The 64,834-nt window shown below is 36.7% G+C and overlaps 1 protein-coding gene across 2 annotated transcripts; it reads left to right on the forward strand.

The window, feature by feature from the left end:
- The first annotated feature begins 45,270 nt into the window (after window positions 1-45,270).
- LOC132605814 (ABC transporter B family member 11-like) lies at window positions 45,271-54,386 on the forward strand. Of its 2 annotated transcripts, XM_060319059.1 has the most exons (14): window positions 45,271-45,705; window positions 47,176-47,233; window positions 47,650-48,106; window positions 48,239-48,293; window positions 48,388-48,563; window positions 48,996-49,217; window positions 49,754-49,992; window positions 50,075-50,600; window positions 50,720-50,993; window positions 51,353-52,215; window positions 52,555-52,821; window positions 52,923-53,186; window positions 53,289-53,585; window positions 53,880-54,386. In XM_060319059.1, the coding sequence occupies exons 3-14, from the start codon at window positions 47,771-47,773 to the stop codon at window positions 54,228-54,230; spliced, it is 3,870 nt and encodes a 1,289-aa protein (XP_060175042.1). In that variant the 5' UTR covers window positions 45,271-45,705; window positions 47,176-47,233; window positions 47,650-47,770; the 3' UTR covers window positions 54,231-54,386. The 2 variants fall into 2 exon arrangements, with proteins under 2 accessions (XP_060175042.1, XP_060175041.1); XM_060319058.1 differs by lacking the exon at window positions 47,176-47,233.
- Window positions 54,387-64,834: the final 10,448 nt, after the last annotated feature.

Below are 64,834 nucleotides of genomic sequence, written 5' to 3' on the forward strand. Positions count from 1 at the left end.
TTTTACATCATCGTTGAAATCATATTTGAGACCTTTAAGCATAAAATCATCCTCAACGTAATCCTCATAAAAACATTCTCATTTTTAACATCATAAGAAGCTTTAAGAGTCATAAACTTCTAGCTTTTGAAATCAAGGAGGTTATGGAAACACTTATGGAATCATACCATAGGAATCATGCCTTTGAAAGAAAGGGATGAGCCTCAACATACCTTTCGATCGCCTTAGTCGTTCAACGTTTATCCTTCCAAGCTCCTAAATCTACATATAAACCATTCATACTATTATTAGGCTCAATGTCATACGCTCATCTTAAGCCTTCAATTTAATTATGTTTAGAATCTGCCGAAATTCGGGCAGCACCACCCCTGTTCATATACCTATCCCGAAATCACAATCCAACAACCAACAACAACAACAACAATATTATCAACACCAATAGGCTCCATAAAACATCCCACACGATGTTTTTCAAATTTCTCAACTAACCATAACAATATCCACAATACCATAATCAAAGAATTATATTCAATTTAATCTCAAATTAATCCAAAATCTCCTTTCGAATTCATTCCATAGTCGTCATTTTCACTTTAATAATTTGCAACTTCTATACTATGATTCTATTCTTTTATAAGACTTGCTAAACCTTCAAATCAATTTAATCATGAGAAATAGGATGGAGAACATACCTGCCACTAGAAAAACTTCACCCCACTCAACTTCTTCCAAGACCAAATTTATCACAACATTAAGTGGAGACAAGAACAATCCTTCTCCATGACTTAGCTTGGGGCTTTGGAGTTTAATCCTCTTTTTTGATGGTATAGAATGTTTTGGAATGGTGGAGAGCCTTCCAGAATATTCTTGTAGTGGAGAGAGAAGTGTGAAAAATTCGAGAGAGGTGTGGAGAGGTTAGGGAAGTTCTAGAGGATTATGGAGTTGAAGAAAAAAGACTAAAATGAAGTGTAGAGGCCCTTTTTATAGGTGCCAAATTCGGATTGGGCCGGGTCAAAACATAAATGGGCTTTTAAGTGGATTTTTCGGATTCCCACCCAGGTTCGGGTTCCTCTAACTGTCCGTTTTAAAATGCCCATAACTCTCTGCTTTGATGTCGGATTGACCAAAAGTTTGTTGAGTTGAAAACTAGACTCAATGAACTTCATTTTAGGCTTTTGAAACACCTTAAAACCCCTCATATACTCGGAGATATACCCCTCCAAAGTTGACCCAAAATTCTGTCCAGAATTCTGCCAACATTTTTTTTCAAATTTTCGACAAACTTATTTTCTTCGCTTTGCTTGGTCCCGGAATCTTCTAAAAATCTCCATACATGATATTTATCATTAATCATACTTGATAATGATCATGTCCTTTGGTTTCAATGTTGTCCTTCCCGGTTACGACTTACGAGATCGCAATTCACCCTTTACTTCATTGTTACGAACTTCTCATGACTTGTACCTTCCAAACCTTCATGGGACGTCTCCGATACTCCATTAATATGGTGAAGTACGCGGCATGCTCATGCTCTGACAATGCGAGGTGTTACATCCTTCCCCCCTTAGAAACATTCGTCCTCAAATGTTGCAGTATTGCCAATCCACGACACCATCTTTGATTCGTTAGAATAATTATTTTTCCTTTAGGGTCCGATTACCATTTGCTTAAACTATAACTTGGGTCAGTCTCTTCTCATTCTTTCTTAACTCTTCTATTGCCTTCAGTCAACGTTTTTCACTTCTTTGTCCTCATGTACATGATCGGAAATTAACTAGCATCTCGCTCTTGTTCTTTATACATTATTGTAGTCTTGACTTGTCATGCCATAACTATTCATTGTCCTGTAACTCTCCTTTTTTTTTCTCGCTCCTTGTTTCCTTGTTAGTGGGCAGCTACCTTTCTCTCTTTACGGCGCCCTCTTTGAGTTTACTCCTTCGGTGCCATCTCGGGCTATCCTTTTTGTATTGATCTTAGATATACACTGTACCGATTTTTTGTAGTCCATTAGTCAGGCTCTCTAATCCTTACATCCTTGTCGCCATCTCTTTTACCCTTACATTCCAAATGTTTACCCAGCATAACTTTGTCGCTAGTGAACATAATGGTTATGTTCCTTTCCAAGGCCAGTTATATCACTATCCGAAATATGTATATACGTAATGTTTCTTAGCCATTTATTATCCTTCGCAGTCCAGTTACACTTATGGCAAACTTATAATCCGAGTTCAACTAATTTCATAGCTCACAACATCTTTGAGCTCCTGCTATAACTTTTTCTTTACTTCCTTCCCTCACATCTATCAATACAATCCCAGAAGCATAGGGCTATGGCAGTTCTTCTATTACGACTCTCTTGCAACGCAAGTATGTTTATCTTCGATTTCCTTGTATCGGCGATCATTTCGTCAGTCGTTATTCCTTGTTGGCTTTCCGATGTGGCCTTCTTACAATTGTATTTGGGCATAGCTTCACGTTGACGGTTCATATAATTCCATAGCATATGCTCTCATGTTCAGTATAGCTACTGGTCCATGAACTATTTTCTAATATCCGGTGAACTATTTTATTTCCATTCATAAGAGCAGCGTTCTTTCTTTCCTTCAAAAATTCCAAACTACCAATCGTTGTTCCTTTTATTACAATTTTCATTATCATACCAAGTGTCCTTTGGGTTCGTCATCCTCTCTAACACCTTTGTAAATTTACCTTGGAGACCTTTCTTGCTCTTTTTATTACCCTTTAGGACATGTCACTGCATACTTAGGTACGGCGCAATTTTGCCCGATACGAGGGATTCAAATCATGGTCTAGAAATATCAGAGTTCATCTTGTCATAAAGTGCTCTCTTGAGTTGTCTTCCATACTTCTCTCTATGTCTGCCTCATGGTACACTTATTGTCAATTCGTTTCTGCTTCTTTCCGATACCTTCCTGATATGCCAATACGCTTCGAACTCTAGCCCTGAGCTAATAAATTTCCTTTTCTGGAGCTTGAAACGTCATAGTTCTTTTCAAGTCTAATATGCTCTTCCCCCCTTTTAAGGAGGTCCTTATACTCCAATAACCTTCGAGTATCCAGCGTCTTCACTACTTACTTGTCGCCCTTCACGATCATCTTAAGGCAGGAGTTCTTTCATCACACGGTTTAACTTATTTTTTTCCTTACCTGGTTAGTTGCATCCCATCTATGTGTTGTAGTTCTCCCAGTGTTCCACCATTTCTAGTGCATGTTATGAAATCCTTACAAATATACTCTCTTCTCCTTCCATTTATGTCTATATCATCATTTTTTTGTCAATATCTCCATACCCTTCCATCCGCTACTAGTCCTTTCGCCCATTTAGCTCACTTACCCATAATTCTTCTTAACTATGCGTCTGTGTTGCAGCTGTGCATCCAAGTTTTTCGAGTGTCCTGCTACTTCTTGCTCTTAGCATGGGATTCTTACTATTTACACTCTCTCCATCCTCGTTCATCGAGCCTTCATCCGTTTTTCTGATGCCACGGCCAGGTTGTCTTCCATGCACGTTCCTTACATTTCACTCTATTTCCTCTATAATCGAATCTCTCGGTCTTTACAGGAATTCTTGCCTCATATCATTAATCTCCTAATCATATGTGTCGCCCCATCATCCTCGTTCTTATCTCGTTGATTGATCGGTTTCCTACCGCCAACTCGTATTAAGTATCCTTCTTACTCCCATGGTTAAAGATTTCCAGTTACTTTACTCCTAAATGCTCTCATCTTCCTTCGACCAGCCCATTAGTATACCTTCCCTACTTTCACCCTTAACCTTCCTTGAGTTCCTTCCTCCTTGAGCGCCCTTCTTCTCTTGTATTTATAGTATTGGCTCTGAAGTTCGTGAATTATTCCTTTAAACGCGCAAATCCGTTCTATTCTTAAGTCATCTTTTAGGAAAGCTTCTCCATGTCCGAGGCAACCATATCAATATGACTACACATTTATCCCTTTATATATACCTTTCGAGAATTGAAAATCTTTTAGCATCGTTGCGAGGCCTAATCGTTCTTTCTCTTACTCCACATTCCTAGTTGTGGTCACTATCTTTCTAGTCCCCTTTACCAATGTTCGTTCTCCTAATCCTGTACGTACATTTCTTGTCCGTGCTACCGTACCCTATTCCTTTCACATACCTACTTTCAAATTTTATCCAAATAGTCCCTTGCCTTGTCTGTCGTCTCTCTTGGAAGGTTCACTCACCTTTATTTCTTACTTTTTTTTTTCAAGACATTCTAATCTCGTTACTTTTTATATACTGACTTCCTTCCTTTCCCTGATGTTATTGCATTAGGACTTTTCAACTCTAACCTGTAATAAAAATAACATCAACTTACCTTGTAACATTCGTTCCATTTTTGCCACTTGAACTTCGTTACCTTATTCGATTAATGCCTTCCATATACCGCAACGTCAATTTCTGGGATACACATACCCGTTGGTACAACCACATATGAGATATCACACGTATATGCATATATTTTCTAACACCTTGCTCACAAAGTAATTCCAAACGCTATTTAAACTCATCCTAGTTCTAGAGCTGTGATGCACCTTCTTTCTCTTTGCCGATCTAGTCCGGCTCCTTCTTCACGATCCTTTAGAGTTTCCAACCACTCCGCGTACTCCAATTCCCCTTAGGCTACTCTAATTTTCCATATGCCTCTTATGTCTGACTTTGTAAGATTTTTAGTACACTTCTCAGGGGGTCACCCATCCTAGGATTTCTCTCACCCCAGCACGCTTAACCTTGAAACTCTGATGAAATCCGGTGCGTTAGTGCTGGGTTGGCCGCACACACCTTACTGCACTACCTTCATCACATCATCTAGAGCAAGTTAAGGTCTTAACAGATTCCAAAACATTCTCATAATGCATCTCCCTCCGGATTAGAAAAGATCTCTTATTCTTCTGACTACACAAATATTATTTTACTCGATATTCACCTTTCATCTGTATGTATGACTACCTTTCGTCCCAACTTTCAAGATTCCCAATGGTGGTGAAAACACCTTGATCGTCGTTACTTATAAATACTTGGTTATCGGCCCCTTTAGGATTCTCGCTCGCTGCTACTAAATACTAATCTACAGCAAATGCACATACGTAGGAAGTTCTAATAAAGTCTTATATACCTATAGCTGATCGGTCTCTAGCCTGACCTGGTGGACTATAAGGTGAAGTGTGCTCCTCGTCATCGTCTACCTACCATCCGCTCGTCTGGCCTTTATCATCTCTCTCATCTGAGTCCGAGGAATGTAGATAACCAGGCAACTTCTGGTTTACCGACGGCCAGGATAGGGGGCTAGAATAATCCGTAACACTTACCGAGAAAGCAGGTCTGACGTAGTGCTCTACCATAGGAGCAGCTGGTACAACCTCGGGGATCTCCTCCTTCGGTGTCCCAGACGAATACTCAAACGAATCCGTGTCATAACTGCCCGCTTCTCCTTGGGAGTCAAAACTCTGGAGGAATCGTCGATAGGTCCTCCGAGGGATCCATCTCAATGGAATAACTAAGGCTCCTCCGACTCGGTCCTGGAGCCCGGGGTTCTGGATCTACTCTAGGGGCCTTCTTAGCACCCCCACTATCTGAAGCTGATCTCTTCATCTCTCTTCAGTCTGCACTTACCTGCAGAAAAAGGATCAGAAGCGATCTTTCCTAAACACTGGCTCTATCGCACGATCTAAGATATAAAGAAAGGTCAATGATTCCTAAATGCCCTGCAGCCTCCTGTTTATAAGTGTGGCCGGCTTCACACCCATAAAGAGGACTCTATTGGACAGGGTCTGTAGACAATCCCTAGGATGAACTGCTCTGATACCACTTTTGTCACGACCCAACCCGATGGGCCGTGACTAGTGTTGAGTTGGACACTCGTATACGAACCTGTTAGAGATAATCAGACTGATACTAAAGACAATATGGAAATCTGTAAAAGCATGCAGTGGACTCCAATGCCATATATCATAATGGACCTGTCTCCTGAGGAGTCACGGTTAACCAAACATAACAAAATATGCAAGCCGATAGGCTGCCACTGTGCATGCGAATATCCAAAACGAACTACATCTGTATAGCCAATCAAACCGTATATACGCAACCCACATATGTCTATAGACCTCTAAGAGTATAACAAAGCCTATGTCAAAGGATCTGTACCAAAACGACTCGAGCTCCAGAACACTAGAGCCCTCCAAGTAGCTGAGCTGAAGTCCTAAACCGGAGGATCACCGAACTGAGTGTCTGTACTTGCGGGCATGAAACGCAGCCCCCGAAGAAAGGGTGTCAGTACGAATAATGTACTGAGTATGTAAGGCATGAAATCAACATATACATAAAATCCTAGAAAACATTTGAGACATGTCAATGAATGGGCAAAATAAATGCATCAGAACAGTTATATCAAAGAAACACATATATCCATAGAAATATCACAACAAAGGCCACAACGTCACCCGCTGTCAACTGTGCCATATATATACACATCACAACAAAGGCCATAGCGTCACCCCCTGTCAACTGTGCCATACATATACACATCACAACAAAGGCCACAGCGTCACCCCCTGTCAACTGTGCCATACATATACACATCACAACAAAGGCCACAACGTCACCCCCTGTCAACTGTGCCATACATATACACATCACAACAAAGGCCACAACGTCACCCCCTGTCAACTGTGCCATATATACACACAACAAAGGTCCGTCACCCCCTGTCAACTGTGCCTCATATATACATGAAGAATGAAAATGAGTGCAGTGCATAATCAAAATGAAATAATAGAACTTTGTAATGTCACAAAATAGCTATATACATATATTATACTCATGGCATGCATAGGAGTTCAACTAAAAACTATCACTCTATCCCACCTTGAAGGAACCATTTATAAGGTGATATCAACAACAATGAAATTAATCGAGAAAATCATGAAATAGCTTAACATTTTTACATCATTGTTGAAATCATGAGACCTTTAAGCATAAAATCATCCTCAACGTAATCCTCATAAAATCATTCTCATTTTTAACATCATAAGAAGCTTTAAGAGTCATAAACTTCTAGCTTTTGAAATCAAGAAGGTTATGGAAACACTTATGGAATCATACCATAGGAATCATGCCTTTGAAAGAAAAGGACGAGCCTCAACATACCTTTCGATCGCCTTAGTCGTTCAACGTTTATCCTTCCAAGCTCGTAAATCTACATATAAACCATTCATACTATTATTACGCTCAATGTCATACGCTCATCTTAAGCCTTCAATTTAATTCCGTTTAGAATCTGCCAAAATTCGGGCAGCACCTCCCCTGTTCATATGCCTAGCCTGAAATCACAATCCAACAACCAACAACAACAACAATAATACCAACATCACAACAATATTATCAACACCAATAGGATCTATAAAACATCCCACACGATGTTTTCCAAATTTCTCAACTAACCATAACAATATCCACAATACCATAATCAAAGAATTATATTCAATTTAATCCAAAATCTCCTTTCGAATTCATTCCATAGTCGTCATTTTCACTTTAATCATTTGCAACTTCTATACTATGATTCTCTTCTTTTATAAGACTTGTTAAACCTTCAAATCAACTTAATCATGAGAAATAGGATGGAGAACATACCTTCCACTAGAAGAACTTCACCCCACTCAACTTCTTCCAAGACCAAATTTATCACAACATTAAGTGGTGACAAGAACAATCCTTCTCCATGACTTAGCTTGGGGCTTTGGAGTTTAATCCTCTTTTGTGATGGTATAGAATGTTTTGGAATGGTGGAGAGCCTTCAAGAATATTCTTGTAGTGGAGAGAGAATTGTGGAAAATACTAGAGAGGTGTGGAGAGGTTAGGGAAGTTCTGGAGGATTATGGAGTTGAAGAAAAATGACTAAAATGAACTTCTCATGACTTGTACCTTCCAAAACTTCATGGGGCGTCTCCGATACTCCTTTAATATGGTGAAATACGTGGCATGCTCATGCTCTGAAAATGCGAGGTGTAACACCTACACTTTCCTCATCTTCGTCACGCTCCTTGGTATACACCACAGTATGAGACTTTGCCTTTAGTACCTCCTCGCATGAAACCACAAGGTTTGTTTTTCGCCTCATTCTAGAAGGAATCAAACTTTGAAAAGCAAGCATTTTCACGCTTTGATAATTTCTGTGGAACTTATTCTTCTTATTTTTCTTCATCTTCAACGGCCCCATTCTCTTAAACACAGAAGCTTTTGCGGCCGGCTTTCCAAGACGATCAAACACTGAAGGCCTTTTGTTGGAAGCAACAGACTTATCTTCCACAGTGATGTAGTTGGTACTTGCCCTTCTTATGGATATGCGAACTGGCGGAGGTTGTGTGTGTCCCAAACATTCATGTGATTGCATCATGGTAGCTCTTGATGGAAGTTTCCCTAACTTTGACAGCTCGTTAGGGTTGTACCCAGCCTTGACAAATAACTTGTAAACATTTGGATCACAGCCTTCATTTGTACGTTTTGTAAGGAGTGCCATATTTTGCGGCGAATTCTGAGCCACGAAGTCGCCAAGTAGCTTTGAGGACAAAATTATCGCGTCAATTCGTCTGATAGGAAGAGTTAGCCCCCCTAGCATATTTCCTTGAGCTTCAGATGGTTGACCTTCTTCTTTCTTCAACTTTGGAATATAGCAGAGCATGGGGGTTGTCTTCTTCTTCTTCTTTTTCTTCTAAGACACAATGTTCCTTTTAATCGGTGTGGCATCTCAGCATCAACTCCAGCTTTTCCAATAGTCTCATCAGCTCTTTTAGTTGCAACCTTATCACTCTTAGTCATTGCGATGTCGTCGACTTTTACTTCTCTCACAATATAGTTCTTCAAGTAGAACTTCGCATCGACGAAGTGTGACTCTACTTCAGTAAATGGCTTATTATCAGCAACTATCTTCTTTTCGATGCTGCCTTCGAGATACTTCAAACATTAATAGTAAGAGGATGGGACAACTTTGTTCCATGGCCTGCCAAGCAACATATTGTACGAAGTCTTTGCGTTGATGACATGCATCCATGCACTTGATCGCAAATCTTCGATGGTGATATCTAATTTGATAACACCTATGGCTCGTTGTCCCCTTTGATTGAATCCTTGTATCATCAAGCGGCTTTCAGAAAGTTCTTCAGTTGTGATACCAAGTTCCTTCATTGGGCAAATAAGAATAATGTTAACTCCATATCCATCATCTATCAATATTCTGTTTATCCTCTTCTCGAGGGCATAACCTGCTATGTACAAAGGACGATTATGTAGTGTTTCACCAAGTAGAAGATCGTTATCCGTGAATGTGATTCTTGTATCACAAGCGTGTACCTCTTGGAAAGAAGATTCAACAGGCTTTTCAGAAGACGATAGAGACAGTGTTGATAGGCTTTCGTCCTTTGCTTCTTCTTTATCAGTATTGAAGCATGATGCCTCAATGTTGTCTCGAGCAGTCTTATTACGGAACCAACTCGGTAGGAATTCCTCCAATGTCACGAGACGTCGTGGTTCCTGGTGGTAGTTCACCTCCACTTTTCCTTTCTTCGGATGCTCAATTGATTCTTGCTTCCTTAGTCTTCTAACCATTCTCTTCATAGTTGGTTATTTATATGATTCTTTTTGTGGATTTGTTTTACGGCGTCTCCGCCTAGTCACTAGAATCCCACCTTCATCATCGACTACATCAACTTGGGTTTTATCTTCCTCCAATGGTCCTTTCTCATGCTCTTTAAAGTTGTGTATCTAGACCGGATCGAGAGAATCAAAGGTGATATAAACTTGATTTGAACTCTCCTTCTCATCTCAAGAAGAATCTTGTTTTCATTAGCCAACTGCATAACTTTGTCCTTGAAGACAAAGCCCTTCTCAAGAGGGTGACCCACAATGTCACGACCCAATCGGAGGGCCACGACGGGCACAGGTGCTAACCCACCCGGGCACCTCTTATCACAATTTCACATTTATATCTCGGTGAGCCATATAGCTAAATCATACTTTCCGTCCATTATTCATACTAATTCCATTGGGCAACAATACATACATATATATATATATATATATATATATATATATATATATATATATATCATCATCATCAATAACAATGCCCATATAGATGTACATAAGCCGACGAGGCTAACAAAATGATATCTAAAATATAGGCCGACAAGGACAAACACATCTAACTATATACACATGTCTACGAGCCTCTAAAGAGAGTATGTCATATCATATAGGCGGGACAGGACCCCGCTATCCCCATAAATATGCACACAAAATAATAAATACCAAAAGCTGTAGCTCCGAATGAAATGGAGCTCCGCTATGTAGTCCCTGAGTAATAAAGCTATGGATCAAGCCTGTCTCCCTGGCCACATGCGGGCATGACGCAGCGTCCACAAACAAAAGGACATCAGTACGAATAATGTACGGAGTATGTAAAGTACGATCAACATCATTATGAAAGCATAATAGACAACATAAGAATAGCATAGGATGGGAGATAATAGTATCATCGTCATAAACACTTACTTGCTTTTCATAGGGACTTTCCATTTCTAATGCGTGATTGTGTACATACATCCGTATCCGTTTCCGTACTCATTTACATTTCGTATCCATTTTCGTATTCATATACATATTCATATTCATATACATAGCATACCCGACCATGAAGGTTCGGTGTTTCACATACCTGGCCCTACCAAGGCTCAGGATCATACATACCTGGCTTTACCCAGGCTCAGGGTTGCCCATACCCAACTGCAGTGGTGCACGCGCAATATATATATATATATATTCTACCCGGCCATATAAGCTCGGGGTTTCATAATAGCCATACATAGGCACATATACATAAAAGCCCATAAGCATCTTTAGCATCATTACTATCGTCGTTCATTACATCTATCCCTAGAGGATTACTCATCATGGGAGGAATTTAGTACAATCGTAACATATCGATAATCATGAGCTTAGTAGCTTTTAAAGATAGAATCATTTGGAGGACATCATAGGCTTATAGAAGATTAGATATTTGGCCAAGGAACCATGCCTTATGAAAGAAGGGTTAGCCTTACATACCTTTCCGTTCAACTATTCTATCACTTGCACGTTCTCCTTCAATGCTCACATTTCTACCTTCATTAGAATTATACTATCATTAGAAAATCGATAGCTTAGCATATATGACTAAAGCTAGAGAAAATTGTACAACATCTCCTTTATTTATACGACTTCCTCCATATGATATATCAACTCCCAAACATCAATAATAACATTCACAACATCATAACAATAGTCTTTATTCACCTACATTATCCTTACTCCTCAATTCACTTCCAATCATCCATATCCATGGTCATAGCACACTATTACATTCGCTCATATACAATGTTTATCCCATGTTCTCAATATCATTTATAACATGATTATAGTCATAACATATCAAGAATCATTACTCAACCCAAACTACTACTCACAACCATCACTATTCTCACATTCAAGACCCATTTTCTATATTCTTCAACAATCCAAGTCTTTCAATGTCTCAATACCTTAAACAACATGGAAATACCACAAAACTTACCTTAGATGGTGTAGGAATGAACCTTGAGTGGAAATACTTCACTTGAACCAAAACCCTAGTTCACCTCCAATGGAATCTTTTGTGGTCCTTTAACCCTTGGAAGCTTTCTAACACATAAACACTTGATTCTAGTCTTTTGATCTTTGTGTTCTCTTGAACTTGAGTGGAATGTGCTTAGATAAGGGTTTTGAGCTCTCAATACTTGTGGAAGATTAAAAATGAAGTAAAAGAACCCAAGGCATCTATTTATACAAAAACTAAAAATCAGCCTGTCGGGTACTATACGGACACTTATACGGTCTGTATAGTATTGTACGATCTGTATAAGTGGCCATGGTTCACCAATCAGAAAATCATCTCCCTGCTGGGAGTTATACGAACCCCTTATACGGACCGTATAAGTGGTCGTATAACTCCACTTCTCTGAAATGGTTTCCGTCGTTTCGTTCGATCTCCAATCCTTATGGAACCTTCTTGACACTTGTTTAGCACCTCACTAACAATCTAAGGGATGTTATAACTCTCCTTCAAAACATCATTAAGTCACCATTAACTTGCTACTCGTAAATCCTTTCCGACACCTATCGTATGCCTTGCCTCCTCTTGGCAAACTTTCTTCTTTTACCACGAACGGCTTTGAAATCTCAATTAGGGTCATCAAATGTCATTCCTTACTTATTGCAATACTGTATACTTCATGCTCTTCGTTGTTCTATTCACTGCGCATTAACAGAAAATTTTCTGAGGTGTAACATTTTTCCCCCTTAAGAACATTCGTCCTCGAATGTTAAGTCCTCGGGGATTCTATAAAAATTTCGCCAGAGTTTCCCCTGTAATATGGCACTATCATCCTGTCACAACATCCTATAATAACAATGCCTCACAGGGCCATAACATAATAGCAATAGAGTTTGGCCACACACGACCCAAATGCATAAAAAGGAAACATACATACCTCATGATCTTGATGTCTCATCTTGGATCTCCTCCGGGGGGCTGAAATAAGTGCGGGTACTTGGATTTCATAATTTCTTCCGCTTCCCATGTCATTTCCTCTCGGTTATTGTTTCTCCACAAAACCTTAACTGAGACCACTTCTTTGTTTCTAAGGCTCCGTACTTGCCTATCTAATATGGCAATGGGTACCTCTTCATAAGTCAACTTTCCTGTCACTTGAACATCATTTACTGGCACGATCCTAGTAGGATCTCCAACACATTTACGAAGCATCGATACATGGAAAACTGGGTGAACTGACTCCAAATCAGGAGGTATATCTAATTCGTAAGCCACTTTGCCTACCTTGCGCACAATCTCATAAGGCCCAATGTACCGGGGACTAAGCTTCCCCTTTTTGCCAAATCTCATTACACCCTTCATTGGTGACACTTTTAAGAATACCCAATCTTTCACTTGGAACTCTAAGTCCCTTCGACGATTATCCACATAGGACTTTTGACGACTTTGGGCTGCTAATAACCGATCTTGTATGAGCTTAACTTTCTCTATGGCTTGCTGGACCAAGTCTGGCCCTATCAATTTAGTATCTCCTACCTCGAACCACCCAATTGGGGATCTACACTTTCGCCCATATAAAGCCTCATACGGTGCCATTTGGATGCTAGAATGATAACTATTGTTATAAGCAAATTCAATGAGTGGTAAGTGATCATCCCAATTACCTCCAAAATCTATCATACATGCCCGTACCATATCCTCAAGAGTCTGAATGGTACGTTCAGCCTGTCCATCAGTCTACGGGTGAAATGTCGTGCTAAGGCTCACTTGAGTCCCCAAACCTGTTAGACCCCGTATTTTATACGTCGAGTTATTCGCGAAGGAATCGACGTGAGATAGAAACCTCGGATTTTAATTTCTAAACTAGAACTAATCGGTTATAAATTTTACTTAGTATAAAAATGTTATTGGAGATTAGGAACTACTTAATTGTGGTGTTAATTATAATTTTGTGACAACCATGAACCAAGAAGGAACACCAACGTGCAATACACAAAAGATGACTCAAAGTCATCTAAAACAAGACTATTATGGAAGACATACACATATGCATTTAATGTTGATTCATCCACTACACTTTCATTATATTGTGGACAATTAAATTGGGAGAAATATACATGTATACTCAGCCAAGATGGCTGAAAATTGGAGGAGAAAAAGTTGAAGCATGCAATTGAATATTGAAGCATCCATTACTTTATGAAAGCATGCATTATTTTATGAAGACATAACATGGTGGAGAAATCATTTCACATTAAATATTGACCATTCATCTTGTATGATTACAATGGACAAGGGATGGTGTATGAATCATCCACTACACATGCAATTGTCTTGTAAACAATTGAAAAGAAAGAAGAAAGGAAACAAAGATGGACAATTCAGCCAACACCTAGCCGAAAGTAGGAGAAAAAGAAATGGAAATTTTGTGTAAAGTTAATGGAGTGACTCAATGCCACGAGTGGAGCATGTTTCCACCTTGTAGGCATCATAGTTTAACCAAATAAGGACTAAGGAGATCAGCAAATACATTCATTTCAACTACACAACACAAAGAAAGAAAACCTAAACCTAGAGAGAGAAAGCTCTCGGCCAAGCTTGGCTGATTTTGAGCTCTTTGAGTCTTGATCCAAAAATTATTTTCCAAGGTGTTTCAACCCTTTATAAGGTCCCTAGAAACGTGAAGATATTCATTGGAGCAACAAGAACCATTTTCATTTCAATTCACAAACTCTAGCCAAGTTGAGAAGTCAAGTTGTCAAGGTAAGATCTAACTTTCTTTTTCATGTATTAAGGGTGATGTAGATGTGTAAATATAAGTTGTATGCATGAAATAAGGTGTGTTGATGTGGGAACATGATAGTAACCATGAGTTTATAGGTGTTGATGTTGAAGTATGGTTGTAACTTGATGAACATGAATCGCATGCATAAAATCATGAATGTTGGTGTTGGAATGACTATGTGACCAAGGGGACTGTTTTGGTGGAATTAATGGACTAAATTTCTTTAATAAATATGGTTGTTACTATCATAGATCTCATGGTAAAAAGAATGAAAAGAATTGGAAGGTTAAAGGTGAAGATGTGTTAGTATGAAAATAATTGAATCTATGATTTTATGTGAGTGATGTTGAAGCATGTTGAAACCGTGTATGGACTGTTTTTGTAAGAAGTTAGTGAACTGATTTTACTTGATATTTTGATTGTTATTGTCATGAATTTTATGATGGAAATGAAGGTGTTTAATGGGTGGAGTTGGAACTAAAGTCGTTTGTGAGTTGTTGTAAGGATTATAGAAATGACGATATAGCTTAGTTGTGTATGAATTGATGTTGTACTTGTCGTGTGGATAGCTGGTCATAACTTACTGAAATTATATGAAAAGAAGACATGAAATAATGTGTAAGAATCATATGTGGTTTGCTTAGTATGTTCGTAAACGTTTGCAAGAATTCCGAACATTTTTATGTTGTCGGTTAGGGACTGTTTTGGACATGTTGTTGGTTAGGGACTGTTTTGGACGTGTTGTTTTGACTAAGTTGGAAAAACTAATTATAGTTAAGAATATACATCATGTTGTCATAGTGGTTGGGATGTTATAGAATCGTTTCGACGAAATGTTAAGACTATAGACTAACAAGAATAAATTGGACGTGTCATAATCGCATGTAGACTATTATTGGGTGTTGTGATGTGCGGACTGTTTTGACACGTTGTTGTTATTCTTATTGAGCTTGGAAGATTAATGATAATTAAGATTATACATTGTGTTGTATGTTGGATGGGCTGTTATAAGTTGTTACATGCAAACGTTAAGGCTACGAACTATTAGAAGTAACTTGAGAATGTAGTAGCCGTATGTGAATCGTTATTGCATGTTGTGAATGTGGGCTGTTTGGGATATTGTGTGGGCTTTCCGGATTGGTATTGAACACATAATTATTGATGTTGGATTGGTTGTATATGGTTGGTTTGGATACAAGAGAAAACGTCGTCTAAACATCTAGAAAGGAGTTACTAACGTTAGAATACGTTTTGAATCTCCCCATAACTTAAACGTAGTTGTTGGCATCTTAATATAGGTTGAAGTATTATTGGGCAGCGTATACATATTGTGTGAAGAATAAGCGCTAAAGGTATGTGAAGCTAACCTTTCTTTCTTTTTGGCATGATCGTTGTGAAAAGAATATACGATATATATACGATTCCAAAGGAATTCCTATTCTTAGAGCCACTAGGATGACAAATGTTCTTGATTCTCAGAATTTGATTTATTATAGTTTTGATATGTACATATGATTTCAAAGTTCCATTATGATACAATCCACAGGGACACCCGAAAGGTATTTAATATGACTATGATCTTTAAGGCTTTGTGATATACTTATAATGACATTCAAGGGATGTTTGATATGTTCCGAGTGATATTCGAAAGGGATTGATACGACTATTTTCCTGATGCTCAAATGGTAACTTGCGTTGACTATTCCATTGAGTCTTGGAAAATGTTTTTAAATTGCATATAATTTCTCATTACTCTGCTCGTGCATACCTCAATATGTCTTCCACTGAGTCCCGGGCCAGGATATGTTATCGTGCACACTTCCACTGCATTGTTCGCCGAGTCTCTCATTAAAGGGTCGGGTACAATATATATATATATATATTCTGGAGTTATGCTGTGTTATGGTGTTATGCTGTGTTATGATGTCATGCTGTGTTACGGAGTTATGTTGTGTTATGGAGTTATGCTGTGTTACGGAGTTATACTATATTCTGGAGTATGCTGTGTTATGGCGCCAGAGACGGGGTGGCGACCATGTTCACCGAGTTCCATAATGGGGCCGGATATGATATATGATATTAATGTGCATGATTTATGTTTCGAAAGCAATTATTTGGTATTTTGATGATGATACTCATTTTCTATACTCTTATTTCAGTTATGATCCTGTTTACTGTATTTCATACTTTACATGCTCAGTACATATTCCGTACTAACCCCCTTTCTTCGGGGGGCTGCGTTTCATGCCCGCAGGTGCAGATACTCGCTTTGGTGATCCGCCAGCTTAGGATTTCCCTTTCTGCTATCTTGGAGAGTTCCGTTGTTCCGGAGCCCAGACTTTGGTATAGATCCTTTTTTATCTAAATATATGCAAATGTTGTTTAAGGGTACGACGGGGCCCTGTCCCGTCATATTTCACTGTTGAAACTCTTAGAGGTCTGTGGACATATGTGTGGGTTGTGTATGGGTTCTATTCAGCTGTGCCTATATGATGTGCTGTGGTACGATGTTCGTCTATAATGGCAGCCTCGTTGGCTTGCATATGATATTGATATGTGATGGCAGCCTTGTCGGCTTGCTTTTATATGTATAATTATGCGACAAATCTGAGACCATGGTTGGTCGTTATAAGATCCATATTGAGTTTGTTGTGAAAAGAACATATAGCTAAAGAACATGTATACGGGTGTCCAGGTCGGGCACCAATCACGGCCTACGGGGTTGGGTCGTGACAAAACCCTCTTGGAAGGACTTCCAAAAATTAGCTATAAACTGAGTCCCTCTGTCGGAGATAATAGATACCGGAGCACCGTGAAGCCACACTATCTCTTTAACATAAAAATTTGCATAATCTTCTGCCACATATGTAGTTCTGACTGGTAAGAAATGAGCTGACTTCGTGAGTCTATCCACAATCACCCATATAGAGTCATACTTACGTCGAGAACGGGGCAAGCCTGTAATGAAGTCCATGTTAATTACTTCCCACTTCCAAGTTGGAATTTCTATAGCTTGCAACAATCCGCCCGGCTTTTGGTGCTCGATTTTCACTTGTTGACAGTTGGGACATTGAGCTACGAATTCTGCTATATCTTTCTTCATCCCATTCCACCAATATATATATTTAAGATCGTGGTACATTTTCGTTGCTCCGGGGTGGACAGAATAGCGGGAGCAATGGGCTTCCCTCAATATTTGGTGGTGTAACCCTGCCACATCAGGAACACATAATCTGCCTTGGCATCGGAGAACTCTGTCTCCTGCAATCTCAAATGATGACTTCTCCTTCTGAGGGAGTGTATCTCTGTAATGCATTAGCATGGGATCTTCGTATTGTCGCTCTTTCACTTCCACTACTAGCGACGAGACTACTAAATTCTGAATGGTAGTTCCTCTGCTACCTGAGTCCACTACTCGAACTCCTAGGCTAGCTAACTGCTGGAGCTCACGAGCCATTTCTTTTTTCTCTGGTCGTACATCACACAAACTTCCCATGAATCTACGGCTAAGAGCATCAGCCACAACATTTGCCTTTCCGGGGTGATATAGGATATCAACATCATTATGAAATAGCAATATGAAAGCATAATGGGGACATTATAACTCTTGGCAAACTTTCTTCTCTTACCTCGAACGTCTTTGAAATCTCAATTAGGGTCATCAAATGTCATTCCTTACTTATTTCAATACCGTATACTTTGTACTCTTCGTTGGTCTATTCACTGCGCATTAACAGAAAATTTTTTGAGGTGTAACACACAAGTCGATGATACTTGCAATAGTTCGGGTCGTTTGTTCTTCCAGCTTCATTGGGACGCTTCATCTCTGGTAAATCAATGAGTTTCAGCTCAAAGCAGCTCATCAAAAATTTCAGGGACATCAGAATCCAGGAAGGGGTATTTCTCTTTCTTGCATCTCCTTCAAGGTCGACTTTCGGCTTTTGTTGTCTTGGAAAGAAGTTGCTTTCATACTCTGTTTCTTGCTCACCTTCGTAGTAAACTTTACAGGCGAGACATTAACATTCATGGATTCTTTGTTTTCACTCTTGGGAACGAACTTGCTCCATTTCCTGGGTTCCTGTTTGTCCTTTCCTTTACGAGGGTCGTAGATAGGCATTACTTCATTCCCTGTGGAAGACATGGTCAACTCCATGTCATGAGCAGGAGTAGCTAGTTCTTCAAAATACCTTGGATTAATTCCTTACAAGATGTATTGAATCCCCCAATGCATTCCTTGGATACACATCTCTATCGCAGAAGCTTCGCTGAGCCTATCTTTGCAGTTTAGACTTGCATTTCTCCATCGATTGATGAAATCGCCCTTCCTCTGGCGAGTGCTTGTAAGTTCGACCATGCTCACGGTACGCCTTGTGCTATAAAAGCGATTGAGGAACTCCTGCTCTAGTTGCTCCCAACTATCGATAGAATTAGGCTCAAGATCAGTGTACCAGTCAAAGGCATTCCCCTTGAGGGAGCTGACGAACTGCTTGACAATATAGTCTCCATAAGTCCCAGCGTTGTTACATGTTTCAACAAGATGTGCAACATGTTGCTTTGGATTTCCCTTGCCTTCAAATTGTTGAAATTTAGGAGGTTGATAACCGGCAGGCATCTTGAAGCTATCAATTCTTGTACTGTACGGCTTTCCGTAAGTAAAAGAAGACTTGGTAGCAACTTTGTACTTATCCTTGATAGTCCCTTCGATGAACTCCTTTAATCGGTCAAGCGGAATCATCCCTTCAGAAGAAATTGGAATCTCCTAGGTAGGCAATACTTGTTTTGCACGAGGTTCCATCTCCTGTACTTCTGGACCCTTCCCAGGTGCGTGGCTGGATTCTCCTTCCATTAATCCATCCATCTTGTCCATCAACTTCTCAATCCGAGCATCTTGATTTTGCACATGCTTGGCCAGGCCATAAATCACCTTTGCCAAGTTTGTTAGTGTCTCCTCCATCGATGAAGCGTTAGTTACCACTGCTTGCATGATTATTGGGAATGTTGGAGAATAGCATGGATTATCGCATAAGTTGATCTTTGACTGGCCTACTTCATGTAGTGTGAGTGGAGAAGATCCGTCACTTAAAGTATCACATCTTCCTTCATAGCAGAGTTCTTGGATCCGAAGAGATCAGGTAGAGCTAAAGTCTTCTTAATCTTTTCAGCAATGCTGCTTCCTTCCTCTGATGCATTAGTAGAGGATCTTCCTTCTTTTGGGGATGAAGATCCAAAAACAGGAGTTGTTGCGGATGACACTTGGAGTGCTTGTTGTCCTAACATGCTTGGTTTGCTACTCGAAACAGGTCCAATGCTATCGAAGGTAATGACGAGGATGTTTTCCACATCAGCAGAGAACTTAGAGCTAGCAACCTTGGAGTTGGTCTTCTCTGAAGTCATTTCAAAGTTCTTGAGCTTTGATTGTCGAAAAGTTAAGATGAGAGGTAGAGATTGTCCCACTGGACGTGCCAGAATTTGTAGACAATAAAATTTGCATCGAGGAAATAATAATCAAGACAGGAAAATATCGCAACAATCGTTGTATTTGATTTCAAATATGTGAGTGTTACAATCTCTATGATTCCTCTAATTCGTCTTTTCAACAATAAATTCAAGGGCTTTTGAGCTTGATCTTGAACTTGATAGATTTGATCTTGACTTGTACTTGAATTCAAGGACTTTTGAGCTTGATTTCGAATTTAAGCTGGATTTGAATTGATTCATCACGAACACTTTGATGGCCGCCACGAACAAGTGAATTTGATCTTGAACTCCTTGATATTTGATTCACCTTCGTTCTTGATCTTCAGATATTTGAAACTTGTAGAGAAATGCTTGCAGATTGTAAAAAACTTGTAGTGTTTGATCCACGAGGTCCCTCTGGCTTCTTGTTTTGAATTTCTGTCCCTTTTCTGGATTATGAGACCCCTATTTATAGTTGTAAAATGGAGGAGTTGTGATAAGGACAGGCTTCTTTCGACCAATCAGATTTAAGCTGACATGTCGATATTTGATTGGCCGGAATATGTCGCTCGTACACATAGCGCATCTTCATTGGCCTTTGATTTGACTAGGCATGCTGCATCATTTTGACACGTGGCATGACGCTATATGCTCCTTTATTTGACTTGGTGTGCCACGTCATTTGACACGTGACACCAATTTGGGCCTCTTGGATAAGATGACATCTTGGGCCTGACAAATTGGGCTCATCATTTGTAGCTCAAATCAATGGACTAGCCCAACCAAATTGGACATTTAATTAAATCCGTATTTATTGGACTTAAATAATTGATCCAAATATACTAGCCAACAATATTTATTTGGACTAACATATCTTCGATTTAATATAATTCAAATTTCTTGTGAATTGAAATTTAATAAAATTTCGTTATCCACACTAAAATGTAGACTTTATTTGACTAGATTTACTTTTCAATTTTTTGGAATTGGTTGGGATTGTGCTTTTCAAAGTTATATTAAAGTTAGAATCCATAAGTTATTAAAGTTAGAATTGTTATTTAGAATTCAAAGTTAGAATTGCTTGGAATTGTGCTTTTCAAAGTTAGAATTGTTAAGTTATAACATTTGTATAACCTCAAAACTAAAATGTAGACTTTATTTGACTAGATTTACTTTTCAATTTTTAGAATTGGTTGGGATTGTGATTTTACAAGTTATATTAAAGTTAGAATCCATAAGTTATTAAAGTTAGAATTGTTATTGAGAATTCAAAGTTAGAATTGGTTGTGATTGTGCTTTTCAAAGTTAGAATTGTTAAGTTATAATATTTCTATAACCTCTAAACTAAAATGTAGACTTTATTTGACTAGATTTACTTTTCAATTTTTAGAATTAAAGTTAGAATCCATAAGTTATTAAAGTTAGAATTGTTATTGAGAATTCAAAGTTAGAATTGGTTGGGATTGTGCTTTTCAAAGTTATATTACAGTTAGAATCCAGAAGTTATTAAAGTTAGAATTGTTATTGAGAATTCAAAGTTAGAATTGGTTAGGATTGTGCTTTCTTAAATTATTGATGTTGAATTTTTTTTAAAATGTAAACTTTATTTGACTAGTTTACTTTTCATATATATATATGCTTGAGATTGTGCTATTTTTTATGTTCATTGTCAATGTATTTGTGTTAGCTTAGTTAGAATTGGCTGCAATTGTGTTTTTTCAAGTTATATTAAAGTTAGAATCTATAAGTTATTAAAGTTAGAATTGTTATTGAGAATTCAAAGTTAGAATTGATTGTGATTGTGCTTTTCAAAGTTAGAATTGTTAAGTTATAATATTTCTATAACCTCTAAACTAAAATACAGACTTTATTTGACTAGATTTACTTTTCAATTTTTAGAATTAAAGTTAGAATCCATAAGTTATTAAAGTTGGAATTGTTATTGAGAATTCAAAGTTATAATTAGTTGAGACTATGCTTTTCAAAGTTATATTAAAGCACTACTAAAAAACTGCTAAAAGTCGACGGATAAAAAATCGACGCACTGCGTCGTTTCACAAAACAGACGGAAAACCGACTCATTGCGTCGGTTTTTTGTATTTCTAATTTTTTTAAATTATTTTAATCAAAAAACCGACGGACGACGTCGGTTTTTTTGGCAGAATTATGAAAATATTATTCCGCCAAAATAAACCGACATCCCACGTCGGTTTTATTAAAATAATAATAATAATAATAATAATAATAAAAAAAAATATAAAACCGACGTCGTACGTCGATTTTATTTTTAAAATATTATAAATAATATACAATTCATTTTGTTTTTTAAAAAAATAATAAACAATTTTTTTTAAAGAAACCGACGGACAGGGTCGGTTTCTTTTTTTTTTTTTTTAATTTTTGGGGTCAAAATTCGGTCAAACTTGCGGAAAAAACTGACGGATAGAGTCGGTTTTGTCCGTCGGTTTTTCTTTAAATTCATAGCAGACGGGTTTCATACCCATTTCTGCTCCCTCTTCCAAATTAAAACCCCCATTCCCCCAAACCCTACCCGCCGCCCCCCTCCCCTCCGCCCAGCGCCGCCGTACATTTTTCCGCCGCCCAATGCTGCTGCCTGCGCAGCCCCTTCCCACCTACCCCAAATCCATTTTGAAGTTAATAAATTGAGGTTAGTTTCTCTTAAATTAGGGCATTTAAAATTCTTTTAATTTTAGTTTTATTTGTAGATTTTAAGCCTAATGCTAGTCTATTTAGCTTTGTTAAACATCATTTGCAATGTTATTAATGTTGAATTTGTGGAAAAAAATGTAAACTTTATTTGACTAGTTTACTTGTCATTTTTTTTTTGCTTGAGATTGTGTTATATTTCATGTTCTTTGTCAATGTATTTGTGTTAGCTTAGTTATCATTCTTTGTAATATTATTGATGTTGAATATGTGCAAAAATATATACTTTAATTATTTGACTAGTTTTTTTTTTGTTGGATTGTGCTTTTTGTTAGAATTCCATAAGTTATTAGAATTGTTATTGATCATTCCAAATTAGAATTGATTGAGATTGTGTTTTTCAAAGTTAGAATTGTTAAGTTATAGTATTTCTATAACCTCAATACTAAAATGTAGATTATATTTCTCTAGATTTACTTTTCAATTTTTAGAATTGGTTGGAATTGTGCTTTTCAAATTAAGTTAGAATTATTAAGTTATGTTAGAATTATTAAGTTATAATATTTCTATAACCTCAAAACTAAAATGTAGACTTTATTTGACTAGATTTACTTTTCAATTTTTAGAATTAAAGTTAGAATCCATAAGTTATTAAAGTTAGAATTGTTATTAAGAATTCAAAGTTAGAATTAGTTGGGATTGTGGTTTTCAAAATTATATTAAAGTTAGAATTTATAAATTATTAAAGTTAGAATTGTTATTGAGAATCCAAAGTTAGAAATGGTTGGGATTGTGTTTTCTTAAGTTATATTTTAAGTTAGAATTCTTAAGTTATAATATATTTGTTGACACCCAATTTTGTCCCTCCTTAATCTTATTCACTCGGGCGTCTAAATTTATTGACGAGCTAAATACTTTATTTTTTACAATATTTTATTGCCACTACTACTAATATCATTACTTTTATTTTTGGACAATACAAGTATCACTTTGCTACAAATTTTAGATGATTCGTCATCATTTCATTTTTTCGGGTTTGGACTCGTTAAATTAATTACAATACAACATTTTGCAAAATCTTTATTCTTCTACATATTAATTATTTATTGTCTTTACATAATATATATTATACTAGTTATTAAATTGGAAGCCCAAAAATAATTTAATAGCGGAGGAAAGAACAACAATTTTCAGCCCAATTAATGACCCAAAATACGAACACAATATTATTTCCCTACCCAAATACACAACCCACATTTTAATACCCAACCCACATTTTTAACCCACACTTTCGGCCCAAAACAGTTCACCCGACCAGCCCATTACCCATTTTTGACCCGTCCGGCCCACTTATTCTAAACCCTACCCCTCTTCTTCTTTTCTCTTTCTCTTTTCTCTCCGCCTCATCTCTCCCTTCATCTCTTTCACCCGCCTCCCTCTCTTTCTCCTCTCCCTTCTCTCCTCTCACCATCGTCGCCCCCCACTCCTCTGCTTCCTCCCACGTTCCCTTGTCCCCTCATCTCCACGCCTCTGCACATCCACACTCCCTTGTCCCCCACGCCTCTCTGCTCCTCACCCTCCTTTCCTCACGTTCTCTCCACCATCGCCACCTCCACTCACCATCGTCTCCCTCACGTTCTCCCTCTGCACCCCACTCTCTCTTGTTCCCCCACGCCTCTGTCTCCTCTGTCGCCTCCACGTGAAAATCTGTTGAGATTCCAACAGATCCCTTTTCTTATATCGTTTTGAAAACAGAGATAATCGAACAACCCGCTCAAAACCGTGAACCCCAACACTTTCTTCCACTTATAAAAGGCATCTTTAAGTCCTCAAAAAAAGGGGGGGATCTGAGGATTTTCTAAAAAAGTCTTGAGTTTCTTTCATTTTCAGAAATCGGGTCTTGAACGTTAGTTTCGAATCAGAGAATACTTTTCTGTTATGAAATTTGTGTTAAAAATTAAGTTTTTCGCAATCCGACCAACTTTCGTCGCTGTTTGGCAAAAGGACTTTAACTACCAAAGTCATTTTGATTTTTGATCAAGTTTCGGGTCTCTTCATAACGAGGGAGTAGATTCGACGACTTCGACGTCCCAATTCACTGCACCTACAAAAGGTCGGTGAATCCTAAGCTTTAGCATTTTCTTTTTTTACTGATGAATCTGTTTTGTTTGAAATGAAATTAGAGTTTCTAGTGTAAAAATCATGTCTTAGGGATGTGCTAATGTCATATGTGGTGCTTGTGTTGATATCAGATATCCGTTATATTGATATTGTGAAAGTAGACATCGAGCTTTGCTTTGTCGACACCTGCGTCATTTAGACTGAATTCATCTTTTAGAAATCATGTATTAGGTTTGCTGTTGCTTTCTGCCTATTTAGATTTCAGAGTTCTGCTGCCGTCTAGATAATTTCCATTGAATTTTAGCTTTGCTTACTATTTGTCTAAAGTGCGACATGGTTTGGTCGATTTGATTTTATAAGCATATTAGCATGACCCAGTTTTAGTATGCAGGTTGAGAAGCATGAATCATTTATAGCTTTTTTTAGGATTCTTCCCATCGGTTCATAAATGATTTAGTTTGATATTCAAAGTATGGGTTGTTAGGTAATGTGATTTAGCCTTCGAATGCATGCGTATTTAGCTTCGCGTTTCTATTCACATTGAGTCTGTCCTTGTCTTCAATTAAATAGATTGCTCTTTATCTCCCCCTTTGTCAAAAGACCTTGACTTAATTGTTGGTTTTCCATTCTCCATAGCATGGCATTCTTTAAAATTTGATTAAGCAACCCTTCTCTGTATCTGTTAAACTTGTCAAAGAAATCTTGCACATATAACTGCTTCTGCTGTTTCCTTTTTTTTTTATTTTCTGAATATTGTGTATATCACTCGTAGCCTATCTCTTAAAGGGTTTCTGTGAACTTCTTAAATATGGGAAACTTAGAACTCTCATTGTCTTATGAATTGTGCTGCGGGGATTTTCTTTACCCAACAGTGCTCTTTATAATTTTAAATGCTCTGTTTGAGATAGTTTGTTGTGAAGTGAATCACTTGTTTGGTATAAACCTTTGGGCCTTGTTAGTTGGTGTGAGTCTTTCCTTAACTTTCGCGTTTCGTTAAAATCATAATCCTTTCTAATACGCTCTCCTTTTGCTTTGTTTACATAACATTATTTGGATATTGCATGAATATAGAATGCAAATATTTTAATTCCATTCTAAGGACACCATTTAAAACCCTTTCAGCTAGTAAGGGTCAACGCATTTATGTCCTCTTGTTATCATGGCATGTGTAAGTTTGGTTTGTTTGTCTAAGTGCATTGTTCTCTAGCTTTAACTTTCTTCTTGTCTCCCACAATTCTTGCCCTCAAACATGCTATAGCTTACCTACTTTATTTCATCATGGCTGCTGCATACTCAAAATACCCTGTGTCACTGTTTCCTTCTGATTTCTGCATTTCTGCCTCTCTTCTATTTTCTTCAACTTGCTTCCATATGAGTTCTCTCCTCCCCTGCTTCTTGTCCTAGCTAAAATACTTTATATGCCTCCAAGGCATCCCTTCTTGTTTAGTATTGTGACCTGCATCTGATCATGCATGCTATGACCCAAACTTTATCCCTGTATTGCCTGCATGAATGTGCTGTGCCTTCTTCTTTGCATCCTTACTGTGTGAAGCCATTATCCTACTCTGTTTGCATCATGTTTGATCTGGTTGCCAATCTGCTTACGTTTGCCAATCTTGGTTGAAGAATTATACTACATTTAGTCTGATCCAATTTCAATAAAAAGCACATCATTCGGTTTGGGTCGTTGTAATCGTGATCATAATCTAAACTGGAAATGACATGTCGAGATCCTTCTTTTCCCAGTCAACTGCTACCCGGCCTGTCTGTGTTATAAATAGTGTCTTCGAATTTCTAGCTCGCAGCGAATATGTTTTTTGCCTTAAAATTTATGATCGATGTGTTATTCAGAATTATTTGTAGCAGTCTTTTCTCCAAGCAGTGTAACTGTGGCTCTTAAATAAAGTTAATTGGTGATATTAACTTGAGAGATTGTAAGTTTGGTATGAGTTTCTGTTGGACTTGTTATTATTTGACTCCTTTAATCGAAATGAACATATTGGATTAGCCCCAATAAACAATGCAGCAGGCATGGGTTACTGGAATTGAAAGGATGACCAAAACGTAATTTTGCTACTCGTGTGGCCCTTATAAAGCTGGATTGTTGGCTCATTTATTAATTGTGATCCGTCTGGAATCATTTTGAATAGGTTCAATGGGTTAACAATCCATAAACTGATAAGTCTAAACATTGTGATGATTTCGCTTGCGTGTTGGTATATAGCGAGCATATTGGATTCAGTCGTACACATTGGCGTATATTTTCAGCACATCTTAGTTAATACGTATAAGGATTTGGCTTTTAAAAAAAAAGGGACATCGAGTCTTAAAACGATGCAAATGTTTGTTGCTGTCATGTTCAGGAGCTGTTTGCTTATATACTATAAGTTGGCTGTAATAGAATCGTGTATATGAATGTATGCGCGAAGTATATTTGAATATACACAAGATATACATCATCAACTGAAATGTCTTGAGTTTATATTTTATGCGTTTAACATTATTCATTGAGCATATACTAATCGTTCTCTTTCGTTTTTATGCATGACTATCACATACGAGTCCCTCGAACTCTGTTTCTTCCGCATTTGGCGTTGGGCTAAAAAGCCCAACAAAATCTCCTCCTGTGTCAAGCCAGCCTGCAGCACCAATAGAAGATAAAATTTGGGCCAAAGCCCAAACGGCAACAGTAGCACAGCAGCAGTCCTTAAAAATGGGATGATCCCATTTAACCTATCTGCTCCTCCATTTTTTTTTTTTTGTGCATTTAATTGGTAATTGTATGACTGATACTTTTACTTGTTTATTTGCTTAGATTAATTAAACCTTGGCAAAATTAGTGGGGTTTGGTTCTCGTAATAAGTGGTTAATCTAAAGAAAATCAACTATTAATTCCATAAGTTTAACTACTTAAAATATCCATACTGTCTTTTTTCCTATTATTAGAACAATTCATTTCAAAATAGTATGACTACATATTTTGAGGATCAAGATTCATTCTTAATATCTTAGAAACTTTAAGACGCTACTATTCTTTACATTAGCGTTAGCTTTATCTAAAAATAGGCAAACTAGTTTCGACGAACAACTCCTTCACTTCAGGTTCTTTCCAACACTTTAAAAAAAAATACATATTTGTCTAGAATAAATCTTTAAAACTCTTATCAAATAACTCTTTTAAATTTTGGTTATTTCCTCCACATATAAACATTACATGTCCCACTTCTTTGGTTTATTTCTAACAAAGCTCTTTTGTACACTTACTATTTTTCTACAAGTATTATTTTAAACAACGCTATTATACTTTCGTCTTAAAACCTTAACCATATTTGTAAGTCGTATTTCAAAATAGCATTAAAAGTACTCTTTTATACGATTTTTTTTTTTTTTTTTTTACAAGTTCTATTTTAAATAGCATTCTTACATATTTATCTATAACTTTATCCTTACTTACAAAATTACTTTCCTTTTTCCTATAATACTATATTTACATTTAGCCTAATTAATTTTAAGTCCGGTCGGTTAACCATTGTTAATGGGTCTTAAAGGATGCCTAATACCTTCCCTTTAGACTAATTGAACCCTTACCTAGAATCTTAAGTTTTGCAGACCTTAAACAGAGTTAACTTTAAACATAACTTTAATAAACTTTAGGTGTCCTAATTCACCATAAATAATTAGGTGGCGACTCCTTATAAACAAACAAAAACAGCAATCTCCAATATGTCGTACTTCTACTTTAATCTTCGGTTAAAATGGGGTGTGACAATATTTCTATAACCTCAATAATTTGTGGGTATATTTTTGTAGATGGATCGTATGTGGATGTATAATATGAATAATAGTAATCGTGTGGGTGTACATGATGAATTTGTTGAAGGTGTTGATGGGTTTATCACACATGCAATGACACTTTACCCTTTTCAAAATGAAGGGGTAATTAGGTGTCCTTGTTCTCATTGCCGGTGTATGAAGTATTTGAAACCGGAAGCGGTTAGGGTTCATTTATATAGTCGTGGGTTTAAGCAGAAATATTATGTTTGGACTGATCATGGAGAGACTGATGGGGTCAATGGTATATTTTACAATATGGTTGTCGGTGAAAGTAGTGTGTCGCAAGAATATAGTCACGTCCAATATGATAGAGTTAATGATATGGTTAATGATGCTTTTGGCGTACAGTCTGGGTTTGAACCTGAGCAAAATTTTGAGGAACCTCCTAATGAAGAAGCAATGCGCTTCTATCAAGAATTAGAAGAGGCTAGTCATCCACTTTAGGTAGGGAGTCAGCATTCTAAGTTGTCTGTTGCAGTTAGAATGATTAACATCAAATCAGATTGGACTGTTGCTGAAGCTGCTATGGACTCAATGATTAAGCTTGTAGGGGAACTAGTTAGTCCGGAATTCGACATACCTAAGAGTTACTATGAAGCAAAGAGATTGGTTTCCAAATTAGGATTGTCGTATGATAGAATTCATTGTTGTCCAAACGGTTGTATGTTGTTCTATAAGCAAGATGTTGATTTAAATGAATGTAAAATATGTGGACATGCGCGTTATAAGCGGACACCGAGTGGGAAGACGGTTCCAATTAAGGCGATGCATTATTTACCTATTATACCTAGGTTAAAGAGGTTTTTTGCATCACCGAGTTCTGCTCCTCACATGAGATGGCAGAACGAAAATAGAAGGCCACCTGGTGTTATGTGTCATCCATCGGATGGAAAAGCGTGGAAACATTTTGATAGAACTTATCCTAATTTTGCTAGTGAACCAAGAAACATTCGTTTGGGTTTGTGTGCGGATGGTTTCACACCATACTCTGTTTCGGCTGCACCCTATTCTTGTTGGCCTGTATTTCTTACTCCATATAATCTACCGCCTCAGATGTGTATGACAAGTCCCTATATATTCCTAAATTGTGTTATCCCTGGTCCTCGTAATCCAAAAGTTTTGATTGATGTCTATCTACAGCCTTTGATTGATGAGTTAAAACAATTGTGGTGTGAAGGTGTAGTGACATATGATATATCAACTAAGAGCAATTTCAATATGTGTGCTTCTTTGATGTGGACTGTTAACGATTTTCCTGCGTATGGGATGTTGTCTGGTTGGATGACTGCTGGAAAGCTTGCTTGCCCTCATTGCATGGAAACTAGTAAAGCTTTCACTTTAAAACATGGCCACAAAAATTCATGGTTTGATTGTCATCGTCAATTCTTGCCTATGGATCACCAATTCAGGAAAATGAAACAAGCATTTAGAAAGAATAAAATTGAAAATGATACCCCACCTCGAACATTGTCAGGAGAAGAAATTTGGGGGAGGGTTTGTCACTTGCCTAAGGTCACAGAAGTTGCCCCTTATAGACTACCTGGTTATGGTGTTGAACATAATTGGACTAAACAGAGCATATTCTGGGAGTTACCATATTGGAAGGATAATCTTCTACGGCATAATCTTGATGTGATGCATATTGAAAAAAATTACTTTGATAATTTGTTCAACACTGTTATGGACGTTAAAGGCAAGACAAAAGATAACCCAAAAGCTAGATTGGACCTAAAGGAATATTGTAGGCGCCCTGAATTGAACTTGCAAGAGTTAGCGAATAATAAAGTGTTCAAACCTAAGGCTAGTTTTTCATTCACTTTGGAGGAGAAACGACAGATTTGTCAATGGGTTAAGAATTTGCGGATGCCAGAGGGGTATGCGTCTAATTTTGACAAGCGTGCTGATATGAATGAAGGAAAATTAATTGGTATGAAAAGTCATGATTTCCATGTTTTCATGGAAACTTTGATTCCTATTGCATTTAGCCGCCTACCGGAAAGAATATGGAAACCAATCACAGAGATAAGTTTGTTCTTCAAGGATTTATGTTCTAACACTTTGACGGTAGAAAACCTTCAAAGAATGGAACAGAATATACCAGTCATTATAACTAAGCTCGAGAAGATCTTTCCATGTGGATTTTTTGATGTGATGAAACATCTTCCCATTCATCTTGTACAAGAGGCGCGCCTTGAAGGCCCGGTTCAAACTAGGTGGATGTATCCTTTCGAGAGGTAAGTAACCAAACTTACTAGCTATTTCTTTAACAGTATTTTGCTAACTAATTACTGTTCCTATTGATATTAAACATGTGTGCAGGACCATTGGCAAATGCAAAAAATTGGCTAAGCAGAGATCTAAGATTGAAGGATCTATTTGTGAAGCGTATCTTGCAAAGGAAACAACGCATTTCTGTTCATATTATTTCGGAGAGCAAGTGTTGTGTATGAGAAATAGGCCCAACCGTAATGATGAGGGTGGGGTTGAACATAACTACCCACCAATTTCCATCTTTAATAAACCAGGACGAGGTTCTAAAAAGCCTCCAAAATGAACCCTGAGTAGTATGGAGAGGCAATCAGCTGTGACACATGTTTTGCTCAATTGCCCTGAAATTCAAGTATATATTCGGTGAGTGTCGAATTATGTTACTGAATTAAATGGGTAACTGATAAGGGTGAAACTAATGAAAATCTTGCATATGTCGAGCAGTTACTTCGTAGAACTTGAGGGCGATGAAGCCATATATTCTAAGTTTTCCTATTGGCTGTACGATTTTGTAAGTGTGGAAATTCATTGCATAATTTCAATTAAATGTAGGCTACATAGAAGTTATTGAATTTTAATTTTCCTCCTTATTATATAGGTTTATCATATAGGAGAACATTCCCAATTTGTGAAAGATATAGCTCTTGGACCAGGCAATGAAGTTAGGACAATGAAAGAGTACATTGTTAATGGCTACAAGTTTCAAACCGAAGAAGTTTCTCAATATAAGAAGACAAATAATAGTGGAGTGTGCATTAAAGGCGATGCTGATGGTAGCGGTGTAACTGTTGATTATTACGGTGTGCTGCAGGAGATCATACAACTTAAGTATCCAGGTTACCCTAAGAAGAAGATAACATTATTTCGGTGCAAGTGGTTTGATCCGAGCCAAAGAGGTACAAGGGTGAATCGTCAACATAACGTAATTGAAGTCAAACACACAAGACAATACAATCGCTATGATCCCTTTATAATTGCACAGAATGCTAAGCAAGTCTATTATGCTCCATATCCTTTGCGTAGGGATAAGGCTGATTGGTGGGTGGTTATAAAGACTAAGCCTGTGGGGAGGATTGAGGTCGATAATGCATTAGATGTGGCGTATCAAAATGATGTACCAGTTGTTCATCAAACGGTTGACACAGAGTTAGAAAATAGTTTGGAACATCCTCAACACATATTGGAAGAAGTTGATGAAGATGATGTAACTATCATAGAAAATGTTGAGGAAGAATCGACCGATGGACCTGAAACAAGCGATGAGGAAGAATCATCTGATGAAAATGAAACAAGCGAGGATGAGTGGGAGGATAACTAGTTGCATGTTAGTTTATTCTATACTTGATAATAACACAATTCTATACTTGTTAAATTTTTACCTACGATCAATATATCATTATTGAGTTATTAATTTTATGTATGCAGATGTCATCAGGTGGTAGTGATCAAGGTAGAGGTAGAGCTGGAGGTACTAGTAAGAGAAAAGATAAAAGACCTATAGATCCTACAGCTACTAGTAGTCAGTCCATTCCGTCCGCTCCACATATGCAGTCTACTCCGCCTTCTTTTTTTATGTCTGGCTCTTCTATGCAGGGCCAGTCTGGTCAGTGGGTCTTTCAGCCGGCACCACCTCAGCCGGCATCATTTACCTATCCTACTTCTATACCTATACCTATGTATTGCCCACCACGTGGCAGATCTCCTAGCACATCGGCCACTTTGTCTTCTTCTCCTTCTCCTTCTCCAAATGGTACACCTCCAAGTGTATCTAATTTGCGCCTTAGAGATAGCAGCTCTGATCCTGAGTCACTGCCATCCAACCAGTCTTAGACCCATCGTTGTCCTCCTGCACCTGCTCCTGCTCCTGCACCTGCACCGGCTCCTATACAGGAATCGATACATCATGGTTTACAGTCGGGAGATAGAGATGCGATGGGTCGGATTTTCATCGTGCCTGAGGGAGTTGGGTAAGATTGTATTTTATTAAGTTTTCCTAACGTTTTTTTTCATCTTAATCTAATATGTATTAAATTTTTTAACTGCAGGTTCTATCCAGATCACGACACTACAAAAGTCGTGCTGGATGTTGTTCGGAGGCTTTATGGCAATCATTTTTATACTTCATAGGGTGAAAGCCCATATGATACTCGACAGGCTATGTTTAGAGAGTTTAACGTATGCATCTTATTATACATTTCATAACTTGAATTTACTTTTATATAAATCATCTAACATTAGCTATTTGATTTGCAGATGTACTGTACATGGGATCCAATGGACAATGATAGGGTTGCTGCAAACTTTGAGAAGAAGGGGAGTGCAAGGTTGTCTGATTGGTTTTCGAGGGCTAGAAGGTATATGACGATGCCCCAATGGCTAAACGCTGAACAGTGGGAGAAACTTAAGGCATATTACCAAACTCCTGAGTTTATCGCCAAGTCTGAGCAGGCAAAGGCTGCCCGTGCATCCCAGAAAGGTGGCTCTTTGCACACTGCGGGTGCAAGAAGTCAGGGGCACGTGGCTAGGACAATGGTAAGTAACTTTATACTTTTAAAGTTACCTACGATCAATATATCATTATTGAGCTATTAATTTTATGTTTAACTTTTTTTTTTTTTTGCAGAAAAAAGCTACGGGACAGATGTCAACTCAAGATCAGCTATTCCTAAAGACCCACACAAAGAAGAAGAAGCAGGAGTCGGATCCGACCTTATGGGTTGAGGACAGGGCTCGTAATTCCTATGTAAGTGATAATTTTATTATTTAAGTAATTATATATAAGTTTAATTATGATATATTCGTTATATACTAAGTTTCATTTTTTAATATACAGACGCAATATATGGATCATGTGGACCAGTACAGCCAAACTCAGTCTGAGCATCCGAGCCGTCCTCCACCGGAATTAGAGATAGTTTTTTGGTATAGAGCAGTTGGGGGAGTACAAAAGGGTAGAGCGTACGGTCTAGGCCTAAGGAACAACTTAAGTCGCCTTCGGTCAGGATTGCGAGGTGAAGGGTCTTCTCGACAAGCCGAGGGAGTTGATGATGTTCAGGTCGTAGCTATGGCACAGCAAATTGCTGAACTTAATAGGAAATTAGCTAAGACTGAGGCAAAAAGAGTTGAGGAAAGTAACACCATGAAAGCGAACATTGAATTGCTAATGGCACAAGTTAAAAGCCACATCGCATGTGGACAATTTGGTGTGCCCGCTTCTCCCCCCCCCCCCCCCCCCCCCCCCCGTCCAACCCAGAATATGATGAAGACGGTGATTACGTAGCCCGGACACCGGATGATCAGTTGTAGTAGTTTGGATTTAATAATGGACTTATGTTAAAACTAGTTAATGGTACTTTTGGTTGGACATTTAAATATTTCTAAACTTTGAAGGTCTATTTAGATCGTACTTGATGTGTTTAGATAGTGTTTGATGTGTTTTATTATTACTTAGGGTGATTTTATGTGTTGTAGCTCTTTTAGAATTGATTTGGAGCATTTTAATGCTAGTTTTGAGCAGCTTTTGTTACTGGTTTCTAAGCAGCTTTTGGTACTGGTTTCTGTGTAGGTGTGGTTGCAGCAAATGCATGATTTGCATGCTCAAAATTTTCCAAAAAACCGACGAAAAACCGACTCAGTCCGTCGGTTTTCTGGAAATTAATTTTGCAGATTTTCCAGAAAATCGACGGAAAACCGACTCTGTCCGTCGGTTTTCTGGAAATTAATTCTTAAATTTTATAAAAAAACCGACACAGTTTTTTTAATTAAAATAAAAAAATTTATATGAAAAACCAACACAGTGCGTCGTTTTTTTCATAAAATATATATTATTTATATATAAGATAAAAAATCAGAAATTAATAAAACCGACTCTGTCCCGTTGGTTTTTTTAATTTTTTTTATTTTTTAAAATTTTTGAATAAAACCCTGACGGACTACGTAACCGACGCAGTCCGTCGGAAAAAACCGACGTGGTCCGTCGGTTTTCCAAAAGCGAGGCTATGAAAACCGACGGACCTTAAAAGGTCGGTTTCCCGTCGGTTTCATTAAAAAAACCGACGCTGGACGTCGGTTTTGTCAACGGTTTTTTCCGTTTTTTTAGTAGTGAAGTTAAAATTCATAAGTTATTAAAGTTAGAATTGTTATTGAGAATTCAAAGTTAGAATTGGTTGGGATTGTGCTTTTCAAAGTTAGAATTCTTAAGTTATAATATATATCTATAACCTCAATAATTTGTGGGTATATTTGGATTTCATAATGGACTTTTGTTTTATGCTTTATAGACTTATATTAAAACTATGTAGAACTAGTTAATGGTACTTTGGGTTGGACATTTGAATATTTTGAACTTTGAAGGTCTATTTAGATTGTATTTGATGTGTTTAGATAGTTTTTAATGTGTTTGATTGTTACTTAGGGTGATTTTATGTGTTGTAGCTCCTTTAGAATTGATTTGGAGAATTTTAATGTTGGTTTTGAGCAGTTTTTTTGCTAATTTTTGTGCTGGTTTTATGCAGGTGTGGCTGCAGAAAATGCAGCAATTGCATACAAGAATTTTCCCAGAAAACCGACGCAGTCCATCGGTTTTTTATAAAATTTATCTTATTTCTTTTTAAATTAAAAAAATTAAAAATTAAAAAGCCCGACGGACTCGCAGTGCGTCGGTTTTTAATTTTTAATTTTTTTTAATTATTATTGGATAAAAAACTGACGGACCGCATAAGCGACGCAGTCCGTCAGTTTTCAGAAAGCAACTCTATGAAAACCGATGGACCGTGTTGGGTCGGTTTCCCGTCGATTTCAATGAAAAAACCGACGCGGGCTGTCGATTTTTGACAATTTTTTAGTAGTGCCACAAAACTTCAAGGTGTGAATAAATTCATTATCCTTAAGTGTTTTAGGGGATATAGATAAGTTTTTTCACGATACTCAACGTCAAAAATGTTACTATAGAATAATTAGCCATTGCAGGGATAGCGTGAATTTATAGACGAAAAAGGTTATTCGTAAAAGGTGTCTAATTTCTGAACAAACATTTAATCAAAATTTGAGAATTAAATTTCAAATAATATTAAAATCAATAACAACAACAATATACCCATTGTAATCCATAAGCGGGGGTTGGGGAAAGTAGAGTGTGCGTAGACTTTACCCCTATCATGAGAGATAGAGAGGTTGTTTCCGATAGACCATTGACTCAAAGAAAAGCAGACTAAAATAGTCCGAGAAAAGAAATAATATAAGTAAAGAAGCCAAGGTGGTAGGTCTTCTTATTTAAACCTTAAAATCCTCTTTGTCCCTATCAATGTGGGATTTCCACATTTACTAAAGTACAAACTATTTTAACACTGAGAGCTTTGTCTAAACTAGGATTGTCTTTTTGGAAGTGGAGTAGGTTTACTAGAGCTTGACCCTATTCAGCCATATTTTTATATTGATTCATTATTACGAATGAAGGGAGTGGATTAGTTTTGCACCTTATAATGAGAAACATAATTAGCTAAAGTTTACATATTTTTTTGTATTGATTTTCTTATATCTAATTTTTTTTGAGTATCTAAAAACTTACTTATATTTGTGTTGAATATCTTCACATTAATACATAAATCAGTGGAATTGATTGGCCTACTTTTCGATGCCACAAGAGGAAAGCATGACCTACTTTTCCACATAAAGTGCACACGAAATATTTTTTCCTTGACAATGTATTTCTTGCTAGTGTTATCCAATAAGTATATAAGGTCTAATTGAAGTGTCTAATAAAACTTAAAAACATATTCTAGCAAGGGTAGCTGATAGGGGTGGGCATCAGTGACAGAGCCAAGATTTGCGATAAGGAGGTTCAAAATATGAAGTAAACACTCGAAGAAGCCCAAGAGGGTTTAACATCTACTATATATACATAAAAAATAATTTTAATCATGTATAAATAGTATAATTTTCCGTCGAAGGGGATTCGGACGAACCCCTTTAGCTATATGTGGCTCTGCCCTTCGATATTCGGTTCGGTATTTTGAAAGTTCGGGTTCGGTAATTAGGCAATTTGGTAATTGATTTGGTCAAACCTAGTAGCTGATGTACATGTATCAATTTTACTGATGTAGCTGATGTACATGTATCAATTTTAAGTAGTTAAACCACTTTGTTACCAATTTTTCCTAGTAAAGCTGAACCATAAATATTTCTGAGTAGGTAAGCTTTGCTTTTATATAACAATAAAAAGGTCATTGATAAATTGGGGTCGTTGTGCAAAGCTTTGATTATGTTTTCTTCCGTTTGAAATTTGACAATAAAAAAGTCCGACCCTAGGAGCTTGTTTGGCTAAACATATATAAGTTGGTCAAATTAATTTATAAGCACTTATAAGTCAAAATCCGACAAAAGTCATAAGTTAGTCATCCTTAACCTATGGTTTCATAGATTAGAAGTACTTTTTGTTTAACCAAATCTTTTATAATTGGGATAATTTCAGAGAGATCATTCCAGTTACCTCTTTTTTTATAAATATAATATCTTTTCTTTTTCTTATTAATAATGTTTTAAAAAAAAACAGTTTTATTAAGCTCCTTTATTTAACTAGTTTTATAAATATTTTTTAACACATTTGTTAAGAACAAAAATTAATTCCTTTACGTCTTAGTGGACTCAGCATAAGAAATTCAAGAATATGAGAAAAGATTTGTATGCTCGTTTACACTGTCTATTTTAAACAATTTAAATTAATACCTTCTTTTAATACCAATTTTTAACATGTATATACCTTCTTGTTTGATTTTAAAATTTTTACTAATTCATACTCGGACTAAACAGTGGCAAGAGAACTACATCATTGTGTGTTTAAAGAATGCAGTTTTTATTGTTATTTTTTAAAGATCAATTCTCATTCACTGACACATGCAACTTTCAAGTATAAAGCATATTTCCCTTTAATTAAATATCTAAAAGATAAAAGCTAGCAACAAATAATAAAACTTGAAGTCCTAATAACAAATATTGGAATATCCTAAATCCCTATATCTACGAACTCAATAGAAACTAAACATTTAAATAAATAACTACTAGTAAAAGATAAATAGCATTATATGAATCTTTCAGGAACCCCGAGTTTCATCAATTTCTTTTCGACCTTGTCCTCTTGATCCTTTAAGTTGCACGCAGCGATTGAGGCCTCGTATCTTTGTTTTATTGAATTTTCACCTTCTTGCATACCATGTTGTCTAGCTTTGTCTTCTTGATCTTTTATTTGTACTTTCACCTGTTCCAACTTCTGCCAGTACTCATCAACGTTCTTGCTTCTTGAGGATGACATTCTTGGCTTTGGTATATGTATCAATCTCGACCACTGTTAATACAAAAATAACAAATTTAAATAAGCTAAACAAAGTATCCGAGATGATAAAAGTAGATTGGGTTGCTAGCTACTAGAAAAACACGAATTATCCCGAAAGGCTAATCGGAGCCTGTTTCGCAAGAAGTCCATTCAAAAATTTGTATTTTTCTTGTAGTGATTGGTTGCTCTCTCTACTACGTTAAAATACATTAGAGTATATGTATAATAATCTTTTGCAACTAGAATTTAATAACATTAAAATATTTCGAATACATCCTTGAGAAGATGGTATGAGAATAAGTAATTTTTTCTTCAAATATATATGATATGTCCAATGTAACAGAACACAAATAAGCAAAACATATAATAGAAAAGAGCAACATTAATAGTCTTAAGAAAAACAAAGAACTTAAGAGATCAACTCAAACAGAAAAAAAAACTTACGTTATTAACGAAGCCTAACTGAATTTGTGTGAAAGAGGCACCTTAATTATCACATGCATGTACTTCATTTGATTTATATAGACGCCAATGCCTTAATTTTTTCCTTATTTTTTCGTCTCTCTTTTACTCGTACAAATTAATGTAAATATTACTAAAAATAAGAATTACCATATTTAGAGGGAGAAGCTACAAAATGAAAGAAAACCGCCTAGGAAAACAATGGAAAATTTAAGAAAAGTCAACTCCAAGAAAAGAGTGGACAAAGAAAAGGAAAATTTGATAAATGAAATAAGGAAATAATAACATATAGGAAGAGAGTTTTTCTTGTTTATTTTATTAATTATTTTTATTTATTTATTTAGGGTATGTTTAGTTCGTTTTCTTTAAAGCAACTCAAGCAAAAAAAAAAAAAAAAAAAACTAAAACAGAAATGATTTAAATACCATTGTAACTAGCTATAATAGTAAGAAAGTGTTGAGAAAATAAACAAATCGTTTTACAGTATGTTAGTTTAAAATTAAAATGAGATACAGTTCACAAAAGTTACTCAAACATTATTTAATAAATATAAAGTCTACTCAACTTATAGAAAACTAGAGGCACACTTTTTTTTTCTTTTTTTTCCCTTCAAAATTAAATTAAATAAGATAAGGTAATAGTAATAGTAGAGTAAAAGCAACTTAAATTCAAATAAAAATTCAATTTAACATGCTAATAACCAAAAAGATCACAAAATTTGAACGGTAGAAAATGACCTTACAAGTATCTCAACCGGTATTTTATATTATTATCGATCTCCTATATTTACTGATTAATGATCTCCTCGATCGGGCAAGTGTGTTCTTAAAAATTAAAATGAATACCATCGTTTAAACATATTTTCTGAAATCACTTTTAATATAATTTCTTAGTATCAGGAACCAAAATAATTTTTCCTCAAAGCATGGTTGGTTTATAGATTTAAGATTTCAAAAAACGAGAACAAAAACACTTAGAAACGAAATATAAAGTGTCACATATTATACATCAGAGCTGTCAAAACGGGTCAGCCCAGCCCAAGCCTCGTCGGCCAACGAATTTGGTGGGTAGAGCGGGCCGGCCTTTCATTTTCAAGGGCCTTTAAATGGCCAGCCCAACCCAACCCTAGAAGGACTGTGGGCTGGAGTGGGCTAGCTCCTCATTTTTTTTTTTTCAATTTCTTTTTATAAAAAGAATTCTTTTCAATCTAATAGTCAAATCTATAATTATGTCGCTTTGTTAACATTTCTAACATATGATTATATGAAAGCACATAGTTCTACGACAACTTATAGCTTATTCAACACCAGCAAATAGTAAAGCACAACTGATTCACTGTGATAATTAAAATTGTCTTAATTAACAACTTCATCTTCGTCTACATTCATATGCAGATTTAATTAGTTAAACATTATCAAATAGATGCATTAAAATCAATAATATTTACATTTACTTAGAAATGTTACCTCTTTGAACTTGGGTAACGTAGTGCAACCAATTCGAGTAGCAACAGCCAACAAGTGTTAGGACATTTTCACGATGGATGTAACTTTTATACTTGGTGATTAGGTACTTTAGTAGTAGATAGTATTCATGCGTAAGATACTAAAACTTATTCGGTAATCAATATTCCTAGTTTTTACTTCTTTTTCACAATTTTCTTTTAAATTTTGAATTCACATGAAATCACAATCGAGAATGCAGCTTCTATACTTGGTGATTAGGATTTAACGCTAAATAAATAAAGTATTGTGTGAGATATTAAGACTTATTCAGTAACCACTATTCCTAAATTTTTTTTCACACTTATCTATTAACTCTTAACTTATAAACAGCCTTTTGGCCAGCCTCGATCAAGCCTCAAGGGACAACGGGCTGACTTGGGCTGGGCTTATAAGCCTCAATTTAAATGGGCTTGAATAATCTTAACCCAACCCTACCTAATAGCAAGCTAGGTTGGGCTGGCCTCAAGGGCTTGGCATATATATATATATATATATATATATATATATATATATATATATATATATATAAAGGCGTAATACATAAATAGACCCTCAAAATTGGCCTCATTTTTTAAGTATGCCCCCCAACTTTGGGTGTGCACAAGTAAGCACCTCAACTTGTAAAAAGTTGAACACATGAACACAAATATTGACATGGCACATAAATTTTGGAGGTGCTTAGATGATCATTTTGTAAGTTAAAGCGTTCAACTGATAAAGTGGAGACAAGTTGAGGTGTCTACTTGTGCACACTTAAAGCTGGAGAGCGTACTTAAAAAATGAGACCAAGTTTGAGGGTCAATTAATGTATTATGCCTTAAAAAAAATTACAACATATGTTTTGACATAAGAAAAGTAAAAAATAATAATAATAATAATAATAATAATAACAAAAGCTGAGTGAGGCTTGTTAACATTAGTTCCCTTTCACTTTGGGTGCATCTCTTAGTTCTTTGCTTTTCTTAAGAACTTAGCAATAATGTTGCTCTTCTTCGTTCTTTATTTTTTGTTTATATAGATTTTTATAGTACGTTCATGGACAAAATTATAAATATAGTTTAAATAAGAAAAGTAAAGAAATTGTTAATGTATTTAAAATGCGACAAGCTCTTTAGTATCTGATTTAGTTTCATTAGGATTAGTAAGGTAAGGCCCAGCGGGGCATGTTTCTACTCTATTCTTTGAGGTTCGCTTTTATAAAACTCAAATATGCCAACAACAACATACTAAGTGAAATCTCACAAAGCGGAGTCTGAGTAGGGTAGAGCGTACGCAAACCTTACTCCTACCTTGGGAGGTAGAGAGGTTATTTTCGATAGACTCTCGGTATAAGGACAAACAATTTCAAATCAGTATGAACCCTGCACCAATACGATGTGTGCCTTCATCGTCAAACTCCCCATTTTCTTGGATAATAGACTCAAAGTACTTGAAACTTTCTTTCCTTTAGATGTCATCGATTTAATTTAATTGTGTTAAATATTGCAGTATATATGTTGTTCAAGTTTGACATATATACCAAGATCGGGAATGGACAACGTACGAGAGAAACTTAGCGATGAAGAATAAGTTGGAAGAGATGAGAGAACATATACAAGAGTGAACAAACTACATTAAACAACTTGAGGTACAAAAAAAAATCATGAATGTGATTTGAGGAGAGATAGATTCGATGCTTCAAATCATCTCAATGAGTTGTAGGATAAAGAAACCAAGCTCGAAGAAAAATTGCTGGAAAACGGTGTTAGCAACTACAAATTCTTTTAATTTCTTAGATTTAGGGATTTAGTAGTTAGGACTTCCTCAAGTTTGTTACTAGCTAGAACTTCAAATTTGATATTTCAGTCAGCACTTTCTCTTATGTTGTTCTTTATCTTTTTCCAGATACATTAAGATAAGGGAAGTTTTTTTACTTTACTTTTGGACATCTCATTAATTAAGAATAATAGTATGCAAATTATTTAGGCAAATATATCAAGAAGCGTTAGAATTATTTTTGTCAAAGCCTATCACATGTATTCAATCGTAACAGTTTATTTTTTTCACAACACGATATCATCCATTGTGACTGTTGAAATAGTCTTATTTGTCTATTTTAATTCTATCTAATTAGTGCAATGGAACAATTCATCAAAAATGATGTTAGCTGATTAAACTGTTTTTGCAGCAGTTTGAAATCTGCTTTGTATTAGTATTACTAGGTGGGAGATGCCCGTGCTGCGCATAGGCCCAATATATAGTTATAATTTTTTTTCAAAACCGATTTATTATTTTATTCGTTTCAATTTATATGACATAGTTTAATATAACATTTTAAAGATTAAGAATTTAGAATTTGCAATCTTAAATGGCACAATATTTTTATGGCTGCAAAACCTTTTATCCTTCTTTTTATCTAATTTTCTCATTAGACAAAAAGCTTATAAGAATAATCATAATAAATGGATATTTAAAAAAGATAATAGTTGAATTTATCTTGATGAAGGCTGGGCGAAACCTAGAACAACATTTTTGGAAAAGCTTCTGCATTGCTTCCTAATCAATATTTATTTATCTTATCAGTCAAAACAATTAGCATACAACAAACTTTCAAATACATATTTTATAAAAAGAGTTGGTCAAAAATCTCGAAACACCCATGAGACTACTCAAGTACAGGACCAAAAATAACAGTCTATTTTAAATACCATCACATTATCTTTCAATTGAATTCCAAATAAAATTCATATAAAATTATAAAGGCAGAAGCAGAAGTGAAATTAATTTTATTAACCCTAAAGATTGAGAACTTAAAAAGAAGAAAATTAGCCGTTTCTGATTAACTTGAGGCAGGGTCTAGGACTTCATGTGAATAATTTGTCTTGGAAAAGACATGGATATGACATAAGCAGATCATGAGACAGGTGAAACTCCTCAACGGTGATTCGTATATAAGAGAAACTAATGAAAAGATATTTCTCCAAATTAAATAAAAGACAAAAGAGAAGCTTACGGCTTTTGGCAGCACACTCCTTAAGAAAATATTAATTCTTAAAAAAAAATATACTCCTTTCGTTCACTTTTACTTGTCCATTATTTCCTTTATAGATTTTTATTTTTACTTGTCAATTTTCACATATCAAGGTAAGACAAATTTTCTTTTCTTTTTTACCCTTAGCATTTATTACTCATTTCAAATCATTCTTCCAACTCCAATACAATTATACACCATTTAATAGGGGTATTATGATAAAATACATATCTTAATTATTATTTCTTAAACAGCGTGAAAAGTCAAAACGTGACAAGTAAAAGTGAACGGAGGGAGTAGATATTTTGACTAATTTACTCTAATTAAAGTACTCCTTTTGTTCAATTTTACTTGTCCACTATTCCCTTTATGGATTTTCATTTTTACTTGTCAATTTTCACATATAAAGGTAAGATAATTTTTTTTCCTGTTTTACCCTTAGCATTTATTACTCATTTCAAATCATTTTCCCAACTCCAATACAATTATACACCATTTTAATAGGGTATTGTAGTAAAACACCTATCTTAATTATTATTTCTTAAACAACGTGAAAAGTCAAAACATGACAAGTAAAGTGAAGGGAGGGAGTAATACCTATTTAATATACTACACTATTAGTTTCTTGATTACATAAAAACTCACTTACCTATATAAATAGGGATGAATTTGAAAGAAAATAATTACTCCTTTTATCCCAATTTATGTGGCACCTTTCGGGTTTCGAGAGTCAACCAAGTGTTTCTTTGATCAGAATTTTTTATGTGCCTTTTAAATTTTAAGTTGTTCATTATTGTGATTTATAATATCTTTTAACGTAGTTTTTAAATATATAAATTTTATTTTTTAAAAAAATTTAAAACTTTTATGTCTGAATTCACGGTTAAAATTTAAAAGGTTAAATCTTAAAATTCCGACTATGACACATACATTGGGGATAGAGGGAGTAATACCTTTTGATTCTGTAAAAGCAGTTACTTGGAACCAATATAAAAATGTGGAAACTACATCTTATGGATAGAGGCAGTATTATAATAAAGTAACAAAAAAAAAAAAACTAATTATGGTATAAAATCTTAAGTGAACGTGACACTTTTTAGTTGGCACGAAGTTTTGGTATGGAATTTATAGTAGGTGAGTTGCGGTGTGGTATCACATGTTCGAATCTGGACTTTGATTGCTGATGCACTGTCACATTGTCTAATAAGGCAATTTCCTGGCAACAAAACACTTTTGACATTTCTCGAGAAAATAACAAATATGGTCCCTTATTTTGGTAATAGATACATTATAGTCTCTTAAGTATTATCTGTGCAGTTTTGGTCCTTTAATTTATCAAAAGAAAAGTGAGTACGTTTGGTTTAGGTCAAATATTTACCAAACACTGATTGTTAAATCTAATCGAAACTGTGAGAATAGAAAATATTTAACAAGAACTCACATTTTGAAGTATAGATTTTGCAGTTTATGTTATTTTGGTATATTTCAAAAGTCTAGTGCAGCTTTTTGAGGTGTAATTTATGTTTTTTTTTTAATTTATTTTTTGTATTTTGTGTAGATTTTTATGTTGCGATTTCTAAAATTTTGATGAAAATTTTGGTGTTTCTGGTTAGAAAATATTTTTACAGTACTCGTTAAATTTAGTCCCCTTGTTTCAATTTATATGGCACACTTTCTTTTTTATTTTGTCCCAAAAAGAATGTTACCGTTCTATATTAAGAAAATTTAAATTTTTGAAATGATTTACCGCCAGACAAATATCTAAGGGTTGTTTTGGACCACACATATTAAACTTTTTCATTTTTTTTAAACTCCGTGCCTAATCAAATTGTGCCACATGAGACAGAGGGAGTAGTAATTGGAGTTAAACATTTGATGAAAGACCAACAGTGCTCACTTTTGACAAACTTAAAAGACCAAACTTGCTTAAGTTGACACTTAAAGGACTATTTTGAACCTACTATAAAAGATAAGAGACCATTTTAGTTATTTTCTCGACATATTTTAGTCAAAGCCATACCTTGCTGTGCAAGTTGTGTTTCCATATGTACATACACAGATATTCATTCGCTTCATCCACACTCCAAGAAAAAAAGCTTACCTAAGCAATTACGTAAGTTCAGAATATACTATAGTAGTATTAAATAAAATAAAAAGTCCACCCCACATCTTGTGCTTCAAGAAAATCCATTTTCTTGTTTTCTTCAATAGTATATTACTATATAGAAAATCCATTTTCTTGATTTCTTCAATAGTATATTACTATATAGTGGTAGTCATTTTTGGTAAGTAAATTTAAAGGGAAGTCAGGCGGCAGCCTGCAGCAAAAGAAGAACATAGAGGAAACTCACTAAGTATTCATTTCTCCCAAGGAAACTCAAAACTTTACAGACATAAAGTGCATTGCCCGGAAAAAAAGGAAACTAAAACAAATAGTTGGTAGGTCCCAAAAAACCTTAACAACCAATGTCAGTCTGTCAATCATAAGGAGAAAGAAAAGAAGATTGAAGTTGATCCACCAAGGGCAAAATTGTTTATAGAGAAGTGGACATATATATTGTATACTCATTTCTGTATAAGCAGGCTAGCAGAATCTGCTGTTTCAGGTAGTTTGCATGACTTTTTCCTATTTGCTTTACATACTTAGATTCTTGATATGTTTTACCTGAGGTCTATTGGAAACGGTCTGTCTCCCTTCATGAGATAGGGGTGAGGCGGGGTATACACCACCCCTCACCAAGACCCTATTTGTGGCCAGTGGCGGAGCTAGAATTTTTATTAAGGGGTTCAAAATCTGCTATATATATAAAAAATAATTTTAACCTGTGTTTCGGATGAACCCTCTAGTCCCTTACAGTAGGTATGTTGTTGTTGATGATGATGATCAAATTAAGGAGATAATTCTGATTTGTTAGGATGTTCTGTCTGCTTTGTTAGGTGTCATTTTGTCATTTTCATCCTTTAGTATCAAGCATTTTGTTTTGTTAGAATGCTCTGTTTGTTTTGTTAGTTTTTTTTATCTTTGAAGGTTTGATTGATTGTTCAATTAGTGTTATGTCAGCAAACTAATGTGCACCTTCTCAAAAACAAAACAAAATAGAAGAGAAAGAAAAGGCATATTTATGAAATCTCCATAAATGCATTTGGAGTTTCTATTTTTCAGATTTTTACTTTTGTTGCTTCATTTAATGAAAAAGCTATAGTTTTGGGATTTTCATAATAATTTTAGGGGATTATGCATCCAATTGCTATTTTTTTTGTTGGGGGTCAATTTTGTCATTTTCATCCGGGTTTGAAATTTTTTCATTACTACTACTATTTATGTGTTCTTTCATGAATGAAATTTCCTGCCAATTCAAAAACTGAATTTTGTTAACTTAGATATTGCATTATCAGTGTTTGAATATTTTGAAATTTGAAGTATGCGCGCAATAACAATATTTTGATTGCTTCATAAACTACTGTTGTTTCTTTTACTTTGGTTATCTTTACTATTTTTGATCGCAATACTTTTCATTCTTCAATATTTTCATCATAGCAATTTTACTCTTATTTTTCCAAACCTGTTTCGAAAAACACCTTTTCTTGAGCTGAGCGTCTATCGGAAATTTCCTTTTTACGGTTTTACCCCACAAAGTATGTCGTTGTTGATAAGTTAGCCGACAATTAATAGTAATAGAGGTCGAAAAGTTAATGAAAATTATTGTGGAAGTTGGGTTTCTGATCTTGAAAAAATTTATTCTTGTTCATGACTAAGTGTCTATAATTACATTTCTGTTAAATAAAATGCTTGATATTTATCCATCTTATTCTCATATTTCTTACCTCTTATGTGCATTTATTCTTGACATTTGATATGGTGAATAAGATTAAATAAGAAAGGAAGTTGTTGGTACTTGTTTCATTCTGAGTTCAATTATAACTACACAGTGAATGACAAATCAATTTGATTGAGATAAGCACAAGTTGATTAAAATTAAATTGTAATTACATGTGAGATATGAAACACATATAGATAATGTAGAAGTTGAAATGTAGAACCTTTGATATGGATTTTGATGCCCTTAATTTTGCAGTTGGATGAGAGCAAGTTGATATTGATGAGCAGATTATGAAGTTGAAAATAAAATCAGAGTGAGTTGCATGATGGTTCAATTATAGGAAATAAAGAGAGTAGACTAAATCAAATAATGTTTAGAAATACTTTAAGAAACTACTCTAATTTAATAGCGATTGAATAATATAGGGGGATTTTTGACTGATTTATGACCAGAATGATCTTATCCTATGTTTATTTCTTGGTATTCTAGGAAGTTAATGGAATGGGGAGTATCTTCTTTCATTAATTCCTTATAGATTAAGCTTTTTTTCCTGATTGAATGAGCTTTATTTGTCCGATATTATGTATAAATATCATCCTTTTTTAGATAGATACCTTGTCATGTTATAATCCACAGTCCAGACTCCAGATAATTGATCAGTACTCGTTTGTTGCTTTCTTCCCTTCTGTGTTTCTATTGTGCTTTTAGTAAAATGCTACTCTTTTTCAGGTCTGAGTAATAGCCTGCGAGCGGAAATTATATGCTAGTGTAATTGGGATTCAAGGTGTTGTGACAACTAAAATTACTCTTAACATTGGAAGCATAGGCACAGCTCGCGCAGGTTCTTGATATGGCTGAAAGGAACGGTTTGAATGGAAATACAGGACTCAATGAGGCCTCCTCGTCATCAGGAGTGCAAACTCTGGCTGATACAAATTCTGAAAACAATACAGGCCAACAGCAAGATTCAGACAAGACCAAACAAACGGAGAGCACAAATACAGTTCCCTTTTACAAGCTCTTCTCCTTTGCTGATTCCACTGATATCGTTTTGATGATCATTGGAACAATTGCAGCAATCGGCAACGGGTTGTCCCTTCCCATTATGACAATTCTTTTTGGAGAATTGACCGACTCATTCGGACAAAACCAAAATAACAAAGATATTCTTCGGATAGTCTCCAAGGTAATAGACTTTGCCTTTTAACCGTATGCTTTCATGAACATTTTCCAAATACTATCACTCCTTATTTGATCTTTTATAGACTTAGCACCCTTCTGAAAATGAGATCTTCTAAATCTGTCTAATTTCATGTAGGTCTCACTGAAATTTGTCTACTTAGCTTTGGGATGCGGGGCAGCTGCATTTCTTCGTAAGTTACTCATTCTGATGAGCGTTCTGCCTTACTTAAGCATAGGCAATTTTGAATTATTATTGAAGTTTAAATTAATATGGATTTTGTTCAGAGGTTTCTTGTTGGATGATATCCGGTGAAAGACAGGCTGCTCGAATAAGGAGTCTCTATCTGAAAACTATTTTGCAACAAGATATTGCTTTCTATGATAAGGAAACAAATACGGGAGAGGTGGTTGGGAGGATGTCTGGTGACACTGTTCTTATACAAGATGCAATGGGCGAGAAGGTATGTACTGCTGAAAAGAAACACTATGGACCATTTGGCCATAAAAGTATTCACTTTTTTCCGGAATAATTATTCACTTTATCTGGAAAATCAGCTTTTGGCCATGAAAATTTCAAATCCAACTTGAAGTTGTATTTCAAATTTGGAAAACGGCTTATAACCTGTTTTCCAACTCACTTTTCACTTTTGAAGTTGTATTTCAAAACATGAACATGTTTGTGGTTAAAACATTCTTCCAAATATTCTTTGCAAAAAGTATAACCAAACGCAACTCCATCTTCAACTCCAACTTCATAAATTCCAATAAAGTGAAAAATATCTGGAATCTATCGTCAAGCGCCTATTACATAATTCACTTTCTGCATAAAAGATCCTTTGTGACGATAGAATTGTGCTTTCTATACTTGATGCTATTTCCTCAACTGTGGGCAGGTAGGGAAATTTGTACAGCTGATATCAACATTCGTTGGGGGCTTTGTCATTGCATTTACCAAAGGCTGGCTTCTCACGCTTGTCATGTTATCTGCCATTCCTCCACTTGTCATATCTGGTGCAGCAATGTCCCTCGTCCTATCAAGGATGGCGTCCACTGGACAAGATGCTTATGCCAAGGCTGCAACGGTGGTTGAACAGACAATTGGCTCCATTAGAACGGTATGTCATAAGTTTAAATTAGGGATAATTACATTTTTGGACCGCTTTAAGACATAATAGCCTGTTAAATGTATATGTTTTGTATATTAACCATAAATATACATCTCATATACACACAATGGTCTTGGTCTTGGTCACTACCCAGTGTAATCCCACAATAGTGGGGTCTGGGGAGGGTAAGATGTACGCAGCCTTACCCCTACCTGGGTAGGGAGGCTGTTTCCGATTGACCCTCGGCAACCCTCCTCCTTTATCCGGGCTTGGGACCGGCAATGTGAGCGAGCTCACACATCTCATATACACACAATATACACATAATATACATAACCAGCGTACAGATTTTGTATATTTTGGCAAGAGCTTGTAATTAATTTTGGCTGATGGGCCAAAAATCAATAAATCCCTTTAAATTATTGGGATGCCCATGCTTATTTTCATGTTCTGATGATATTTGTACCGGAGTAAAGCCATCTGTGTTTCACTTTCTTCTCAGAAAATCACCAATATGATATGTATCTTATTTGTTTCCTCCTCAGGTTGCATCATTTACAGGGGAGAAGCAAGCTGTAGCCAACTATAACAAATCCCTAATTAAAGCTTACAAGTCAGGTGCAAATGAAGGGCTGGCAACTGGATTAGGTCTCGGGTCACTTTTTGCTATTATATACTGCAGCTATGCTTTGGCTATCTGGTATGGCTCAAGGCTCATCTTGGAAAAAGGATATACTGGTGGTCAAGTTCTCAATGTAATTATTGCTGTGTTAACTGCTTCCATGTGAGTACTTTTTTGAACTAGTAAATTACAGGATTTTCTAAGCTTTTAATTCATGCGATATGATTAAATATTTCTATGTCAGGTCCCTGGGACAGGCATCTCCGTGTATGTCGGCATTCGCTGCAGGTCAAGCTGCAGCTTTCAAGATGTTTGAAACCATAAAGAGAAAGCCAGATATAGATGCTTATGATACCAATGGAAAAACATTGGACGACATCCGTGGAGATATTGAATTGAATGATGTGCATTTCAGTTACCCAGCCAGACCTGATGAGCAAATATTCGGTGGATTTTCACTATTTGTAGCAAGTGGCACAACTGCAGCTTTGGTTGGGCAAAGCGGAAGTGGGAAGTCAACAGTCATAAGTCTGATAGAAAGATTTTATGATCCTCAATCTGGTCAAGTTTTGATTGATGGAATTAATCTCAAGGACTTCCAGCTTAAGTGGATCAGGGGAAAGATCGGTCTTGTGAGCCAAGAACCCGTGCTTTTCACAGCGAGCATTAAGGAAAATATTGTGTATGGCAAGCATGATGCTACTGCTGAAGAAATCAAAGCTGCAGTTGAGTTAGCAAATGCCGCAAAGTTCATAGATAAACTACCGCAGGTTTTTTTTGGAACTTAGTCTCGTCATTTTTCAAAAGTATCTGCTGCTTCTTTCAGCTTTCTTTTTGTCTTAAAATGATGTGTATCATTTACCGTTTACATGAAAACTTCTTTGTTTAGGGTCTAGACACCATGGTCGGAGAACATGGAACTCAACTTTCTGGTGGGCAAAAGCAAAGAATTGCCATTGCAAGAGCTATTTTAAAAGATCCACGGATATTACTATTAGATGAAGCAACAAGTGCATTAGATGCAGAATCTGAGAGAGTTGTACAAGAAGCATTGGATAGAATTATGATCAACAGAACAACCATCGTAGTTGCACATCGATTGAGCACAATAAGGAATGCTGATACGATTGCAGTCATTCATCGAGGAAAAGTTGTTGAAAAAGGTATTGGACCATATAGACTTAGTTAGATAGGCTATCTCTGAACATCAATATTAATTTCACTATTATTCTGTTCAACAACGTATACTAATCCAGAATGTTATAGTAGTCTGTTAAGCATATTAAATGACAAATACATGACGTCCGAGTTCAGACACATCCAAACATGAACCAAGAACTTTGTCTTTAGTATTATTTGTGTGTGTTGTGTGAATCACTAGAGACTCTTATGAAGCTAATGCTTGTTTCTTGATCTGTTAAGTCTTTCCTAGCAGAGCTATAAAGGACACCTCCACTGAGAGTTTCTTTTCCGTTAAAATACACAAACTTTCTCTTTAACATCATTGCTGTGGACTGTTCAGGCACACATAGCGAACTGCTCAAGGATCCTGAGGGAGCGTACTCTCAGCTGATATGCTTACAAGAAGTGAACAAAGAAACAGAAAAATCAGGCTTAGATGAGAGGGACGGATTAGATAAGTCTATGTCAAGTAAAAGAATGTCACTATTACGATCAGTCAGTCAGAGTTCATCTGGCATAGGAAATAGCGGCCGCCACTCACTCCCCATGTCATTTGGTTTACCTACTGGAGTTAGTGTACCTGAAACAGAAAACGCAGACACCCAGGAAGTATCTGAAAAGCCATTAAAGGTTCCCCTTCGTCGCCTAGCCTATCTCAATAAGCCTGAGATACCCGTGATTATCATTGGAACTGTGGCTGCAATTATTAATGGTGCTATACTTCCAATTTTCGGCATCTTATTCTCTAGCGTGATCAAAACGTTTTACGAGCCACCACATGAACTAAGGAAGGACTCAAAGTTTTGGGCTCTCATGTTTGTTCTTCTTGCAGCTGTAACTTTAATTGCATTTCCTGCAAGGACATACCTTTTCAGTATAGCTGGTTGTAAGTTGATAAGAAGAATTAGATCAATGTGCTTTGAGAAAGTGGTCCACATGGAGGTAGGATGGTTTGATGAATCTGATCACTCCACTGGAATGATTGGGTCTAGGCTTTCTGCCGATGCAGCCACAGTCCGTGCTTTAGTAGGAGATGCACTTGCTCAAATGGTCCAAGATAGTGCAACAGCAATTGTTGGTTTAGTTATTGCTTTTGAAGCGAGTTGGCAGTTGGCTCTTATCATCCTTGCTATGATACCTCTAATTGGAGTGAATGGATATATTCAAATCAAGTTCATGACAGGATTCAGTGCAGATGCAAAGGTTAATTTGTCTCAATCCTTATTACTATACAGCTTACATAATAATGAATGAAGTTGCTGGTAACATTAAAGAATATGGATAATCGAGTCTTAAACTTGAAAGTTTTTTCTCAAACATCAGTCAAATCACTACATTAGCCAGCTATAAATCTTTTTAACCTTCAGATGGTGTCTGAATCCTTGTTATATTGCTTACATAATAGTGAATGAAGTTGCTGGTAATATTAAAAAAAAATCTCAAACATCAGGAAAATCACTACATTAGCCAATCTACAAATCTTTTTAGTCTTCAGATGGTTCTTTCGGTGATAATGTTACTGATTAATCGTACTTTTTACAGAAGATGTATGAGAAAGCAAGTCAAGTTGCGAACGATGCTGTTGGAGGTATAAGAACTGTTGCGTCATTTTGTGCAGAAGAGAAGGTGATGGAAATGTACAGAAGAAAGTGTGAAGGTCCATTGAAGGCGGGAATAAAGCAAGGTTTGATTAGCGGGATAGGGTTTGGTGTATCATTTAGTTTGCTGTTTCTTGTATATGCAACCAGTTTTTACGCGGGAGCTCGTCTTGTTCAGGATGGCAAAATCACTTTCTCAGACGTTTTCCGTGTATGCATGCACAATACCCCCTGTTACATTTTTCTTTCTTTTTTTAACGATTTTAGTTACGTCTGTTATGAGGCTAATTTTGAGTATTTGCAACCTGGCAGGTTTTCTTTGCTCTGACGATGGCAGCTATAGGCATTTCCCAGTCAAGCTCATTGGCTCCAGATTCAAGCAAGGCGAAGATTGCCGCTGCTTCCATATTTGCTATTCTAGACAGGAAATCAAAAATAGATCCCAGTGATGATTCTGGTATGACATTGGACACTGTGAAGGGAGATATTGAGCTGCAGCACGTAAGCTTTAAGTATCCAACGAGGCCAGATGTTCAAATTTTAAGAGACCTTTGCTTGACCATTCGCAGTGGAAAGGTGAATTTACTGTTTGATATAAGTTTTTCCAGGACCAAGTAAGAGTTTGCCTTACTGGTTAATTAATTCATTGGTTAACTTTGTTATGAATTGAAATTTCAGACAGTTGCTTTGGTTGGGGAAAGCGGATGTGGAAAGTCAACCGTGATATCTTTGCTGCAAAGGTTTTATGATCCTGATGCAGGCCAGATATCGTTGGACGGAATAGAGATTCAGAAGTTCCAGGTAAAATGGCTAAGGCAGCAAATGGGGCTTGTAAGCCAAGAACCAGTGTTGTTCAACGATACAATCCGGGCCAATATTGCATATGGAAAGGACGAAGGAAATGCAACTGAAGCAGAAATTATAGCAGCAGCAGAATTAGCAAACGCGCACAAGTTCATCAGTGGTTTGCAACAGGTTGGTTTGGATATTATTTATACTTTAATGATTAATTCTCCATGCATGCATATTGTCAATGGAACCGATTGATAAGCGAGCTTACATATAATAAGTATAGTCAAACCTCTCTATAACAGCATCGTTTTCTCCGATTTATTTTTGCTGATATAGTGAAATGCTGTTATAGAGAACATATAATATAACATAACATGAAAGATCGATTCCATAGAAAACATGATTGTTATAGTGAAGTGCTATTATATATGGATGTTGTTATAGAGAGGTCTGACTGTGATAACTTCATGAATATAGGGTTATGATACGACAGTGGGAGAGCGAGGAGCTCAGCTGTCAGGCGGGCAAAAGCAACGAGTGGCTATAGCGAGGGCCATAGTGAAAAATCCGAAAATCCTACTATTGGATGAGGCGACAAGCGCATTGGATGCAGAATCAGAGAGAATAGTTCAAGATGCACTTGACCGGGTGGTGGTAAATCGTACAACCGTGGTGGTAGCACATAGATTATCCACCATCAAAGGAGCAGATGTAATTGCTGTGGTAAAAAATGGTGTTATTGTGGAGAAAGGGAAGCATGAGACTCTTATCAATATCAAAGATGGATTTTATTCCTCTTTGGTTGCTCTCCACACCAGAGCATCCTAGTTCTACAACTCCTTTTACTTAATTAGTAGTACTATTATTGGATTCATTTTTTGAGAGGAGCAAGTTAATGTCATCATGTGTTCTGCCTTGTTACTTATATATTATTTCATGTTTGATCTAGAAATATGAAAATTGGTAATTCAACAGTCACAAAAATCAGATGCAGCATTTTAACAATATATTTTCATTACTAAGATTACACTCTTATAAACTTTTAAATTTTTTTCTCAAAATCATACTTAGGGTGCTATTTCCTTCAGAGAATGACAAACATCTCAAATCTAAACTATAGTGGAGTGTACGCCACTTCTTGACAGTTTGTCTTTAGACTTGCATGGTCCCTCATAATGTTGACAATACAATTTAGCAATCAAGGTACCGTTATCATGCTTTTTGAACGGCATAAAGTAACACAAAATTCAAATTATGACATAATAACAACTTTCTCCCGTTCTACCATCTCTTTCATTTGTTAGATGGATCAAAGTAGGTAAGAAACACAAAATTCAGACTATGACATAATAACAACTTTCTCCCGTTCTACCATCTCTTTCATTTGTTAGATGGATCAAAGTAGGTAAGAAACACAAAACCAAAAATCATCATGAATTTTAGGGACATGCTTGTTTAGTTTTAATCCTACTAGTCGAACAGTGAGTGGCCTGCATTGAGTAGGAATAAGGCAATATTCTCTATAAGTATAGGAGGTCCGGGAGGAATAGCCTCGGACACTGGCCTCAAGTGCCTCGGGCACCAAGTCGGAAGTGCCATGGGTAGTAGGCCGCATGTGTCATGGGTACTAGGTAAATCTCGAGTCAATACCAGGGGTGGCTCGACCATAAGGCCAAGAAAGCAATTGCTTAAGGCTCCAATTTTTTAGGGGCCCATTTTTTCTTTAAAGATGTATTTTATATATAAACTATTACTTCAACCGAAAGAAGCTTTTCAAAATTAAAATTGATGAAATCTCATCTAAGATCAATAGCGTCTCAAGAGAGATTAAATGAATTAGCTATATTAACAATTGAATAGGAATTATTAGAACAAATCGGTTATAAAATAGTAATTAATGACTTCGCATCTAAAAAAGTTAGAACAGTACATTGTAAATAAAAATATATATGAAGATCTTTTCGTTCCTTCTTTCCAAACTGTTTTATCATGCTTTATTTAGTATTTTATCATGGCTTTTTTACTTATGTTATCTCTTTTTCCTGATTGCGTTGATTTGCTTTTCTCTGAGCTGACAGTCTGCTTACACTCTACCCTTCTGTCACGACCCAGCCCCGTGGGCCGCGACTGGTGCCCTACTTGGACACCCAGACAGACAAACATATCAAATCGTAACACACTTATCCAAATCAAATCACAAACAGATAGCATATACGGCCATAATTACTATATGCCGTCTCAAACTATATCAAACTGTTCAAACACATCTCAACGCAACCGTATGCAGATATATATGTACGCCGACAAGGCTTTATTTCAGATTTAGGTAATTTCCAGAAACATTTTGGCAGAGTTTCCTTTGTTTTACGGACTATCCAATATACCCTGCACGCAGAAAATACCAACAAAAGCCACACAGGGCTAACCAAGCAATATATAAACATATGCGGACCGGCCGCCTCGGCGTATAGGATCGCCCAAACAACATATGCGGACCGGCCGCCTCGGCGTATGGGATCGCCCAAACGACATGTACATACATCCATACAGAAAGACCCTAACCCACAAACATGTCCACAGACCTCTAAACAGACCGACAGAATCATATGACGGGACAGGGCCCCGCCGTACCCCTGAACAAATACATATATACATAGCGAACAAATGTATACCAAAATGTGTGCTCTGAAATGAGAAGAGCACTCCAAACAGCAGAAGAGGATGTCCTAAATGGGTAGATCACCAAACTGTGCGTCTGTACCTGCGGGCATGAAACGCAGCCCCCCCCCCCCCCCCCGAAGAAAGGGGGGTCAGTACGAAATATGTACTGAGTATGCAAAGCAGAATATACAGAAAACAAACCTGAGACATAAACGAAGCAGAAGTGCCGAACATAAGTACAAATCCAATCATATCAAAATGTTTAGTTTCAAACATGTAAGTCATGCATAGGGTACAGAAGAATATGGTCGCCCTCCCGTCGATGGCGCCATAACACAGCATAACACCAGAAAGTTTCAAATCTCCGTATCCCCGTCACATATCACATCACAACATAACGCCATACACAGCATAACACCAAATATATGTGGAACCCGACCCTCATTAGCGAGTAGCTCGGAGAACCATAACACAGCATAACTTCGGAGTATATCAAAGTGCGCACGATAACAGAACCGGCCCGGGAACCGGCGAAAGATATAACAGAACGCACGAGTAGAGTCGTGAGTAGTCATATGCATAAAATCATTATCATAAATTCAAACATAAGTAAAAATGATCATATTTGAAAATCGAAATAATAGTCTTAACAAATTCTTTCAAAAGTTTCCAAATTTCATAAAGGAAAGTCGCGGGACCCACGGGTGGGTATTTACCCGAGTCGGGCCCGCCTATAGAAAACATACATATCATATGTCATATAGACTTCTACAAAAATATTTGAGTAATCCGAGCATATTTGTGAAAGGTATGGCATTCCAAAAATTACGAACTTCTTTAAAGTGAACCCTTTTTATGCAAAATTCGGAAAACGATTATTTCAAAGACATAAGGGTTCATATTTCATCAAATCATACATAAGAGTGCCAAAGAACATATACGAATCAAAACATGCTCGGATTTCGGATTTGGAATTTCCTTAAGGCTCTAATTTAGCCTATGTAAAACTAAGACATGCCAAAAAGAAAGGAGGTTACTTTACATACCTCGTACGCACTCCAAGCTAGCCGATCTAAAGTTAATCCCAATCTACGCCTCGGGCTCCTCAAGGTCTACAAATATGCCAACGAATATCCAATATTAACCATAGGCACTTAAGCAATTATTCATTCCAAACTAACTCTAAATCCTATGGAAAATTCGGCAGCATTTCCCCTGTAAATAGGCCATCCCGAGAATTTAACTCGCTCAAAATCAACAACAACAACCACAATAACCAACCTAGCAACTCCAATAACCAATCCGAAAGACAATATTACATTAATACTCTCTTTTTCATCATTCGACAACTTTCCAAATATTCAATTAATGGCTTACCTTCAAGCCAACATCAACGCCTATACATTCAAATACTAACCCAAACCCATACTAACAACATTCAAGAACATTCTAAACAATTCACATAATATTTCCAACGATCCAACAATTTCTCCAAATTGGGCCGAAAACAGCTCCAAAACCGAGAGCAGCCCCTTTACCACATTCCTCATTTTCAAGTCATGATTTGTATCAACAATCTACACTATAACGATATAATTCTCATAAATATAAAGATTGCATTAATTTCACAAAATTCTCCAAATCAGTCCGCAATATTCACCATATCAATTTGGGACATTAAACTCTCATTTCCAAACTAGAATTCATAACGACGACAACTAAAACACTAAGCGATATTGATTCATCCTTTGCCAAACATTGGGGCTATACACGGCCACACTACACACATATACATATATTAATGATTTTTATTCTCTTCTCCACTCTACAACAATCAAACATGCTACAATTTGTTTTTTTATTCATTAACCCAATCACACCCCCATTTACACGGCTAACTCCCCAAGCACACAACCCACTTCCAACATACGATATTTCACCAATTCCATCCATATTAACATACCACAATATGCATAAAACATTTATATCGCATAAAACAATAGAAATTTTTTACCTTTGTTCTTTACTCCACAAGAAAGTTAGGGTTTGCGATTTACAAAAATGGATGGTTTGATCGCTCCAATAATGCTTCCACGCTACTTAGGGACCTGCAAATAGTGGGTTAACACCAAGGAATTATTTTTGGGAAGGCTAGAAATGGGGTTGGATTTTTCTCCTCTTGGCCGTGAATAGTGACGCCGTGAACAGTGTGTCGTGAACAGTTCCGCCGTCGTGAACAGTTCCGGCGTGAACAGTAGCCGCCGTGAACAGTTCCGGCGTCGTGAACAGTGACCGAACTTCTCTCTCTCTCTCTCTAGTTTGAGAGCTTCTCTCACTAACTCTATTTTGATGGATGAATTTTGTGAATGAAATGGTGTATTATGAGTCATCTTATCACCATATATATGTAGCCCATAACATTGACACATGTCCCACTAATTTACTTGGTTAACTTTAATTAATCAATATGTGCCACTTAATAACTTAATCATAGTTAAATAAATCTCTAATCTCCACTAATATTTTCATACTAGTTGAAACTTATAAACACTCGTGCACTCATTAAAATTGAGAATTAAAAGTTCTTATTACATATCCCAAAATAATCCCGTCCTTAACTTATGTCGATTAACTTATGAATAATTTGACGTATAAAAATACGGGGTATAACATTCTTCCCCCCTTTAGAACATTCGTCCTCGAATGTTAAACTGGTCCTGAACTCCCAATACTTACTCAAGTGTTCTCTTATTTAATTATGCTCCTCACGTGCCTCTTTCATTGGTTGATTCGCTTTAATCCATTATAACGTACTCCAGGTCTTTACATAGTCATTCCTGTAATATTTCCTCTTTCTGTTGCTTCCCGAGGTAATAATTCCACGTCATTGCCTTCACTCTCCTCTTACTTCGCTGTCCGTTGTCAGTTGTATTGCGAGCTCTTCCGTTGAAATATTACTTTCTTCCTTGTGCGCTTAGTCTTAACTTGACTCCTTCTTCTTCCAATTAATCCTCCTCTTCCTGTGTTCGCTTTCACTTTTGTTACCACTTGACTTTTATCCTAAATTTTCCCTATAGAACTTTGTAAGTCTTTCTTATTTTATATTTGCTTTCCCGTTTCACACTAATCACATCATATCCTCTAGTTACTTCCTTGCTAGGCTTCACTCACTTCTATAACAATCCTTATGGTTTTCATATTACATCCTGCGGAGTAGGCGTACCTAACCCTTCACCTTTTCTGATTGATCTTGCCCCATCGGTATAAACTTTCAAGGCACATTATGAACCTATATTTCATTCTCCTTTTTACTTATTCCCGGAAAAATTTGGGCAGAGGTTCCTCTGTATTTCTTACTATTCCAAAACCTGTACACAGAAAATAGCAACCATGCCTCACAGGGCCAACACATATACGTATTTATATATCATATCATATCACATCGTAGCCACACAGGGCTAATAATTACAAATAAAAGTATACAGATGTCGAGACTTACCTCACATGCCCACCTCAAACGGCACCGGTGACATTTCCCGGTTTATTTTCTTTTCAACCTTCAACTTTATATTTCCATCATACTTCAAATAACTTCTCCAATACACCTCTTTCGCACCATTACTTACCTGCGCACTGTGTAGCTTCCCATATCATCAATCACTGTCTTCTGTCGATACCGTTCTTCGGCTGAAATCAAGGGTTAGTAACAAAAGGGAATTCATTTCCTACGGCTGGCTCTATCGCACGATCTAAGATCCAAAGAAAGGTAACATCCTAAATGTCCTGTAGCCTCCTATTTATAGATGTGGTGCACAACACACCGATAAACAAGACTCTACTAGACACGGTCTGTAGACATTCCGAGGACAAACCGCTCTGATACCACTTCTGTCACGACCCAGCCCCGTGGGCCGCGACTGGTGCCCTACTTGGACACCCAGACAGACAAACATATCAAATCGTAACACACTTATCCAAATCAAATCACAAACAGATAGCATATACGGCCATAATTACTATATGCCGTCTCAAACTATATCAAACTGTTCAAACACATCTCAACGCAACCGTATGCAGATATATATGTACGCCGACAAGGCTTTATTTCAGATTTAGGTAATTTCCAGAAAAATTTTGGCAGAGTTTCCTTTGTTTTACGGACTATCCAATATACCCTGCACGCAGAAAATACCAACAAAAGCCACACAGGGCTAACCAAGCAATATATAAACATATGCGGACCGGCCGCCTCGGCGTATAGGATCGCCCAAACAACATATGCGGACCGGCCGCCTCGGCGTATGGGATCGCCCAAACGACATGTACATACATCCATACAGAAAGACCCTAACCCACAAACATGTCCACAGACCTCTAAACAGACCGACAGAATCATATGACGGGACAGGGCCCCGCCGTACCCCTGAACAAATACATATATACATAGCGAACAAATGTATACCAAAATGTGTGCTCTGAAATGAGAAGAGCACTCCAAACAGCAGAAGAGGATGTCCTAAATGGGTAGATCACCAAACTGTGCGTCTGTACCTGCGGGCATGAAACGCAGCCCCCCCCCCCCCCCCCCCGAAGAAAGGGGGGTCAGTACGAAATATGTACTGAGTATGCAAAGCAGAATATACAGAAAACAAACCTGAGACATAAACGAAGCAGAAGTGCCGAACATAAGTACAAATCCAATCATATCAAAATGTTTAGTTTCAAACATGTAAGTCATGCATAGGGTACAGAAGAATATGGTCGCCCTCCCGTCGATGGCGCCATAACACAGCATAACACCAGAAAGTTTCAAATCTCCGTATCCCCGTCACATATCACATCACAACATAACGCCATACACAGCATAACACCAAATATATGTGGAACCCGACCCTCATTAGCGAGTAGCTCGGAGAACCATAACACAGCATAACTTCGGAGTATATCAAAGTGCGCACGATAACAGAACCGGCCCGGGAACCGGCGAAAGATATAACAGAACGCACGAGTAGAGTCGTGAGTAGTCATATGCATAAAATCATTATCATAAATTCAAACATAAGTAAAAATGATCATATTTGAAAATCGAAATAATAGTCTTAACAAATTCTTTCAAAAGTTTCCAAATTTCATAAAGGAAAGTCGCGGGACCCACGGGTGGGTATTTACCCGAGTCGGGCCCGCCTATAGAAAACATACATATCATATGTCATATAGACTTCTACAAAAATATTTGAGTAATCCGAGCATATTTGTGAAAGGTATGGCATTCCAAAAATTACGAACTTCTTTAAAGTGAACCCTTTTTATGCAAAATTCGGAAAACGATTATTTCAAAGACATAAGGGTTCATATTTCATCAAATCATACATAAGAGTGCCAAAGAACATATACGAATCAAAACATGCTCGGATTTCGGATTTGGAATTTCCTTAAGGCTCTAATTTAGCCTATGTAAAACTAAGACATGCCAAAAAGAAAGGAGGTTACTTTACATACCTCGTACGCACTCCAAGCTAGCCGATCTAAAGTTAATCCCAATCTACGCCTCGGGCTCCTCAAGGTCTACAAATATGCCAACGAATATCCAATATTAACCATAGGCACTTAAGCAATTATTCATTCCAAACTAACTCTAAATCCTATGGAAAATTCGGCAGCATTTCCCCTGTAAATAGGCCATCCCGAGAATTTAACTCGCTCAAAATCAACAACAACAACCACAATAACCAACCTAGCAACTCCAATAACCAATCCGAAAGACAATATTACATTAATACTCTCTTTTTCATCATTCGACAACTTTCCAAATATTCAATTAATGGCTTACCTTCAAGCCAACATCAACGCCTATACATTCAAATACTAACCCAAACCCATACTAACAACATTCAAGAACATTCTAAACAATTCACATAATATTTCCAACGATCCAACAATTTCTCCAAATTGGGCCGAAAACAGCTCCAAAACCTTTACCACATTCCTCATTTTCAAGTCATGATTTGTATCAACAATCTACACTATAACGATATAATTCTCATAAATATAAAGATTGCATTAATTTCACAAAATTCTCCAAATCAGTCCGCAATATTCACCATATCAATTTGGGACATTAAACTCTCATTTCCAAACTAGAATTCATAACGACGACAACTAAAACACTAAGCGATATTGATTCATCCTTTGCCAAACATTGGGGCTATACACGGCCACACTACACACATATACATATATTAATGATTTTTATTCTCTTCTCCACTCTACAACAATCAAACATGCTACAATTTGTTTTTTTATTCATTAACCCAATCACACCCCCATTTACACGGCTAACTCCCCAAGCACACAACCCACTTCCAACATACGATATTTCACCAATTCCATCCATATTAACATACCACAATATGCATAAAACATTTATATCGCATAAAACAATAGAAATTTTTTACCTTTGTTCTTTACTCCACAAGAAAGTTAGGGTTTGCGATTTACAAAAATGGATGGTTTGATCGCTCCAATAATGCTTCCACGCTACTTAGGGACCTGCAAATAGTGGGTTAACACCAAGGAATTATTTTTGGGAAGGCTAGAAATGGGGTTGGATTTTTCTCCTCTTGGCCGTGAATAGTGACGCCGTGAACAGTGTGTCGTGAACAGTTCCGCCGTCGTGAACAGTTCCGGCGTGAACAGTAGCCGCCGTGAACAGTTCCGGCGTCGTGAACAGTGACCGAACTTCTCTCTCTCTCTCTAGTTTGAGAGCTTCTCTCACTAACTCTATTTTGATGGATGAATTTTGTGAATGAAATGGTGTATTATGAGTCATCTTATCACCATATATATGTAGCCCATAACATTGACACATGTCCCACTAATTTACTTGGTTAACTTTAATTAATCAATATGTGTCACTTAATAACTTAATCATAGTTAAATAAATCTCTAATCTCCACTAATATTTTCATACTAGTTGAAACTTATAAACACTCGTGCACTCATTAAAATTGAGAATTAAAAGTTCTTATTACATATCCCAAAATAATCCCGTCCTTAACTTATGTCGATTAACTTATGAATAATTTGACGTATAAAAATACGGGGTATAACACCTTCCCACACTCCCTTGTTGGGATTACACTGGGTATGTTGTTGTTGTATATATGATGATCTTTTCTTTTAAAAAAATTAGGGCCTCTATTTGAAGTTTGGCTTTAGGCCCCCAATGTTGTTGAAACGGCCCTGGTCAATAGACCTTTTTTTTCATTTTTTTGCACGGATTGCCCTTCTTTTGGGGTGGTCTTTAAATTTTGCCCCTCATATTTGTGTTCTTTAAGTTTTGCCCTTCGCTTGGATACCTGAGGTTCTGGGTTCGAACCCCCGCTCAGGCATAAAATAAAAAAAATAATTTCGCAAGCCAGGGCTGGGGGGAGTGTATGCCGGATCCGGCATACAATCGTTAAGGAAAAACTAAAGTTATGCTGGAGGGGGCAGACTTTGCCTTGAGACATATATATTTTATTTTTTACTTTTCAAGGCAAACTTTTAATTATGCCTTAAGGAAAAGTTCCGCCTTATGTGGCATACTTTTAATTATGCCTTAACTAAAAGTGTGCCCCATAAAATATAACTAAAAGTATGCCCCATAAGGCGGAACTTTTCCTTAAGGCATAACTAAAAGTTCTGCCTTATGAGGCATACTTTTGGTTATGCCTTAATTAAAAGTCTGTCCCATAAGGCATAGTTCCTTAAGGAAAAGTTTTTCCCCATAAGGCATAACTAAACTATGCCTTGAGGAAAACCCTTAGGTTTTCGGGGCATTGGATTCTCACCAATGTTTGCGTTACTCAAGCCGACATTCTCGCTTCCGCTTCGTCCACCACCGCTCGCGCGGAGGCTTCTCTCTAAGGCGGAACGCTCCCCTACCGATGTATTTTTACATCCCACAGCTTCGGCAGATCGCTTAGCCCCGTTCATCTTCGGCAGACTTTGCCTTGAGACATATTTTTTTTTACTTTTCAAGGCAAACTTTTAATTATGCCTTAAGAAAAAGTTTCGCCTTATGGGGCATACTTTTAGTTATGTCTTAACTAAAAGTGTGTCTCATAAAATATAACTAAAAGTATGCCCCATAAGGTAGAACTTTTCCTTAAGGCATAACTAAAAGTTTGCCTTAAGGAAAAGTTCTGCCTTATGAAGCATACTTTTGGTTATGCCTTAATTAAAAGTCTGCCCCATAAGGCATAGTTCCTTAAGGAAAAGTTTTGCCCTATAAGGCATAACTAAACTATGCCTTGAGGAAAAGTTATGCCCCCTTCGGCATAACTTTAGTTTTTCCTTAAGGACTTTATGCCGGATCCGGCATACACTCCCTCCAGCCCTGGCTTACGAAATTATTTTTTTATTTTATGCCTGAGCGGGGGTTCGAACCCAGAACCTCAGGTATCCAAACTAAGGACAAAACTTAAAGACCACAAATATGAGGGGCAAAATTTAAAGACTGCAAATATGAGGAGCAAAATTTAAAGACCACCCCAAAAGAAGGGCAGATCCCACATCATTTAACCCTGATGTGTGTGCAAATTGTAAAGATAGTTCTTATTTACAACAACAACAACAACAACAACCCAGTGAAATCCCACATCTTGGGGTCTGGGAAGGGTAGAATGTACGCAGACCTTACTCCTACCAAGGTAGGATGGCTGTTTCCGAGAGACCCTCGGCTCAATAGAAGCATAAAAAGGGAGTCAGATAAGGTTAAAAGATTCAAA

Source organism: Lycium barbarum, chromosome 8 (genome assembly GCF_019175385.1).
Source record: "Lycium barbarum isolate Lr01 chromosome 8, ASM1917538v2, whole genome shotgun sequence".
Lineage (NCBI taxonomy): Eukaryota > Viridiplantae > Streptophyta > Magnoliopsida > Solanales > Solanaceae > Lycium > Lycium barbarum.

Excerpts from the sequence above, each read along its gene's own strand:
- LOC132605814 (XM_060319059.1), top strand. The coding sequence starts at position 47,771 with ATGGCTGAAAGGAACGGTTTGAATGGAAATACAGGACTCAATGAGGCC. Across the intron at positions 49,218-49,753 it reads CAATTGGCTCCATTAGAACG|GTTGCATCATTTACAGGGGA; the intron begins GTATGTCATAAG and ends TTTCCTCCTCAG. Across the intron at positions 50,601-50,719 it reads TCATAGATAAACTACCGCAG|GGTCTAGACACCATGGTCGG; the intron begins GTTTTTTTTGGA and ends TTCTTTGTTTAG.